This window comes from Myotis myotis, unplaced genomic scaffold (genome assembly GCF_014108235.1).
Source record: "Myotis myotis isolate mMyoMyo1 unplaced genomic scaffold, mMyoMyo1.p scaffold_m19_p_66, whole genome shotgun sequence".
In the NCBI taxonomy this organism is placed as follows: Eukaryota; Metazoa; Chordata; class Mammalia; order Chiroptera; family Vespertilionidae; genus Myotis; species Myotis myotis.
In genome coordinates, this window is record NW_023416375.1 from 192,613 (window position 1) to 264,701 (window position 72,089).

Sequence of the window (72,089 nt, forward strand, 5' to 3'; positions counted from 1 at the left end):
TATCTCTCTCCCTTCCTCTCTGTAAAAAATCAATAAAATATATTTAAAAAAAAAACAACAAAAAACAAAACCTTAGCAACTTGGAAATATGTAATACAGTGGTACCAACTATAGTCACCATGCTGTACATTTCATCTTCAGGACTCATTCATTTTATCAATGTAAGTTAGTATCTTTTAACCTTCTTTACCCTTTGGCCCCCACAACTCCCACCCCTGGACACAACCAATTTGTCCTCTGTGAGTTCTATTGTTTTTGTTTCTCTTTTTTTGTTTTAATTTTCACATACAAGTCATATCATACATGTCCTTCTCTTACTTGCCTCACTTAGCATTCTTTGAGGTCATCCATGTTGTTGCAAATGGCAAGATTTCTTTCTTTTATGGTCGAATAACATTCCATTTTCTGTATCAATTTATCCATCAAATGACGCAGGTTGTTTCCTTGTATTGGTTATTGTAAATAATACTGTAATGAACATGGGGATGCTGATCTTTCTAAGTTAGCATTTTCATTTCCTTCAGATATTTACCCAGAAGTGGAATTGCTCAGTAATGAAATTTGATAGACACTGGAAAAGGTTGGACACAGCAAGAAGAGTCTAAAGGAGCTCATGATTAGCACCAGAGTCATAACTCCTCAAGCACATATTCTCTAACCACATGATGGAAAGTAGCCTCAAGTTACTCTCCATCATACTACCTGCTTATTTCTTTCTTAGCAATTAACACAATCTGAAATTATTTTGCATATTTGAGTATTTATAAGTTAATGGTCTGCTAACTCCCACTCTCAAAGGCCAGTGATCTAACCTATCTTATTCAATTATCCTACATCACCTAGAGGAGTGATGGCGAACCTTTTGAACTTGGAGTGTCAGCATTTTCAAAAACGCTAACTTAACTCTGGTGCTGTTTCACATATAAAATTTTTTGATCTTTGCAACCATAGTAAAACAAAGATTTATATTTTTGATATTTATTTTATATATTTAAATGCCATTTAACAAAGAAAAATCAACCAAAAAAATGAGTTCACGTGTCACCTCTGACACGTGTGTCATAGGTTTGCCATCACTGACCTAGAGCATTCCCCAGCATGCTGACATCCCTCAAAAGATATGTGTGAAATAAAGACTGGAATTTTAAACATATATTTGCTAACCCTCAGATCGATAGCACTAATATGATCTAGTTTATTTAAAGACATATCATCATGATGGGTAAAAAAGAGCAGAGATAGTTAATATAGAGAAGATCCCTAGATTTATCAGGATGAAAAGGTTGGAGTGGTTTTTTGGACTGGGAAACTAGAGTATGAGTATCAGGCATATGGAGAATTTTTCTTTAAAAGATGAGAGCAGAACTGAGAAAAGAGAATAAATAGATGGGATGCATTCATTGGTTTATTTTATCAACAAACATTTATTAATCCAGAATGGCTTTTTTTTTGAGAAATTTGGCAATTATGAATATATAAAGAAGATAAAATCCTATGGAGGAGTCAGGATCCAATCTGTATTTAAAAGGAATGGAAAGGCTAAGCATGTTTTCCTGTCCAAAGCAAAGCATCCATGAAAGCAAGGTACTCAAGATATTTGATTTGATAGAACATAAGACCCAAGGGGAGGTGAGCAGGAGCAGGATTTAGAGGACAGTCAGCATTGCAAAGACATTCGAGACACTTCTTCTTTAGGGACCAGAAAAAGAACACAAGAATGGAATTCAAGTCTGCAGTCTTAATTTGAATGTAAAAATATGTGAGAAAATTCTGACCACATGACTTCACCATCCTCTAGAATTAGAAATGAGGTCACCAAAGGTGAGAAGAGCCTCAACTAATACTGTCTCATATCATCATTCCTACTGTCCTAGCCCCTCTCTATGCTTCAGGATTGTGGGTTCATAGGATCCTCTCAGGCCTTTTCTTAATTATCTCCCTAACCCCACTGTCAAGCAAAGTGCCTGCATTTAGAGAAGATTAATGAGTGTGAGTCAATTAGATTTAAAATTATGAAGATGTCATATCTGATCATAAGGACAGAGGAGAAAGAGTCAAATATGACTCTATTTGGGGCCTGAGACACTAGTTATATGGGAATTGGATGAGTGTGTTAACAGAACAAAAAGAAGAGGTTTGGAAAGAAGGTGGGTGAATTTGGGATGCACTTATTTCTATCCCATCACATGGCCCCTGATGGTGAGAGCCACATCTCTGTCTGAGGTTGGCCCTGAAGTGGTTTCATTCCCTTCAGCCTCCAGGGATTGAACTTTCTTCTTCACTCACCTCAATGATCCACACATTCCCTCCAAAAACTTGAATGTCTCTGGTCCAAGGTCCAGTTCAGCTCCTTTCTATCCTCAAAACAATGCCTCATGCTTCAACTGCAGCTTAGGAATTACTACTAATCCCTAGATACACAAGGATAAAAATGTAAAAAAAACTGTGGGAAGGGAAAAATTGTTCTAAAGTCCCAGAGTCTCACTAGTCTGAAAGCAAATTAGAATATGGGGTTACACTGGTTTCAGGAATGTCATGTCTAAGTATGAGCATATACCCCCAATATAAATGGGCTCTATGTTCCCCCTCATAGAGCCCATTTATATTTGTATATTATGCTTTTATTATATAGGATTAGTTACCCTGGGGTTTACATATTAACCTCTTAACCTTATAATAATCTACTTTGAATTAATACCACATTAGCTTTCATAGGTATACAAAAATTCTGATGCTACACTGTTCCATCCCTTCCCTTTGTGTTGTTGTGCCAAAAATTACATCTTTATATATGACGAGTGGCCCGGTGCACGAAATTCATGAACAGGGGAGGGTGTGTTCCTCAGCCTGGCCTGCACCCTCCCCAATTTGGGACCCCTCAAAGGATGTCCTACTGCCAGTTTACAGAGATCGGGCCTAAACCAGCACTCAGACATCCTTCTCGCAATCCGGGACTGCTGGCTCCTAACTGCTCACCTGCCTGCCTGCCTGCCTGATTGCCTCTAACCACTCTGCCTGCCTGCTCGCCCCCAATTGTTCTCCCCTCCCCCGCTGCCGGCCTGCTTGCCCCAAATGCCCCCCAGCCAGCCTGATCACCCCAAACTGCCCCCCCCCCCCCCCCCGCTGGCCTGTTCGCCCCTTCCTTCCCTCCCCACTGGCCTGCTCATCCCCAACCGTCCCCCTGCTGGCTTGCTCACTCCAAACTGCCCCCTCCCCTGCTGTCCTGATCACCTCCAACTGACCCCCACTGATGGTCTACTTGCCCCCAACTGGCCCCTCTGCTGGTCTGCTTATCTCAAACGGCCCCGCCCCCTACCAGCCTGATCACCCACAACTGCCCTCCCCTCTTGGCCTCTAACCTCCTCTACCTTGGCCCTGCCACCATGGCTTTGTCCAGAAGAACATCTGGAAGGTCTCCTGGAAGATCTCCCAGTCTAATTAGCATATTACTCTTTTATTAGTATAGATATATTTGTCTGTAACTATGATTATGATTATAGATATGAGTAGGACCAGGTAAAATTTTATAGAATGGGCCTTTTATTACACATGGTTTCCCATGTATGCATTTTTTCTAAAGAAGTAAAAATTACTTTAAAAAGTATTTCAGGAAGACTTTGAGAAATTTACAGTATCTGGTTTTCTTCCAAGAAAGTTGTCACTTTTATGCCAGAGTGAGAATTATTTGTATGCTTTGTATGTCAGCATTGGGCCACTGTGACTGGGGGGCACTTAGCTTGACTTGAGAGTAATTATCTTGCTCACTGGCTGGGAGGGAGGGTGTGTGGCAGAGGAGCTAAATACTAGGTTATTCATAGATTGCTGGCTTTCTGGATTGATTTTGCAAGCCCCTCCTTTTGTTGATGTCCACCTTCTATTGACGGACATCTACCCTGGGAGAAAAATGAGATGAAACTCTCTTTCTTTTCATTGCAAAAAATTTGAATTCTTAAGGTGTGATAAGGCCACCCAGCCATCCATGGTCAAGGTAACCATTTTCATGGAGGATGTTCCCACTCTTGAATAAATTAAAACATTTTTTTTCTTTTAATTTAAACTTCCTTCTATAACTGTTTTCTTGTTACTTAAAAGCTAGTTTTTTTTTTGAAACTGCTGCCAAAGCTTTTCAAGCTGTATATGTCCTTGGAATGAATTTATAAATAAGAATTGAGCCCTGCCGGTGTGACTCAGTGGTTTAGCATCGACCTATAAACCAGGAAGTCACAGTTTGATTCCAGGTCAGGCCACATGCCCGGGTTGTGGGCTTGATCCCCAGTATGGGGCGTGTAGGAGGCAGCCGATCAATGATTCTCTCTCATCATTGATGTTTCTATCTCTCTCCCTCTCCCTTACTCTCTGAATCAGTAAGAATATATGAGAGAGAGAGAGAGAGAGAGAGAGAGAGAGAGAGAGGAGTATATATGTTTGTAAATAAGAAAACATGTATTTGATGCTCTTAGAAAGTCTTATTTTCTTTCATTAAAACTTGTGCAGTATAGGGAACTCCATAGATTCTCTTAATTTGAAGAAAGTCAGAGGGAAAGGTATTAATTCAGAGTTCCTTGGGAAAATGTGTCACTTATATATATTTTTATGTTTATTTTTTTTAATTAAAAACTGAAATATTTTCTATTCAGAAAATATATTTGGATCTAAATATCTTTTATAATTTTAGCACTAAAATATCAATTTAAATATTTTAAAAATGGTTGGGATGTTTGTTTTGTTTTTTAAATATATTTTATTGATTTTTTTTTTTTTTAGAGAGGAAGGGAGAGAGACAGAGAGTCAGAAACATCGATGAGAGAGAAACATCGATCAGCTGCCTCCTACACACCTCCCACCGGGGATGTGCCTGCAACCAAGGCACATGCCCTTGACCGGAATCGAACCTGGGACCCTTCAGTCTGAAGGTCGACGCTCTATCCACTGAGCCAAACTGGTTAGGGCAGGATGTTTGTTTTCTTAAATAAGTTAGGTTACTGGACTTCTACATGTTACTGGATCACCTGGGGTAATTTTTTGATTTTTGGCCATTGTTTCTTGAAAATTGTTCCATATGCCTTTATCCCTTTCCTCTCCTTGCAGTCCTCCCGTTTGTATGTTGTAAGATTAACAGTGTCCCACAGGTCTCATGGGCTCTCTTCATTTTTCTTCATTCTTTTGTCTTCCTGTTCCTCAGTCTTTTAAACAATTTCAATTGACCTATCATCAACTTTTATGATTTTCAATTCTGCCTGCTCAAATCTGATATTTTTAATAAAAAAGAGGTTCTGTAATAAACCAGAGACTGAAAGTATCCTCACATGGTGATCTGGCCATAAATTCCTAACTGGGCAGGTCATGGTAGGAAATCATGCCCCAGACCTAGAACTTCTTTAGCAAAAGGCAAGCCCTGCCCTAACCGGTTTGGCTCAGTGAATAGAGTGTTGGCCTGCGGACTGAAAGGTCCCAGGTTTGATTCTGGTCAAGGGCATGTACCTTGGTTGCGGGCACATCCCCAGTTGGGGGTGTGCAGGAGGCAGCTAATTGATGTTTCTAACTCTCTATTTCTCTCCCTTCCTCTCTGTAAAAAATCAATAAAATATATATATTTTTAAAAGGTAAGCCCTGTCCATTGTTCTTGTGCACCTAGGTTAACATCTCTTTGAAATGCGAGAGTAGCCCTAGCTGATTTGGCTCAGTGGATAGAGCAGCTGCCTGTGGACTAAAGGGTCTCTGGTATGATTCCGCTCAAGGGCACATGCCTGGGTTGTGGGTTCAATCCCCAGTAGGGGCATGCAGGAAGCAGCTGATCAATGATTCTCTCTCATCATTGATGTTTCTATCTCTCTCTCTCTCACTTCCTCTCTGAAAATTAATAAATTTTATTAAAAAAAAAGAAATGCCAGAGTAATCCTCTTTTTCAGACCCTTGGAAGCATAACAACTCTCAAGGGAGCATTGAGATATTACTTTCCTGCATGTCATCAGTTTGGCTCAAATAAGCTCTTATAAAATTTTTCTACAAGTTTGACGTTTTTATGTTGACATGTTGAAATTCTTCATTTCAGTTATTATAATTATCTTCAGAATTTGTTTGGTCCCTTTTTATAATTTGTATCTCTTTTTAATTCCTGAATGATTCATGATTTTAATAAGCCAGAGTCCCTTTGACCTACTGCTTTACTCTTTCTCAGAAGCAACCATTTCTCTTTCAGCTATTTATTTCTGATGATTAATATCATATTTCTAAATAATATATTTCTACTATCATTTCTTAATTAAACTATTTTATTTTATTTTTTATTATTGACACCATTACTGACCCCCCCGCCCCGCCCCCCCCCCCCCCCCACACACACACACAAACTCTCTTTGCATGTTGCCTCAGTGTTCAGCATTCCTTCAATGTTTAGTGGAGCCTTTTACAATCTGCCTTAGCCTTCACTGAGCCTAAGAATTATTAGAAGGAAGAGTTTATGGTTCTAAACACATTTCCTGTCTTGAAATGGTCAATACTGTTTATATTATTATACACAGGGAGCTTTTTAATGTTCTACTTCCACACAAAATCTCTCTTCTCAGTTTTTCCTCCCAGGTTGCAGCAAGTCTATTCTTTGTCTCCACCTCAATCTCTTCCCCAAGGCTGTAAGGGTTGTTCATTTCCCTCTCATTATTTTCAAGAAATGCCCTCACTTGGCTGATTTTCTCCCCTAAGAAAGCTTTGTATTAGGCAAAACAAAGCCAAAAGTGCGTTATATCAGTCCTCAGACAGCCTCAATCATATCCAAACAGACAAACACAATTCTTACAGAACAAGATAGCTCTTATCCCTTTGGAAGCAGGAACAAGGGTTCCATAATGGATATGTGGGCTGATACCTTCAAGACCTCTAGATAGAAGGTAGGGGAGGAGGGGGAGCCAAGGGCAAGTAAAAATGCCACAACACTCCTCTAACACTTTTCAGTTGCCTTTTTCTTCATTTGATATTCATTTGCTTGCTCTACACCTTTGACAATTTTGCAGAGTTCCAACGAGGTTGAATCTGATATTTTTGGTTGTTGTTTTTTTTCTTCTTGCTTTTTTGTAGTTGCAGTGGAAGGATGGGCCCTCAGAGCTATTTACCCTTTTATATTTGCTGATGTGACTCCTAGATTTTTCATAATGGCTGTGAAACATAAAAATTGAACTGAAACACGTGGTGTTCCCCTGGGCAGGATGCCTCCCGGGTTCTTGTCCAGGTGGGTTTGAAGAATGAAACCACGGTCAAAAGGTGTTATAGGAAAAGATGGAAATTTCTTAAAAAAACAAGCACAGACTCCCACATTGGGGGCGGGGGGGAGGAGGAGAGAATACCACTAAGTCCCGTTTTTCTAAGGTTTGTAAAGGTTGCAGTTCTTTGTGTCTTGATATCCCCTCTGATTGGTCACTATAGCAACTTCAGAGCTCAAACCTAACATGAGGTTCCCCTCTTCTCCCTTTTGTTTTCTATTCCCTTTGCCCTTCCTCTTCCCTCTCTGAATGCGTGGCTTCCTTTCCTTTATTTTGTAAATGTATACCTTCTGCACCTCCCAGAGTCCTTATTCTATGCAAATGTATACCTCTGGCAGCTCCCTTATTCTGTGAATGTATACCTTCTGCAGCTCCCAGCTTTGCAGCCCTGTGGTTTTTCCCCATGGACCCCCTAGCTCCCCAAACTTCCTAAACCTGCCTATTTTACTCCAAAAAACTCTTTTTAGTCCCTCCTCCAATTAGGAAACCCCAACTACCATTCGGGATGCTGGTCTTTCTGGTTGCTTCCTGCTGGCAAATTGGTCTTCAATTGGGGCGGCAGAAGGGTCCCATCGGAGGTGATTGATTTAGGGGTCCGCGGAAGGTGGATGCAGTGGCCTCCATCTGCAGTTCCATCTGGAGGACCATTTATAGCTTTAGGGCTTCTAAACAGGAGGATATGAAACATACCAAAAGGTTAAACAGGCAATGGGCAAACATGAGTAATAAAAACAGCATAAACAAAGATTTGAGAAGGGAAGCTAGCCAATAGGGATGGCATTATATACTTAATTTGTGCCCAGACCTCTGGGGCAAGAGATTGTGAGACCTTTTCTTTTAGCTAAGCTGCTTGTTGGAGGATTCAAGTTATTCGTTTCTCTACCTCTATGGAGGTGTTTATGTGGATGCAGTAAGAAGTGTTAATCATGGCACAGACTCTGCCCTGTTCAGCTAATCAAGGGCTTCTCTGTGAGTACAAACCATGTGCGCTAAAGAATCTATGGGCTTCTGGATGTCCTTAAAAATTCTAGCCAGTATTCTTAGAGATTTGAGAAGTGGTCCTGGTCTGTTTGGTGGTAGTGAAAGCATTATAGGTAACCCCTATAGTTAATCCCGCAATAGCTATTGTAAGGTCCCACGACCCCCGGTGTGCCTGAGGAGAGGGCGACGACCCCAAGTCAAACGCCGAGACCAAGACTTGATGCAAAAGCAAGAGGTTCTTTATTACAAGCGCAGCGCAGGGGCTCTCAGGCAGGCAGGCAGCAACCCGAGGGAAGTGCTGGCTGACTGGAGCCCTGAGCAATGGCAAAGCATGAGCTTATAAAGGCAAAAACCACACGCAGGTGGCCTGGGGTACAAGAATTTGGGTTAACAGTTAACTCATAACTCATCTCCTGCAAGGACAGGCCTGTGTTTGTAGTTGACTTATTTCCTGAGGGGCAGAGTGGTCTGTCTTTACACAACCCGATCCCAGGAGGAGATAAGATAGCTATGCTATGACCAGACCAGAGCACCAGAGCTTACGGGAAAGGTGAGTTAAAACACAGGAGGGGGGGGAGGTTTTCTCTTTGATCTTACATTAACCAGGGCTTGCTGGAAAAGTTAGTTAAGAGGGGGAAGGGAGGTTTCAGCGGCCTTACACTATAACTAAGGCTGCTACTCCCAAGTCAATAAGTATGATTGGCTCTTGTTTGTATTGAGTTAAGGCCTTTGGCTGTGATGAGAAAAGTGTTGGATAATAGAATTATTAAGGACTTTGGTGGTGGTCTGATTCAGCCTATGCCAGCCGTGGGCCGTATCCGGCCCGTTTGAAATGAATAAAACTAAAAAAAAAAAAAAAAAAAAAAAAAAAAAAGACCGTACCCTTTCATGTAATGATGTTTACTTTGAATTTATATTCGTTCACACAAACACTCCATCCATGCTTTTGTTCCGGCCCTCCGGTCCAGTTTAAGAACCCACTGTGGCCCTCGAGTCAAAAAGTTTGCCCACACCTGGCCTAAGCTGTCCTATAGTCTGAGATTCAGAACATTTTACCCTGAGAGGGAGATATATATATAGTAGTGTGGACGAAAGGGGCCACACGCTGACCTGACAAGCTCAGGGAAGGCCTGCGTGGCAGCCTAGCAGACTCAGAGACCTAAAATAACCACAAAGGATGGTCTGAAATTAAACTTTAACTAAAAGCAGTTATGGTGGGCAGTTATGTCCTAGGCCAGTATCTTCACTGACAAGATCAACTTTGATTCTTACTGAGCCCATTTGCCTCTAAGATAACATACCCTTGAAATGTCTGGGTAACTTGTAACTTCCCTTTTTCTGAGCCCCCCCCCCCCCCCATCCCCTCCACCGCTTCGCTTAATCCCACCTCCTTAAATCTGTCACCAATGAATTTCATGTATAAATACGGGTGTAACCCTGCCATTCTCCGGAGCACTATCTCAATTCGTTGAGGTTTTGCTTCCCGGCATATGTCGACAGTTTGGCTCAAATAAACTCACAAAAATTCTTTACAGGTTTCAATGGTTTTTTTACGTTAACAGTAGTCAGGGATTTGGGGAGCCAGTATGGCTGCGAAATTCGCTATACCAGGGATACCGAAAGGAGTTATAAGTAGGAGTATCTTAGGGTGTTTCTGTGTCCCAGAAAGGGCAGAAAATGTCTCCTCCAGGTATCAGCCTGGAGTTCAGGTGACATTCATAAAAGGACAGAATAAGAACTATTAGAAAATGAAAACAATGATTCTCTAGAAATACCAGAGTATGTTACTAATCTGGCACTTGTTGACTCTCTAGGATTCTTTACAAAGAGAAGTTTCAGGTCCTCTAGAGGCCACACAAGTAGGAATCCAGTGATTCAGTTGATGGCAATACAGCTTCGTCCTCCCTCTGTGCTAGCATTCAAGGCTTATTCAAGACAGGTGGATCTAGGAGTTGATGCTGCTGACCTGTTGGGAGGCTTAAAGCTGGGGCCTATAAAAGGGCTTTTTGAGTGGTTTAAAGGCCTGCTCAGCCTCAGGTTCCCAGACTAAAATAGAGAGATTGTCCTTCTGTGCCTCTTTAACTAGTTGGTAAAGTGGCCGTGCTAATTTTCCATAGCCGAGGCTCCATAGTCTGCAGTATCCAGTGATGTCCAAGAAGCCTCTCAATTGCTTTAGGGCCCAAGGCTGAGGGAACCGAGACTAGGGCCTATCCGGTCCTCTCCTAAAACTTGTGTTTTCTTTGATAGATTAAGGCCAAGGTATTTAACTAATCAGAAACACAACTGGGCTTTGTCTTTGGAGACCTTATAGTCCTTTTCTGCCCGGAAGTTTACTAAAGCTTTAGTTGCTCCCTCAGAGGTTTCCTCTAATGGGGCACATAGTAAAATGTCATCTACATTCTGGAGGACCTTAGTGCTGGGGAAAATAAACTGCCCAAGGTCCTTTGATAAGGCCTGTCCAAATAAATGAGGGCTATCCCGAAAACCCTGGGACAGCACTGTCCATGTTAGCTGACTGCGTTATTAGGATCTTCAAAGGCAAATAGGAACTGAGAGCTAGGATGCAGGGGTTTACAGAAAAAGGCATCCTTGAAATCTAGTACTGTAAACTACTCAGTGTCCTCCAGAATCTGGGCAAGTAAAGTATAAGGATTAGGAATAACTGGGTGAATAGGAATCACTGCCTCATTCACTAGTTTTAAGTCCTAAACTAATCTCCATTCACCATTAGGTTTTTGTACTCCTAAGATTGGAGTATTGCAAGGGCTGTTAGGTGCTTTTAACAGGCCTTGCTTCCTTAGATTGTCTATTATAATCTTGAGTCCTTTCTGAGCCTTAGGTTTGAGGGGATATTGTCTCTGATGTGGGTATGATGTTGAATCCTGGACTGGGGAAACTGTGATGGGTTGTCCTATCCTTCCCTTTGTGGCCCAAACATCAGGGTTAATTTCAGTCTCCACTAGGGGGAGGCATAGGACCTGCTCCGGATACATGTGTATAGTAGTTCCCAGACAAGCTAGGATGTCTCTTCCTAAAAGAGCCATAGGGCTCTCTGACATGATTAGGAAGGCCTGGGAGAAGAATAGCTCACCCCAGCTACACACTAGAGATTGAAAAAAATATCTCTTTATTTTGGCCTTCCAGACACACCTATAATGGTTATCGCCTCTGATGATAACTGACCAGGGTTAGAGAGAATACAGAGAACGTGGCTCCCGTGTCGAGGAGGAAATTAATTTTTTTTCCCTCAACTGTCAGGCTTGCCCAGGGCTCCTGGGTGGAGATAATGACAGTCCTATGAGGAGCCGGGTTGGGAGACCCCAGGCCTCATCAGTCCCGTTGAGCCAGCTGGGTTGCAGGCCCCGCCCCAAGGGACCTCTGTCTCCAGGGGCAGTCCAACTTCCAGTGGTTTCCTTGACAGACAGCACAGGGCTTCAGAGATTCACCACACCCCTTGGGGCAACTTCGGTGCATAAGTCCAACCTGGCCACGGGTCCAACCATTCGCCTCTGGGCTCTGACTGGGGGCCCTTGCTCTCTCGAAGTGTGGCACAAAGAGCCTTAGTTTTGGCCTGGCTTCTCCTGTCTTTTTTTATCTTCTTCCTCCTGGTCTCCATTATAGAACACTAGAGGCCCAGTGCACGAAATTTCGTGCACTGTTGGGGGGGTGGGTCCCCTCTGCCCAACCTGTGCCCTTTCGCAGTCTGGGATCCCTCAGGGGATGTCCGACTCATGGCTTGGACCCGTTCTCCACAGGGGAGAGCGCTGCCGCAGAGGTGGGAGAGGGGCTCCTGCCACCACTGCTGCATTTGCCAACTGTCAGCCCAGCTTCTGGCTGAGCATAGCTCCCCCTGTGGTAGCACACTGACTACCCAGGGGCAGCTCCTGCAATGAGCGTCTGCCCCCTGGTAGTCAGTGCACGTCATAGTGATTGGTCATTCCAGTAGCCGGTGGGTCTGCCATTTGGTCAATTTGCATATTACCCTTTCATTATATAGGATAGATGTGGCAACTTTTAGAAAGTCATCCAAAGTGCTTTTGAGGCCAATAGCCAATTTCTGAAATTTTCTCCTAATGTCTGGGGCTGATTGAATGATGAATTTATCCTTTAAAATCAACTGCCCCTCTACTGAACCTAGGGTTATATTGGTGTGCTTCAGCAATGCATCCTAAGTCTCTCTAAAAATGTGGAGGGGTTTTCATTAGCCTCCCGGCTGATGGTAGTTAGTTTGGAGTAATTAATAGGCTTAAACCTGCTTCTCCTGAGGCCTCTATTATGCAAGCCTGACAGTGTTTTATTTTCTACATCTCAACATTAGGGTTCCACCTTGGGTCTGCACTGGGAACTGCCTCAGACCCTGTCAAGTATCTTTCTTTTTCTTCAGGGTTTGTAATGTCTTGTACATAAGAGATATAATAACTATTGCCAAAGTCTCAAGCCTCTGCCAAAACCTTCTCTTTCTCTGAATGGGACAAGGTTTGCTCTAGAAGGAGCATTAAGTCCCTGTAAGATAGGTCAAATATTTGACCTATTGTCTGAAAGGCATCAATATAATTATCAGGATTATCTGAAAATTTACCCAGGTCTTTCTTTATTTGGCTCAGGTCCTTAAGGCTGAAAGGGTCCTGAATTCTGATATACCCAAATTCGCCCACCTGTTCTATCAGGGGGTAGAACATTCCAGGGACCTCCATGTAGTGACTGCCCCTGGATGTCTGCTTTTCCATTGGCCAAGATCGGGGGGTAGGGGACACGCAAAACAATTCACTTGGGGGTTCAGATGGAGGGCAATAGGACTCTGGTGGTATTGGAGCCTTTTCCTCCGGCAGGTTTTGGGTTTCTATTGCCAGGAGGGAGGGATCAAGTTTACAGTTCTTGTATGAATCTGGCTTGTCCCTTAGAGCAAAGAAAGCTCAGACATGTGGGTCTTCAGACCATTTTCCTTCTTTCCTACAGAATAGATCCAACTGCACGATAGTATTATACTTAAGGCTGCCCTCTGAGGGCAAAGTCTCCCCATTCACTAGTTGGTATTGAAGCCAAAGCTGAGTGCAGAAAAAAATCAGGTGCTTCTTCAAGGTTTGTGGGTCAAAATTATCCCAATTTTTGAGGATGCATCCTAGGGGGCTGTCTTTACACAGTGTGGATGACACGCTTCCCATTGAAAGAAAAAAAAGTGCAAGGATGTCTAGCATCCTTGTAACTCACAAAAGGACGTCCAGCATCCTCACTGGTGGGGGCCGAGGCATGTCCCCCCTCCAAGCCCAGGGTGCCCTTGCCAGCAGGGAGTCTCCTCTCCTAGCCCAGGGTGTAGGGAGTCCTCACTCACAAGCCTGGAGTGGGTGGCCTTACTGTGTGCAGTCGCAGACCAGGTTGCTGGGTGGAATTAACCGCATTCACCACCAAGGGAACGACCTGAGCTCACACAGAGGTCACCTTTCATGCCTCCCTTATCTGTGGGGGAAGCATGTGCACCCCGTGTTTGCTCTCTGTGGGGTGCCTAACCATAGGAACATTTATTTACTGTTCTCAGGCCCCTTGTCTGTGTTTAAAAGTGCCTGAGATGGTTCTAACCTTTTTTGAAGTACCCACTGAATTTCTGGGGGGTGGGAGGGGGGGCGGGGGGTGGTGGTGGTTATTACAGTGATGGCGAACCTTTTGAATTTGGCATGTCAGCATTTTGAAAAACCCTAACTTAACTCTGGTGCCATGTCACATATAGAAATTTTTTGACATTTGCAACCATAGTAAAACAAAGATTTATATTTTTGACATTTATTTTATCTATGTAAATGCCATTTAACAAAGAAAAATCAACCAAAAAAATGAGTTTGCATGTCACCTCTCACACGCGTGTCATAGATTCGCCATCACTGTTCTATGATGAGGACTCAGAGAGTTTTCACAGTACCCGGAACCCTGGTTTGGCCAGTATCCAGAAATCCAAGGAGAACACAAAGAGGTCAGATCCCATCCCTTGTATGCCCACGTCATTAAAGGATTTACCTTCTGCCTGACTTCTGGGGAAAGAATGGAATCTATTTCTAGCCAAATTTAGTACTTTAAACTTCCTGAAGTTATAACCTCCTGCTCACTGGCTTAACTTTTTATTTTTACTGAACCTTAATTTTTGCTGTCTTCACTTCAAAACCTTAAAATGCCACCTTAAAGATTTTACTTTATTTCAAACAGGACAACCAACTTGGTTACCTGGGAGAGGGACATCCTAGTTGACTTTGCAAGGAACAATTTTGGTAAAAGGCACACCCTTCTAATTATGTTGTCTTATTAATGGTGAGATTTAATGCTTGTATAATAAAGAAACATTTAAGTTACTCTGTGAATATTGATGGAAGACATTTTAAAATTTCCCCCTTTCAAGCTTAAATTTACTCCTGAATATTATTCTTTTCTGGCTAGTGTTCAACAGTGTATTTCACTCAGATATAATGGGAAGGGGGTACCACCTTCTATATATATTTTGTGTATTATTTCCAATTAATAATTCCCTGAAGTTCTACAAACCCTCATCCAGTTCAAAGATATGACTTTCGTAGAAGCCTGCAATTTAGAGTAAGTCAGAATCCTTTTCATGGGTTTCTATACCTACAAATGTATCAAAGTAAAGCAATGGCTGTCCATAAATGACAAAATTCAAAAGTGGCATGATTATAGATTTGATTAAAATGCAATTAATAAAAAACTTCGCTTTTCTATAAGATAATAACATTATGAGACAACAACCTCTTGGTAAATAATAATGCCTGAAAAATGACATAGAGAACAAAAAAAAAATTGTATATAAAGAATAATATGTGGCACATGGCTTTTTGCAAACAGTGTACTGAACATTGAAAATAATTTATAAACCCCTAATATGTGAAACGCAAATACCCAGAGTATCACTGGCAGAATCAGAGAATTACCACAGATATCTGATGTCCCTGACTGGACATATGCTATCCCTAAAAGTTTCCTGTTTGAAATTGGCTCTGAATCTGTGCAAGTTCCTTTCTGAAGCAGACTGAAACCTCTATAACATTAAAAATATGTATATAAATAGAACACAGTTACTAATTTTTATTTGATAAAGCTTCCCATGTAATTTCAAGTATATTAAATCGGCCTAATTTAGTTCAAAAATATTTCTTTTAAGAAGAGAGAATAAATCCTTGAGTCATCCCAGGGCCCTTGGAATGTCCCAAAGCTATTTCTCGGTCAAAGTCTTGAAATTTACACTTGGAAAAACTGTCAAATATACTGACCCTAAAAATTATATCATAATCTCTTTGTAATTATTCTAAAAGACATCAAACAAACTTTAACTGGTTTTATTATTAAAAATTTGGTCCAGCCCACAGAATTAATCCTCCTTAATCTGGCCAATAAACTATTATATCCTAGTAATGCCATCTGGAGGCTGAAATTTTACCACACAGACACATACAAAAACTACAACATGCTTTGAACTACTAATCTTTGCAGAGAAAACGCTTGGAGGATACGCCTATGGCCCGCACATTCCCTTGCACAGCCCCTCCATGCCTGGGCGGAAGCAGCCTTTGAGCAGGGTGAGGGCTGAGTGCTGGCCTGCAGTGCCCTTCCACAGCAGGTGCCTTGAGTGCCGAGATAATGGCTTGTTAGCTACAGGCCAGCTATATACTATCTAGCAGTCTGGCCTTTGTTTAACTTTCCCTGGGACTTTTATGACCTTTTTATAAGGTTTAAAGATACCAGACTTTAACCTAGATTTCTAAGGAGATTGGAACCCTTCTTCACTTAAACCAGCACCAGTTCTGGGTCCTTCCATAAGGAGGCAGCTGTTATCAATCTCCATCGGGGAGAATACCTTTATTATGCTAATAACTCAAGTGTCCTTCTTTGCCTGAGGAATTAACCCCTCTGTAAACCTTTAATCCTGTTCTTTTTTTTTTTTTTTTTTTTTTTTAAATATATTTTATTGCTTTTTTTACAGAGAGGAAGGGAGAGGGATAGAGAGTCAGAAACATCGATGAGAGAGAAACATCGACCAGCTGCCTCCTGCACACTCCCTACTGGGGATGTGCCCACAACCAAGGTACATGCCCTTGACCAGAATCGAACCTGGGACCTCTCAGTCCGCAGTCCGACGCTCTATCCACTGAGCCAAACCGGTTAGGGCTAATCCTGTTCTTAATAAAGCCGCTTGGTGAGAAAAAAATGCTCAGACTGAGAGTGAGTCCTTAAAAGACTAAAACTTCCACAGGGGTGCTGGCAGGAGTGACTGAGAGATGTTATTAACTCCTGGTATGCCTGATGGGAATATTTAGGGCCAGGCTCATATGCTGGGAGTGGAAAAATGGGTGGCTGGCCCCGCCTGTCTTGACCCTCACCTAGAAGCTTTCCTTAGGGCCCTTACCCGTTTCATACCAGAGAGTCCTGTGCAAATGGAGACTGAGGAGGTAAGCTTACTTGGATCTGGACCGAGGAGACAGCGGTACTACTGGCTGGATGCTATTTGGCCTAAGATTACTGAGGTAGAGAGCAGAAGAAAAGGCATACGACTCTCCGATTAAACCTGCTTGGGATCTGGCCCAGGGAGTGGACTTGTGTAGTGGGTCAGAAAGTGTACTGCTTATAGAGAACACTCCCAAGGGAAGTGACACCTCTGATGGTCTCTATCTTTTTTTGTGCCTCAGTTTCTCTCCCCGACTGTAACAACCATGAGTAACCGGAATTCTGGGTGACCAACCCTTATTTGCATCCCCTGGATGGGTCAGAGTTTAATTACATTTGTTGTTAGAGCCCTTCAAGGTGACCTTCACACCCTGGGGACCTGCTCCCCTGACACCATTCACTCAGGCCCCCACTCAGGTAGGGGCATCCCAGAGTCTCAGAATGGAGGGAGGAGTTGCCTCTTTGATCTTCAGAACTGGGCAAGGACCCAAGCACTCATTTAGTCAAAGGCCTGGCTTCGTATTGCAACTGGCAGGAGCCTAATGCTCTAACCCGACCTGGCACCAGTTTATCCTCACATGGGAGACTATATGCTGCAGTTGCACTAGTGGCTCTTATTTGACTGACCTATGCTCGCTTTAGTTTGGCCCTGGTGGTGGAGAGTACATCTGGAAATGAGCAGTGAAGGAGAGAAGAGAAATGCCCACATAAGACGGAAGCCAGATTTAAGTGCCTGGGGAGGGGGCGGTCCATTAATGCCTACAAAATCATACAGGGGACAGGACAGGGACAGAATTCATGGTTGCACTTATCATTCAACTTGAAGAGGTTGACTTGTGAATTTCCTGGCCATTGCACCAAATATGAAACATTAAAATTGAACTGGAACACTTGGTGTTCCCCTGGGCAGGATGTTTCCTGGGTTCTTGTCCAGGTGGGTTCAAAGAATGAAACCACGGACAGAAGGTGGTATAGGAAAAGATGTAAATTTATTGAGAAACAAGCACAGACTCCCACATGGGAAGGGGGAGAGAATACCACTAAATCCCTTTTTTCTAAGGTTTATAAAGGCTGCAGTTCTTTGTGTCTTTTTTTTTTTCTTCATCCAATAGAATTTTATGCAGCCAAAAAAGGAAACAGGTTCCTTATTCCTTACATACTGATATTAAATGGGAGGAAAAAAGGCCAGAGCAAAGCCTATGTATAGTTTATCATTTGTGTAAAAAGCCCATGCACACATGGTTAGGCACAGAATCTTATTCAATAGCATACAGTAAACTGCTAGCAGTGCCTGGCTCCAGGAAGAGGATCTAGGAGCTAGAGGTAGGAGAGGTCCTTCATTCTAAATCACTCTTGTATCTTGACTCACAGGAAAAGTGATGTAGTCAAACATTTTGTTTAATTTTTTCAAATGAACTAATTATACATTTGACAAATTACAATGATAATTTCTGAGTGCAGCAAAATAAGTTTTCTTGTGAGAATCACCATAAAGTTATAATGTTGATACATTTCTTTTAATTTGAAAAGGCATAAAATTTCCTTTATAGACAACTTATCATTTATCCATCATGTAATGTCAAATGCACCTATAATCCCTTAAAATAAGTATGATTCTTTTGAGGAAAAAGAACCAGATAAAATGCATCATTAAGGAAAAACATGCATACTGAACTATGAAGTGTACATTATTTTTTAACTAGAGGCCCGGTGCACAAAAATTTGTGCACTGGGGGGAAGGGGGTCCCTCAGCCCGGCCTGTGCCCTCTCGCAGTCTGGGACCCCTCGGGAGATAACGACCTGCTGGCTTAGGCTTGCGCTGTGGTGGCAGAGGGCAGGCCCAATCCCTAGGTGCAGTCCCTGGTAGGGCTCAGAGCAGGGCTGATTGGGGAGTTGGGATGCCGCCCCTTTCATGCACAGAGCAGGGCGGATTGGGAGGTTGCAATGCCATCCTCAGTCACGCTCAGGGTAGGGCCGATTGGGGGGTTGGGGCACCACCCCCTGTCACACTCAAGGCAGGGTCGATGGGGAGGTTGTGGCGCCACCCCCTGTCATGCACAGAGCAGGGCCCATCAGGGGGTTTGGGGTGCTGCCCCCTGTCACTCACAGAGCAGGGCCCATCAGGGGGTTTGGGGCTCTGTACCCTGTCATGCACAGAGCAGGGCCCATCAGGGGGTTGGGGAGCTCCTCCCTGTCATGCACAGAACAGGGCTGATCACGGGGTTGAGGAGCTCCCCCCGTCACTCACAGAGTAGGGCCAATAGGGGAGTTGGGGCACTGCCCCCTGTCACACACAGAGCAGGGCGGATCAGGTGGTTGGGGCGCCACCCTCTATCACCCACAGAGCAGGGCCGATCAGGGGTTGGGGTGCCACCACTGTCACACTCAGGGCAGGGCCGATGGGAAGGTTATGGCTCTACCCCGTCACACACAGAGTAGGGCCAATCAGGGGGTTGGGGCGCTGCACCCTGTCACACACAGAGCAGGGATGATCAGGGGGTTGGGGAGTTCTCCCTGTCACGCACAGAGGAGGGCTGATCAGGGGGTTGGGGCGCCTTCCCCTGTCACGAACAGAGCAGGGCGGATAGGGAGGTTGTGGCCCCGCCCACTGTCACACACAGAGCTGCAGGGCGATCAGGGGGTTTGGGCGCTGCTCCCTGTCACAGTGATCCCGGTCCGGGAGGCATATTACCCTTTACTATATAGGATAGAGGCCTGGTGCATGGGTGGGGGCCAGCTGGTTTGCCCTGAAGGGTGTCCTGGATCAGGGTGGGGGTCCCTCTGGGGTGCCTGGCCATTTTGGGTGAGGGGATGATGGCTGTTTGCAGCTGGTCACACACCCTTCAGGGTGGTGGTCCCACTGGGGTGCCTGGCCAGTCTGGGTGAGGGGCTGAGGGCTGTTTTCAGGCTGGCGGGTGACTGAAGCTCCCAACCGCTCCTTTTTCTCTTTTTTTTCTTTTTATTTCGGGCCAGCTTTAGCTCTGAGGCTTGGCTCCAGCTCTTAGGCCTCCGCTGCTGAAAGCAGGTTTCTGGCCTTTGTTTACCTTCTGTATTTGAAACAATGTTGCGATCCTGCTGGCTGAAGCCCGGCAGACTAACGCAGGTTTCTGGGGTTTTGTTTAGCTTCTATATTTGTAACATAGTTGCTTAGAGTCACAGCTCAGAGGCCGGCAGCAGCAGGCGGGGAACGTTGGAGTCCTCCATCACTGAAGCAAGCAAGCCTCATGTTCGCTTTAAGCTGCCTGGCTGCCGGCCGCCATCTTGGCTGGCAGTTAATTTGCATATTGCCCTGATTAGCCAATGGGAAGGTTAGGGGTCATACACTAATTACCATGTTTCTCTTTTATTAGATAGGATTCCCCAATTCCTGATGGAGTTCTCAGAATATAGTTTCTCAGTTGATGAGTAGCAAATTGACTTATTGGTTAAATTAGCAACTATGGAGTTATATATGTCAGTTATACTGAGAACAGTATAAAATAAATTGATAATTCACCAGAAACTGGCTTCTAGACTTTAATTTTAGTGACCTTGAAGTAACATAATTTAGTACCAAATGTTTAAACACCCATTATAATTGCTAACCTGTGAAGTCAGCTTTATTTATATCTGATCAGCTATACAAAACTAATTGATTTTTCTTTTGAAAAAGGCAGTAAAAAATCCCAAAGAATAAGGGAGAGACTACTAATTAAAGGTCATGTTTACTAATCTAGCACCATAATCCAGTCTGAGGCCCTCCCAAGCTGCTAGGAGGAAGGGAAGAGGTGAGGATGTTGGGAAAGTAAGCACAGTTCTTAACTTGTGGCCCCATTTGTGCTTGAAGCAAAGGCTGAGACTGGACAAAAGACAGAAACTTTGGTTCAGGTGTAAAGGAGGCCCTGGAGAAGAGGAGAGTCAGGATTTTCTGGAGCCAGTGCTGGAGTTGGCCTCATGGATTAGGGGGTTTCTTCTTGGCATCCATGTCCTTTTTAATTTCTTCAAGTTTTTTAGCCAGGTTTGGTCATAATTTTGAGCCAGATACATTCCAACCAGGTTGCCAAAAGTAAATCCAACCCCGTGAATCACAGAAGGACGGCTCAAGAAGTCGAATTAAAGAGTCACATTTATTGCAATCCGGGACTATGGGGGGCCATTCCCCAAATCTCATAGCCCTTTGTGTCTTGATATCACCTCTGATTGGTCACTATAGCAGCTTCAGAGCTCAAACCTCACATGAGGTTCCCTTCTTCTCCCTTATTGTTTTTCTATTCCCTTTGCCCTTCCTCTTCCCTCTCTGAGGGAGTGGCTTCCTTTCCTTTATTATGTAATGGTATACCTTCTGCAGCTCCCAGTGTCCTTATTCTATGGAAATGTATACCTTCTGCAGCTTCCAGCTTTGCAGCCCTATGGCTCTCCCCATGGAACCCCTAATTCCTAAAACTTCCTAAACCTGCCTATTTTACCCCTAAAAATTCCTTTCAGCTGTGCTTAGTAATTGCATTACGAAATTCCTAAAAATTTAGCAAATGCTTTTCATGAGCCAGTACAGACTGGTTCCAGCATACCACTGGGATATATGATCACTGAGGACATAACAGAGTTTGCCAAGGTCTCTGAGCCTAGATAGGCTCTCCAAATGCTGGGATTTTCTTCTCTCATGAAGAAAATATTAGCAAACTGAATCCAATCATTCTTATAAAAGAACTAGGAGTCTGGTGCACAAAATTCGTGCACGGGGGAGGGGGTCCCTTAGCTTGGCCTGCACCCTCTCCAATCCGAGACCCCTTGGGGAATGTCCAACTGCTGGTTTAGGCCTGACCCCACAACCGGCAGTTAGACATCCCTCTCACAATCCAGGACTGCTGGCTCCTAACCGCTTGCCTGCCTGCCTGCCTGATGGCCCCTAACTGCTCCCCTGTCAGCCTGATCACCCCTAACCACTCTCCTGCTGGCCTGATCACCCCCTAATTGTTCCCCTGCCAGCCTGATCACCCCCCTAACTGCTCCCCTGCCAGCCTGATTGCCCTTAACTGCCTCTGCTAGGCCTCCACCACTGCGGCTTTGTCTGGGAAGACGCTGGAAGGTCTTTTGGCTGTCTGCTCTAATTACCATATTACACTTTTATTAGTATAGATGCTTCTCCACAACCAAGTGGGATTTATCTCAGTCATGTAAAGATGGTTCAACATTCAAAAATCCGGGCAATATATCCAACAGACTAAGAATCTTCCTGTGTGTGTGCGTGCACGAGTGCACACACGTGCGTGCATGTGTATAAAATCTTGGCTATTGTGAATAATGCTGCAATAAATATGGGAGTGCATGCATCTCTTCAATCGCCTGTTCTTGCTTCCTAGGGTATATACACAGAAGTAAAATTGCTGGATCATATGGTTGTTCTATCTACACTAATAAAAGACAAACATGCAAATTGACCAAACCTTCGCTATGCCTTAAGCCATGCCCACCAGCCAATCAGAGAGGCTATATGCAAATTAACCAAACCAAGATGGCGGCTGGCAGCCACGGAGCTAGAGTGAGCAGGAGGCTTGGTTGCCCCAATTATGGAGGAAGCCAAGCTTCCCAACTGCCGTGGTGGATCTGAGCTCCACTCAAAGCAACAAAGTCTCAATTATAGAAAGCAAATAAACCCCAGATACCTGCTTTCGGCCAGCCGTGGCCATGGAGCTGGAGCAAGCAGGAAGCCAAGCCTCCCCCCTGCCATGGTGGCTCTGAGCTCCACTCAAAGCAACAGTTTCAATTATATAAGGTAAATAAATCCCAGAATTAAAAAAAAGGAAAAAAGGAGAGGCTGGGAGCTCCATCACTGGGGGGTGGGGGGTGGGGTGGGGGGGGGGCGGGGGGGGGGGCTTGGCCAGCCTGAAAACAGTCCTCAGCCTCTCACCCAGACTGGCCAGGCACCCCAGTGGGGACTCCCACCTTAAAGGGGGTGTGGCCAGCCTGCAAACAGCCATCAGCCCTCACCCAGGGTGGCCAAACCTCCATAGGGTGAGGGTCCCCACGGGGGGGGGGGGGCTTGACCAGCCTGCAAACAGCCATCAGCCCCTCACCCAGGCTGGCCAGTCACCCCAGTGAGGACCCCCACCATGAAGGGGGTGTGACCAGCCTGCAAACAGTCATCAGCCCCTCACCCAGGCTGGCCAGGCTCCCCAGCAGGACCCCCACCCTGATCCGGGACACTCTTCAGGGCAAACCAGCTGGCCCACACCCATGCACCAGGCCTCTATCCTATATAATAAAAGGGTAATATGCAAGTTGACCCTAAGAGCAGAATGACTGGGAATGACTGGTCACTATGACACACACTGACCACCAAGGGGCAGATGCTCAATGCAGGAGCTGCCCCCTGGTGGTGAGTGTGCTTGCACAGCAGGAGCTCTTCTCAGGCACAAGCCAGGCTGATGGCTGCTAGTACAGCAGTGGTGGTGGGAGCCTCTCCCGCCTCCTCAGCAGCACTAAGGATGTCAGACTGCAGCTTAGGTATGCTCCCCGCTGGCAAGTGGACATCCCCCGAGGGCTGCTGGGCTGCCAGAGGGATGTCTGACTGCCAGCTTGTGCCTGGTCCCCCAGGGAGCGGGCCTAAGCCAGCAGGTGGACATCCTCCGAGGGGTCCCAGACTACAAGAGGGTGAAGACTGAGCTAAAAATTTGTATTGCTACTATCATTACATGGGGGTTCCCTTTTCTCAACATCTTTGCAAGCACTTGTTCTCTTATCTTCTTAATAATAGTCATTTTAACAGGAGTAAGGTGATATCTCATTTTGGTTTCATTGGCATTTTTCTGATGAATAGTTATGTTCAGCATCCGTTTCATGTACCTTTTGGTCAATTGGATGTCTTCTTTGGAAAAATGTCTATTTACTTTCTCTGCACATTTTTAAATTTTTTGGAGTTTTATATTTTTGTATTTTGGAGTTTGATATTGTGTTTTGTAGATTAACCCTTTATGCAATATAAGGTTTGCAAATATTTTTCCTATTCTGCATGTTACCTGATCTTTTTTGTTTGTTTGTTTCTCTTGCTGTGCAGAAACTTTTTAGTTTACCATGCTTCCACTTTATTTTTGCTTTTGTCACTTGTGTTTTGGAGTCAGATCCAAAGAATCTTTACTACCATCAATGTCAAGGAGCTTCTTTTGTATGTTTACTTCTATAAGCTTTATAGTATCATGTCTTATGTTAAAAACTTACACCATTTAGAGTTCATTCTTGTGAGTGGTGTAAGATAGGGGCTCAATTTATTTTTCTGCATGCAGTTATCCAGTTGTCCAACACCATTTATTGAAGAGACAATCTGTTGGGGTCCATCCCCAGCAGATCCAGGGGTTCCCAAAGGTGTGGATGGAGTCAGCAAAGAAGGAATGACATGGAGGCAGCTTTCAGTTGATCAGCATAGTTGGTTCTCCAGCCAGGTTCTCTAGCCAGGTTTTGTTTTTATTGTCCTGTTACATCTGTATTTATACTAGTTGATTTTAATCCTATCCATTCTATTCAAAAGGTTAGGGCATTTGTTAATCTAGTTCTGTTGAGTTTAATCCTATCAATTCTATTCCAAAGGTTAGGGTGTTTGTTAATCTAGTTCTGTTGACTTCAATCCTGTCTAGGTTAATCTCTGTGTTCCATTATAAGGGCTATTCCAAGGTCACTGCTCTACTGATAGGCTACAAGGAAGTGACTGAAGGAGATTATCCTACCCAGTAAAGGTTATGTCCTCCCAGCCTCCCTGCTTGCCTTCCCTGGGACTTCCCTGTGTCGGTGGGTCTCCAGGGGTATAGGCTTTGGTGCTTTCCCTGGTGGGCAGACCCCTGGGTATGTGGGCCCAACAAGTCCCAAATTTATTGCAAACAGTCTTAGTCCAAGTTCTTCATAAGTAGTACATGGTATTTCTGTAACACTAGAGGGTTTCACTGATTTATTCTCTTCCTTAGTCCTGTTAATCCCTAACTCCAGGGAAAAAATCCCCACCTGGGGAAACAACCTTTCTTGGAGAGGTGACCTTGGTTAAAACACATAGCACTAGAAGGGGAGCAAACATATTAAGAACAGTATGCCATATATGCCAGGTCCCTTGAAACATATGCTGTGCAGATGTTTCTTCCCTGCAGTGACTGTGTCAAGCAGCAAGGATTGACCTGCTTCCAGCAACAATCCTTTCTCTATTGAGTGTTTTTTACTCCTATGTCTAATATTAGTTGACCACATATGTAGAAGTTTAATTCTTGGCTCTCTATGCTGTTTCATTGGTCTAGGTGCCTATTTTTATACCAGTACCATACTGTTTTAATTACTATAGTTTTGTAGTAGTTTGAAAGCAGAAATTGTAATGCCTCTGGCTTTGTTCTTCTTTCTCAGGATTATTTAACCAGTTGGGGGTTTTTATGGGGCCACACAGATTTTAAGGTTGTATTTTATATTTCTGTGAAAAAATGCCATTGGGTTTAGGATAAGGATTGTGTTTAATCTATAGATGGTTTTGAGTGGTCTGGACATTTTAACAGCATTAGTTCTTCTAATCCACAAGTATGAGATATCTTCCATTTGCCTGTGTCTTTTTCAATTTCGTTCATCAAAGCCTTATGGTTTTCATTGCATAGGTTTTTTACTTCCCTGGTTAAACTTGTTCCTAAGTGTTGTTTTTGATGCTACTGTGAATGAAATAGTTTTCTTTATTTTTCGGATGTTTCATTGTTGATGTATGAAAACACAACTGATTTCTGTATGCTGATTTTACATCCTGCAATTTTACTGAATTCATTAATTGGTTCCAATGGTTTTTTGGTTAGTCTTTAGGAATTTTAAGTATAAAATCATATTGTCTGCAATTATAACAATTTTACTTCTTCATTTCCAATTTGGATGGCTTTTATTTCTTTGTCTTGCCTAATTGCTCTAACTAAAACTTTCAGTACTGTGTTGAATAAGAGTAGTGAGAATGCACCCTAGTCTCATTCCTGATATTTTATTTAAAAAGCTTCCAATTTTCCACCATTGAGTATGTTAGTTGTGATTTTGTCATAGATTGCCTTCATTATGGTGAAGCGTGTTCCTTCTATACACAATTTATTAAGAATTTTTAACACGAAAGAATATTATAGTATAGCAAATGCTTTATTTGCTTCTATTATGATCATGTGATTTTTCTCTTTTATTCTATTAAGATGATGTAATATAAATTTTTAAAAATTCAGTTTTCATTTATAGTTGACATACAATATTATGTTAGTTTCAAATGTAATAACATATTGATAAGATACACATACATTATAAAGTGCTCAAACAGCATTCTGCTTATGTTTTCTTCTAGGTGTTTTGTTTTCAGGTTTTGTATCCAATTTTTTAAACTGGCTTAAGTTTATTTTATTTTATTTTTTTAGCCTTTTATATAGACAGATTGCCTATATTGTTTAAAATTTTATGTTATAATTTATCAACTTTTTTTTTCTTTTTTTTAATTTTTTTTCTTTATTGCTTACAGTATTACAAAGGGTATTACATATGTGTCCCTTTTTTTCCCCCGCCCTTGACAATCCCCTGGCCTCCCCTACCCCCCAGTGTCTTATGTCCAATGGTTATGCTTATATGCATGCATACAAGTCCTTTGGTTGATCTCTTACCCCCCTCCCTCCTGCCCCCCAACCCTCCCCGGCCTTCCCGCTGCAGTTTAACAATCTGTATGAGGCAGCTCTGCCTCTGTATCTATTATTGTTCAAAAGTTTATAATGGTCTCTATTATCCATGAATGAGTGAGATCATGTGGTATTTTTCCTTCATTGACTGGCTTATTTCATTTAGCATAATGCTCTCCAGTTCCATCCATGCCATTGCAAATGGTAAGAGTTCCTTCTTTTTTACAGCAGCATAGTATTCCATCGTGTAGATGTGCCACAGTTTTCTAATCCAATCATCTACTGATGGGCACTTAGGCTGTTTCCAGATCTTAGCTATGGTGAATTGTGCTGCTATGAACATAGGGGTGCATATATCTTTTCTGATTGGTGTTTCTGGTTTCTTGGGATATATTCCTAGAAGTGGGATCACAGGGTCAAATTGTAGTTTTTTGAGGAAACTACATACTGTCTTCCACAGTGGCTGCACCAGTCTGCATTCCCACCAGCAGTGCACAAGTGTTCCTTTTTCTCCACATCCTCTCCAGCACTTGTCGTTTGTTGATTTGTTGATGATAGCCAGTCTGACAGGTGTGAGATGGTACCTCATTGTTGTTTTGATTTGCATCTCTTGGATGATTAGTGACTTTGAGCATGTTTTCATATGTCTCTTGGCTTTCTGAATGTCCTCTTTTGAAAGGTGTCTATTTAGGTCCTTTGCCCATTTTTTGAATGGATTATTTATCTTCCTTTTGTTAAGTTGTATGAGTTCCCTATAAATTTTGGAGATTAGGCCCTTATCAGATATGACATTGGCAAATATGTTTTCCCAGGCAGTGGGTTTTCTCATTGTTTTGTTGATGGTTTCTTTTGCTGTGCAGAAGCTTTTTATTCTTTTTTTTTTTTTATTGCTTAAAGTATTACAAAGGATATTACATATGTGTCCATTTTATCCCCCCGCCCTAGACAGTCCCCTAGCCTCCCCTATCCCCCAATGTCTTATGTCCACTGGTTATGCTTATATGCATGCATACAAGTCCTTTAGTTGATCTCTTACCCCCCTACCTCCTGCCCCGCAACCCTCCCCGGCCTTCCTGCTGCAGTTTGACAATCTGTTTGAGGCAGTTCTGCCTCTGTATCTATTATTGTTCAAAAGTTTATAATGGTCTCTATTATCCATGAATGAGTGAGATCATGTGGTATTTTTCCTTCATTGACTGGCTTATTTCACTTAGCATAATGCTCTCCAGTTCCATCCATGACGTTGCAAATGGTAAGAGTTCCTTCCTTTTTAGAGCAGCATAGTATTCCATCGTGTAGATGTACCACAGTTTTCTGATCCATTCATCTACTGATGGGCACTTAGGCTGTTTCCAGATCTTAGCTATGGTGAATTGTGCTGCTATGAACATAGGGGTGCATATATCCTTTCTGATTGGTGTTTCTGGTTTCTTGGGATATATTCCTAGAAGTGGGATCACAGGGTCAAATGGGAGTTCCATTCTTAGTTTTTTAAGGAAACTCCATACTGTCTTCCATAGTGGCTGCACCAGTCTGCATTCCCACCAGCAGTGCACAAGTGTTCCTTTTTCTCCACATCCTCTCCAGCACTTGTCGTTTGTTGATTTGTTGATGATAGCCAGTCTGACAGGTGTGAGATGGTATCTCATTGTTGTTTTGATTTGCATCTCTCGGATGATTAGTGACTTTGAGCATGTTTTCATATGTCTCTTGGCTTTCTGAATGTCCTCTTTTGAAAGGTGTCTATTTAGGTCCTTTGCCCATTTTTTGATTGGATTGTTTATCTTCCTTTTGTTAAGTTGTATGAGTTCCCTATAAATTTTGGAGATTAGGCCCTTATCAGATATGACATTGGGAAATATGTTTTCCCACACAGTGGGTTTTCTCGTTGTTTTGTTGATGGTTTCTTTTGCTGTGCAGAAGCTTTTTATTTTGATGTAGTCCCATTTGTTCATTTTCTCTTTAGTTTCAAGTGCCCTAGGAGCTGTATCAGTGAAGAAATTGCTTCGGCATATGTCTGAGATTTTGTTGCCTTTGGATTCTTCTAGAATTTTTATGGTTTCCTGTCGTACATTTAAGTCCTTTATCCATTTTGAGTTTATTTTTGTGTATGGTGTAAGTTGGTGATCTAGTTCCATTTTCTTGCATATATCTGTCCAATTTTCCCAGCACCATTTATTGAAGAGACTATCTTGGCTCCATTGTATGTTCTCGCCTCCTTTGTCAAATATTTAATTGAGCATATTGGTTCGGGCCAATTTCTGGGCTCTCTATTCTATTCCATTGATCTATATGCCTGTTCTTGTGCTAGTACCAGGCAGTTTTGAGAACAGTGGCTTTGTAATACATCTTGATATCTGATATTGAGATCCCACCTACTTTGTTCTTTCTCAGGATTGCTGCAGCTATTCGGGGTCTTTTTTTATTCCAAATGAATTTTTGGAGAGTTTGTTCTAGATCTGTGAAGTATGCCATTGGTATTTTAATGGGAAGTGCATTGAATTTATAGATTGCTTTGGGTAGTATGGACATTTTAATGATGTTGATTCTACCAACCCATGAACACGGTATGTTCTTCCATCTGTTTATGTCTTCTTCTATCTCTTTTTTCAATGTCCTGTAGTTTTCTGAGTAGAGGTATTGTACCTCTTTAGTTAAGTTTATTCCTAGGTAGCTTAAGTTTTTTGGTGCAATGGTAAACGGGATTGTTTTTATAATCTCTCTTTCTGAAAGTTCACTATTGGTGTATAGAAATGCCTCAGGTTTCTTTGGGTTAATTTTGTATCCTGCTACATTGCCAAATTCATGTATTAAGTCTAGTAGCTTTTTGATGCAGTCTCTAGGGTTTTGTATGTATAATATCATGTCATCTGCAAATAAGGACAGTTTTACTTCCTCTTTTCCAATTTGGATGCCTTTTATTTCTTCTTCTTGCCTAATTGCGATGGCTAATACTTCCAGTACTATGTTGAGCAGGAGTGGTGAGAGTGGGCATCCCTGTCTTGTTCCTGTTCTTAGGGGAGATGGTGTTAGTTTTTGTCCATTGAGTATGATGTTGGCTGTGGGCCTGTCATATATGGCTTTTATTATGTTGAGGTATGATCCTTCTACTCCCGCCTTACTGAGAGTTTTTATCAAAAATGGGTGTTGGATTTTGTCAAATGCTTTTTCTGCATCAATGGATATGACCATGTGGTTTTTTTCTTTCAATTTGTTTATGTGATATATCACATTTATTGATTTGTGGATATTGTACCATCCTTGCATCCCTGGGATAAATCCTACTTGGTCATGGTGTATGATCTTTCTGATGTACTGCTGGATCTGATTTGCTAAGATTTTGTTGAGGATTTTGGCATCTATGTTCATGAGGGATATTGGCCTATAATTCTCTTTCATTGTGTTGTCTTTACCTGGTTTTGGTATTAGGGTGATGCTGGCTTCATAGAATGAGCTTGGAAGTGTTCCTTCCTCTTGAATTTTTTGTAGTAGTCTGAGGAGGATAGGTTTTAGTTCTTCCTTGAATGTTTGGTAAAACTCCCCTGTGAAGCTGTCTGGTCCTGGGCTTTTGTTTGATGGAAGCTTTTTGATGACTGCTTCAATTTCTTCCATAGTTATTGGCCTGTTGAGATTGTTAGATTCTTCCTGATTGAGTTTTGGAATGTTGTATTTTCCTAGGAATTTGTCCATTTCCTCCAGGTTGTCTAGTTTGTTGGAGTAGAGCTGTCCATAGTATTTTTTAACAATCATTTGTATTTCTGTGGGGTCTGTTGTTATTTCGCCTCTATAATTTCTGATTTTGTTTATTTGGGTCCTCTCTCTTTGCTTCTTGGTGAGTCTGGCTAGAGGTTTGTCAACCTTGTTTATCCTTTCAAAGAACCAGCTCCTGGTTTCATTTATTTTCTGTATTGTTTTTTTGGTCTCTATGTCATTTATTTCTGCTCTAATCTTTATTATCTCCTTCCTTCTGCTCACTCTGGGGTTTTCTTGTTGCTGTCTTTCTAATTCTTTGAGTTGTAGAGTTAGATGATTTACCACCATTTTTTCTTGTGTTTGAAATAGGCCTGTAGAGCTATAAACTTCCCTCTCAGGACTGCTTTCATTGTGTCCCATAGGTTTTGGATTGTTGTGTTTTCATTGTCATTAGTTTCCAGGATGTTTTTTATTTCTTCTTTGATCTCATTGTTAATCCAATCAATATTTAATAACATGCTATTCAGCTTCCAAGTGTTTGAGTATTTGGGGTTGTTTTTATTGTAGTTTATTTCTGATATTATGCCATCATGATCTGAGAAGATGCTTTTTATGATTTCAATCTTCTTGTATTTGGGGAGATTTTGCTTGTGACCCAATATGTGGTCTATTTTTGAATATGTCCCATGAGCATCAGAGTGGAATGTATATTCCGTGGCTTTGGGGTGAAGTGTTCTGAAGATGTCTATTAAGTCCATCTGATCTAGTGAGTCATTTAGGATTGCTGTTTCTTTGCTGATTGTATTTCTAGAGGACTTATCCAGTGATGTCAGTGGTGTATTAAAGTCCCCTACAAGCCAGCACCGGTTTGGCTCAGTGGATAGAGCGTCGGCCTGCGGACTGAGGGGTCCCAGGTTCGATTCCGGTCAAGGGCATGTACCTTGGTTGCAGGCACATCCCCAGTAGGGGGCGTGCAGGAGGCAGCTGATTGATGTTTCTCTCTCATCAATGTTTCTAACTCTCTATCCCTGTCCCTTCCTCTCTGTAAAAAAATCAATAAAATAGATTTAAAAAAAAAAAAAAGTCCCCTACTATGATTGTATTGTTGTCGATCTCTCCTTTGATATCTTCCAGGAGTTTTTTTATGAATTGGGGTGCTCCTGCATTGGGTGCATATATGTTTACCAGAGTTATATCTTCTTATTGTATTGATCCCTTTAGTATTATGAAGTGGCCTTCCTTATCTCTTGTTATGGCCTTCACTTTGAGGTCTATTTTGTCCGATATAAGTATTGCTACCCCAGCTTTCTTTTTCTTTCCATTTGCCTGAAAGATATTATTCCATCCCTTCACTTTCAATCTGTGTGAGTCCCTTCTAATGAGGTGGGTCTCTTGTAGACAGCAGATGTATGGGTCATGTTTTTTTATCCATTCAGCCACTTGATGTCTTTTGGTTGGAGCATTTAGTCCGTTTACGTTTAAAGTTATTATTGAAAGGTACTTGTTTGTAGCCATTTCTTTTTTTGTGTGGCTTTTTTCTTTCTGAGCTTTTTATATCTTCTTTTTACACCAGTCCCTTTAGCATTTCTTGCATCGCTGGCTTGGTGGTGATAAACTCCCTTAGCCTTTTTTTGTCTGTGAAGCTTCTTATTTCCCCTTCAATTTTGAATGATAGCCTTGCTGGGTAGAGTATTCTTGGATTCAGTCCTTTGCTTTGCATCACTTTATAAATTTCCGCCCATTCTTTTCTGGCCTGTTGTGTTTCTGTTGAGAAATCATTTGATAATCTGATGGGGGATCCTTTGTAGGTAACTCTCTGTTTCTCTCTTGCAGCCTTTAAGATTCTGTCTTTGTCTTGTACATTTGCCATCGTTATTATGACGTGTCTTGGTGCGGGTCTTTTGGGGTTCATCTTGCTTGGGACTCTCTGTACTTGTGTAATTTTTTTCTTCCCCATATCTGGGAAGTTTTCTGACATTATTTCTTCAAATACATTTTCTAATCCTTGCTGCTCTTCTTGTCCTTCTTGCAGCCCTATTATGCCTATGTTACTTCGTTTCATGTTGTCCCGAAGCTCCCTTAGGCTCTCCTCCTGCTTTTTAATTTTTTTCTTCAGTTGCTGTTCAGATTGAGCTTGTTTCTCTGCCTTATCTTCTAATTCACTAATTCGGTCCTCTGCTTCTTCTAGTCTGCTGTTGAAACTTTCCATGGTGTTTTTGATTGTAGCTATATCACTTTTCATTTCCTCCTGATTCTTGCATAGGTTGTTGATTTTCTCATCCATCCGGTGAATGAATTGTACAACCATTATTCTGAATTCTTTTTCTGTCATGTTGCATGCTTCAACTTCATTAATGTCCTTTCTTGGTGATTCCTCATTGTCTTTCCTCTGGGTGTTGTTTAGTCTCTTCATTCTGATTATCTCCCGATGGTTCAAAGGTCAATTTGTGTGGGCCTGGGCTGTGTGCAGTGGGAGCCTCCCACCACCCTAGTGTCACTGAAGAGATCTGACACTAAGATGTGTGGTTGTTGTGGGTTGGTGGGAACCAGGCTCGCTCAGAGTCAGTGTTGTCAGCGCTCAATGTGGCCTCGTGCGCGCCCTTAGAATCAGGTACCCTGCCTGCACCATGCTGAAACAGAGACCCCCCTGAAGCGTGTTGAAAACCAGAGCCCCTTAGCGTGCGCCAGGAGTCAGAGTTCCCCAGAATCCAGTATCAGAGTCTCTGTTGCTTCGCGCGACCTTGCCTTGAGAATCAGGGTCCCTGTGTGCCCTTGCACCAGGAATTGGAGTCACTGGCTCTTAGTATGAATGCACAGGAAATCAGGATCTCAGGGGCAGGTGAAAAGAAACACAGTCAAGTCACTGGTGCTTGGTGCTGCCACCTGCCCAGAGAATCGGGGTCCCTGGTCTTGTGATGTGTGGGACCAATTCCCGGTGTTCGCGCAATTGCTCCCAGCCCATGGCTCAGAAGCCGGCAGTGCGCCTAGGCTCAGTTCCTGGGGTTTCTTGCGTTTGCTCCCAGCCCAGGGCTCAGAAGCTGGCAGTGCACTAGGATCAGTTCCAAGGTGCTCGTGCACTTCTAGGCTAAAGTTCCTGGAGCGCTGAGGCCCCGGCAAGGGGTGGGTCTATCAGTTAGTTACTCTGGTGCTGCCGGAAGCCTGCGGGAAGGGGGGATGGGCTCTGTTACTCACGGATCTGCCACAGGGATTTCTGAACTTTTGATGTCCGCAGGTCTGTAGCTGTGGTCGCAGGTCTCTGTCCCCAGTGGCTGCAGGGTCCTGGTATGCGTCTGAGATCAGACTGGGTGGTGCTGAGGCCAGGATCCTAGTCTCAAGCAGCTCCGTTTCCCAAGATGGCGTGGTCGCCGTGCCTGTGCTGGCTGCCCAGGAGAGTCCCCGCAGGGAGGAGGACTCCGCCGCCTAAGACTGCCCGGTTTAGCAGCCTCTTAGAAGACCCGCAGAATCTAACTGTCCCTAGCTCATACACACACCACACGCGTCCACACACTCCTCTATCACTTCCTTGCGCTCTCACACTCTCTCCCTCCCTACCTTCCTGCTGGTCGCCATTTTGGAAGTCCTTAAGTTTATTTTTTATATGGCCTAAGAAAGTGGTTTAGTTTCACTTTTTTACGTGTATCTGTCCAGTTTTTCCAACACTTTTTAATGAAGAGACTGTTTTTACACTATATTCTTCCTTCCTTTGTCATATGTTAGTTGAACACAGAGTAAATTTATTTCTGGGCCCTCTACTTTGTTCCACTGACCTAGGTGTCCATGTTTATGCCAGTACCATGCTGTTTTTATTACTATAGCCTTAAAATAATAGTTTGATATCAGGTAGCATGATACCTCAAACTGTGTTCTTCTTTCTCAAGATTGCTGTGGCTATTCAGGGTCTTTTGTGTTTCCATAAAAGGTTTTGGATTATTTGTTCTAGTTCGATGAAATATGACATTGGTATTTTGATATGGATTGCATTAAATTTGAAGATTGCTTTGGGTAGTATAGACATTTTAATGATGTTAATTTTTCCTATCCATGGACACGTTTTTGCCTTATTTGTATCTTCTTCTATTTCTCCAGTGTGTTATACTTTTCTGAGTATGGGTCTTTTACCTTGTTGGTTAAATTTATTTCTATGCATTGTATTCTTTTTGATGCAACTGTAAATGGATTGTTTTTTTAATTTCTCTTTCTGATAGTAAGTTATTAGTGTATAAAAATGCAACCAATTTCTGAGAATTCATTGTGTATTATGCTACCTTATTGAATTTATTTATTAGTTCTAATAGTTTTTGTTTTGTGTTGTGTTTTGGTTTGCTTTTGGTTTGCAGTTCTGATTATTTTTGGTGGAGTCTTTAGGATTCTCTAAATACATGAGTGGGCAAAAGTAGATGTGCAGTTATTCATATGGAAAAAGGCATACAGGTTATAATTATAATAGCTTTATTAACTCAAAAAAATGTCATAAGTTGTTTCTTGTACTCCAAACTGTAAACCAACTAGTCCTTTTGCCATGCCTGTACAGTATCATCATCTTCAAATAATGACAATTTTACTTCTCCTTTACAATTCAGATGTAATTGTTTCTTTTTCTTGTCTGAATATAATGGCTAGTATTTCTAATACTATGTTGAATAAAAATGGTGGGAGTGGACATGCTTATATTGTTTGTAATATTAAAAATAAAACTTTCAGCTTTTCACTGTTGAGTATGATGTTAGCTGTGGGTTTGTCAGACATGGCCTTTATTATGTGGAGATGTGTTCCCTGTAGCCCCATTTTTTTGAGAGTGTTTACCATAAATGGATGTTGGATTTTGTTAAATGATTTTTTAAATCTATTTATGTGATCATGTAATTTTTATTCTTCATTTTGCTTACTTGATGCATCATGTTAATTGATTTGCTGATATTGAACCAACCCTGCATTCCAGGAATAAATCTCACTTGATCATGTTATCTGATCTTTTAATGTATTAGTGAATTCAGTTTGCTAATATGTTGTTGAGAATTTTTACATCTATTTTCATCAGGGATACTGGCCCATAGTTTACTTTTTTATAGTGTCTGAATTTAGTATCCAGGTTATGCTGGCCTTATAAAATGAGTTTGGGAGCCTTCCCTGCTCTTCAATTTTAGAAAAACTTTCAAAAGAATAGGTATTTTTTCCTCTTTAAATGTTTGATAAAATTCATTTATGAAGCCATCTGGTATTAAACTTTTGTTTATTGGACTTTTTTTTTTTATTACCGTTTTGATTTCCTTAGTAGTGATCAGTTAATTCAAATTTTATATTCTTCCTGATTCAGTCTTGAAAGTTTGTATGTTTCTAGAAATATATCTGTTTCTTCCAGGTTGGCCCATTTGTTGCCATATAATTGTTTGCAGTCTTTTCATATGATCCTTTGTATTTCTGTGGTGTCAATTGTCATCTCTCCACTTTCACCACTCATTTTATGTATTTGGGCCCTGAACCCCCCCCTCTCTCTCTTTAAAGGAGTCTGGCTAATGTTTTAACAAATTGCTTATCCTTTCAGAGAACCAGTTCTTAGTTTCATTGATCTTTTCTATTTTTTTAGACTATTTTATCTATTTCTGCTCTGATCTTTATTATTTCTTTTATTCTACTCATTTTAGGCTTTGTGTTCTTCTTTTCCTAGTATCTTTTTTTGTTGTTGTTAATCCTCACCTGAGGATATTTTTCCATTGATCTTTTAGAAAGAGTGCAAGGAAGAAGGAAAGACAAAGAGAAACATCATTGATGTGAGAGAAACACATTAATTGGTTGCCTCCTACACATACTCTGACCAGGGCCCAGTCCAGGGAGGAGCCTGCAACCAGGGTACATGCCCTTGACCAGAATCTAACCTGGGATTGTTTGGTCTGCAGGCCAACACTATATCCACTGAGCCAAACAGGCTAGGGCTCTCGTTTCTTAATTTGTAAGGATAGATTGTTTATTTGAGATTTTTCTTGTTTTTTGAGGTAGTCCTTTATTGCTAAGAACTCTGATGTGTTTTAATTTTTATTTGTCTCAAGGTATCATTTTATTTCTTGCTCACCTATTCATTGTTTAATAGCATGTTACTTATCCTCCACGTGTTAGTGTGTTTTTCAGGTTTCTTCTTGTAATTAATTTTGGTTTCATATCATTTTGGTCAGAGAAGATGCTTGATATGATTTCAATATTATTAAATGTATTGAAATTTGTTTCGTGGCCAAACATGAGGTTTATTCTGGAAAATTTTCCATGTGCACTTTAAAAGAATGTATATTGTGCTGCTTTGGGGTGAAATGTCCTAAAAATATCAATCAAGTCCATCTAGTCTATTGTGTCATGTAAGGGCACTGTTTCCTTGTTGATTTTCTGTCTGGATGATCTATTTCTTGATGTCAGAGGAGTGTCAAAGTCTCCTACTATTATTGTCTTACTGTCAATCTCTCCTTTTATGTTCATCAATATTTGCTTTATATATTTAGGTGTTCCTATGTTGGGTGTGTAGATGTTTACAAGACTTATATACTGTTCTTGGATTGGTTTCTTTATCATTATAAAACGTCCTTGTTTCTCATTAACACATTTATTTTAAAGTCTATTTTGTCATATGTAGGCATTGCTACCGTATCTTTTTTTTCATTTCCATTCATATAACATAACTTTTTCCATACCTTTACTTTCAGTTTGTGTGTCTCTTAATCTGAAGTGTGTCTCTTATAAGCAGCATATGTATGAGTCCTGTATTTTTATCTATTCAAGGAATCCTTTGTCTTTTGATTGGAGTACTTAGTCTATTTACATACAAAATAATTATTTATAAATATGTTATCATTTTATTGTTTTCTGATTGTTTCTGTTGTTTTTCTATGTTCTTTCCTTATTCTCTTGCTTTCTCCTCTTGTATGTCAGTGACTTTTTATAATGATATGTTTAGATTACTTTTATTATTTCTTGTATATCTCATGAATTTTTGGTTTGTGGTTTACATGTGCTTTGTGTATATGTTTATAGCAGTTTATCTTTAATTGATGGTTACTTAAGTTCTAACATATTCTAAAATAACTACAATTTTTACTCACCCCTCTACTTTTAAGATTCTGTCATTATTTTTTGCTTTTTTGTGTATGTAATTCCTTAATTGATTGTTGTAATTACACATGATCTGCCTATTTTTTTCTTTAAACTTTTGTACTAGCTTTATAGTTGGTTGGTCTACTACTTTTACTATTTGCCCTTGTCAGTGAGCATTTTTGCCCCATATTTTCTTATTAGTTTTTTAAAAGTTTTTATCTTTTCTTCCCAAAGAAGACCCTTTAACATTTCTTGTAATACTGGTTTAGTGTTGATAGATTCTTTTAGCTTTTTTATGTCTGGGAAACTATTTCTCCTTTCATTTTAAATTATGACCTTACTGACTAGAGTAGTCTTGGTTGTAGATCATTGCTTCTCTTCACTTTGAATATTTTGAGCCAATCCCCTCTGGCCTGAAATGGTTATGTTGAAAAATTCTCTGACAGCCTTATGGGAGCTCCCTAGTAGGTAACTAATTGTCTTTCTCTTATCTATTATCTGTAAAAGCCTAAGAGACCATCACAATGGAACGACTAAAATGACCGGTCACTATAACGCACACTGACCACCAGGGGGCAGACGTTCAACACAGGAGCTGTCCCCTGGTGGTCAGTGCACTTCCACAGAGGTAGCGCAACTCCGCCAGAAGCCAGGCTCACACCTGGCAAGTGCAGCGGTGGTGATGGGAGCCTCTCCTGCCTACACAGCAGCATTAAAGAGCAGTGAGAGAGCAGTCAGAGGGCTGAGCTCTGAGCCGGGCAGTGCCCGGCCCATCGTGGGCGTCTCTCTGGCTGCCTGCTGCATAGAGTGCTGCTACATCTTTCATGGGATGGTAGTCAGATATCCCCCAAGGGGCTCAGTCACTGAAAGAGCTTCTGGCTATACACAAGTTGAGTTAGGTAGGTTCTGAGTGAGTACCAGATAGGGGCGAGTGATATTCAACATGTTGATATAGATTCAAACCCAGTGCCTATGCTGGGTGGGTGCCACTCAGCAAGTTTCAGGGTACACCAAGACCTGAGGCACCGGCCAGGGGTCAGTGGAACTTTGTGGTTGGACAGGGTGTTGGGAAGTCTTCAAGGTGAGGCCAGTAGAGATCATCAGGCTAAAACAGACCAAGATTTGGCCATGTGGAGGGAGCGCGCTGCACAAAAACAGTGGGGCCAGTTGGATGTGCAAGGGGAAAATTGCCCTCATTCCAAAGCCACACAGCATACTTTGTCCCCATTCATATCCACCATCCAGAATCTGCTCAGACCTCTTCAAGAGCCTTCTGAGAGTGTCTGCACCACAACAGGCCCAGGCTGGCCAGATTGAGACGCCTTACACCTTACTCCTATATCCCTCCAGATTCTCAAATACAACACTTAGGCGGGGTCTAGCCTCTTCTGTGTCCCTATCCTTCCTGCTAATTTCAATGTTGCTTCTTCTGTATATCCTTAGTTATGAGTTTTCTGTTGAGATAATCTTTAGTTAGTTATTCAGGTTGATTATTTTATAATTTAGTGGTAATTCTGGTTTGAACCTGGGAAGAGTTAAGTGTAACTTCCACATACTCTGCTACTATCTTGGATCCCTTTCTTTTTGCTTTATTCTTTGCTAATTGGATTATTTCAAAAGTCTTCCCTCTAACTCACTTATTCTATCTCCTATTTCCTCTACTCTGAAACAGAGATTCTCTATAGTCTTTACTATTTCATTCATTAAATTTAAATTACACAATTCCAGAATGATATCTATTTCTTTGCTAAATATCTCATTTTGTTCACATATTTTCCCCCGATTTTGTTAAATTTTCTTTCTGAATTGTCTTGTTGTTTCTTAAATTTTTTGAAAAAGTCATTTTGATTTTTTGTCAGCCAAGTCACAGAATTTCATGACTTTAAGCTAGGTTATGAGAAAATTATTGTATTTTAAGGATGATGTGTTTCCTTACTTTATCATGTCCTTGATTTGAACTCCTGCTTTTCATTTGAAGTAGCAAACACCATCTTAAATCTTTACTAGTGCCTTCAGATGGGCTATTCTGTTTATCGGAACTGTTATATCTGGGTTTTCTCTGCTTTTCTATAGGTACACCTAATCCACTTTTATGGCTCTCTCTTAAGTCATCTGTACTTCTTACAACACACCAAACTGGCTACTGGAAACTTCTCTTTTGTTTTCCAGAAGGTGGTGCTGTAGTCCAAGTGTGTGGTTTCTCACTTGCACACAGATCCTAGTGTGCTTTTCAGCTTCCACACATTTTCCAGATTAGCTCTCACTGCTCAACACAGGAGTGCACACAAGTGGGTGGCCGCAGTAAAGGGGAGTTTCAGGCTTAGCACTTGGGGAATTGTTAGCAGCTGCTGACCTAGAAGGAAGATCCGCAGGTAAGGTTCTCTCAGTCATGAAAGGCCTTCCTGCTGAAGTCCAAGCAAAATCAGCAGGAACCTTATCCCTTTAATGACCTTTGATATTCTTCTCTGCTTCTTTCCCATATTTTCCTTCCTGGTGGTCATGAAAGTCCTGCCACAGTACTCTCAGTGCTGCTGGAAAGCAATGTGTTTCTCAAGCCATGTCCCACACAACTTGGGTAGCAGGTGCTCACTAACCTCTCACTTTTTCCACACTGGAGAAATTGCTGCCATAGGATAGTTCAACCTACGCAATGTCTCCAAAATCATGCTGCAATCTATCCTTGCAAAGATTGGACTTCTGCAAATTCTCTCTCATCTTTGGGCATCTGCCTAGGTGAGCATTAAGAAGGTTTTTTCCAACCACTCTAAGACAGTTGGGCAGAATTGTTGGCTTTGCTGGTTCCATAGTCCACACTGAAGTCCTCTGCCTATGAATATATGAACAAGTGGGCAAGATTTCTTTGATATCCTTTGGCATGAGCCCAAAATTCCCACAGAGGGGCACGTTTGTTTGTGAATAGTTGTCTAATCTATGTAATAAAATCCTAAGTGACCTTTGTGGTGGAACGACCAGAATGACCAGTTGCTATGATGCACACTGACCACCGGGGGTAAATGCTCAATGCAGGAGCTGCCCCCTGTCAGTGTGCTCCTACAGGAAGAGTGGCCGCTCAGCCAGAAGTTAGGCTCATGGCTGGCAAGAGCAGCTGCGGTGGCAGGAGCCTCTCCCGCCTCCATGGCAGTGCTAAGGAGCAGCGAGTCGAGTGGTAAGGAGCCTCCCACTAAGGAGCAGTGAGCCAAGTGATAAGGAGCAAACAAACAGGTGGGCTGTAAGGAGCAAGGGATCCTGGATTGCAAGAGGGATGTCCGATTGCTGGCTTAGGGGGGGGATTGAGGCTAAGCCAGCATGCAAACATCTCCCGAGGGGTCCCGGACTGCGAGAGGGCACAGGCCGTGCTGAGTGACCCCCGTCCAGCACACAAATTATGTGCACTAGGCTCTAGTTAATTGTTATAAAATGGGAGACAAAAAAGAGAAACATCTTATGCACCATAATGCTGATATCAAGAACTGTATTTTGAAGGACAGGAGAGTAAATAAATATTATAAAATGGCACAAGAAGTGACAAAAAGAATGAGGGAACCATTCAACACAGGTTTGATAGAAACTAATTGAGGAATAGAATTGGTGTCTGTATAATATTTTCCATTCAATTGATTCTGTTTATATAGGAAATTCCAAAAGCCAAGCTATTAAGTTATAACTTATCCTGAAAATGACAAAAGCAGTCCATGTTGAGAATACCCACAAAGATGTCTTATGTGTGCACGTGTGGAGGCATACACACACACACAAACACACACCAATTTTTTTTAAAACACTAATTTTATCTAATAAAGAGGGAATATGCTAATTGACCCTCACCTGATTACAAAGATGGCGATGCCCACAGCTACAAGATGGTGGTGCCCAGTCCCCTCAGCCCCACTGGGGTGGCAGGCGCATGGCATGGCCAGGCCCACCCCCAGGCAGGCCCGGCTGCTCCATGTACCTGCCTCCGGAGTCCCCAAGTCCCCTCAGCCCCGCAGCCGCACAGGGCCAGCCCAGGGTGCAGGCAAGCCTTGGATGGCAGCTGCCCAGGGCCACCGGAGGCTCAGGTAACCAGGGCCGGCTGAGGCTTGCACTGCCGGCAGTGGCAACAGCAGAGGTGTGATGGGGTGTCACCTTGCCCTGATCGCTGGGTGGCCTCCCACTCCTGAAGGCTCCTGGACTGTGAGAGAGGGCAGGCCAGGCTGAGGGACCCCTCTCCAGTGCATGAATTTTCATACACGGGGCCTCTAGTATATTTTATAAAACAATGAAATGAAAGAATGAGAAGCTTTAAAGACTTGCATATTTTTGTTGTTGTTAATACTCACCTGAGGGTATTATTTCCATGGCTTTTCTGAGAGAGAAAGGGAGGGACAGAGGGAGGGAGGGAGAGGGAGGAGCAGGATGAAGGGAGAGAGAGAGAAAGAGAGAGAGAGAGATCACTGGGAGAAGCATCCACTGGTTGCCACACACACACACACACACACACACACACACACCAACTGGGAGCAGGAAGAAAACCCACAACCCAGGCACAGCCCTTGTTCAGTAATCAAACCTATGAGCCTTTGGTGTGCAGGCTAATGCTGTAACCTTTCAACACACCTGCCAGGACATAGACTTGCATCTTTAGTACTCTTACCCCCCCCCCTTTTTTTGAGGTGTCTGACACTTCCTAAGGTCATGATACAGGCTAAGTGTCTTTTCTTTCCACAGTTACACAGCCTTTCGGATCCTCACATCTACAGTGTGAATAACTTTCCTCAGGCTCATTTCATCATGCAGTGAGTCTTCCAGTCAGTCAGAGGAAGAGCACATCAACATCTCCAAATTTTCTGAATTAATTAAAATCTTAAAGAAAAGTCACAATGACTTCATGGAATATGAGTCTGCAGAAACAGTGAAAGAAGCTCAAAGAAAGGCCACTTATGAGGTCAGCTCGTCTCTTGGTTGCTTTTCTAATTACCTCCGAAAAACAGAGCAGCAAGACATACAGCTCTTGCTACTATAAATTGCAGCTGGTGCAGGATATCTTGTGGTAAACAGTAGTTTTCAGTATCTCCTGGGGTGTGAGGAGTTAGACTTCCTACTGGATGAAATGCAAACTTCCCAAGATAAATACCAGGAGCTCAGAAATATTTGCACAAACAGAGCTCAGGCATTCCTGGTGCTCACAGGTCTGACAGCTACCGTTGGAGTCATGGCTATCTCTCCAGAGGAGAAAACACAACGCTTGGCATTAATAAGGCATCTCCTGGGCCAATCTTTGTCAAAAGAAGTTGTCCATGTCCTCTCCAAACCTGGGGCAGATCAGGATTGGGAAAACCTAGAGAAAGACTTGAGATTGCTCATTGATGGTAATTATGAATTCACCATCTCTTCATTGCAAATGGATGAGATAAGAAATAACTTGCAAAGTATTTTCCACAAAAAGAAGCAATCCCATGAACCACATGATAATAGAAAGAGCAAATGTGAAGTCATAGAACATGCAGCATTCCTAAAATTACTCCAGTGTCTAGGCCTAGAACATTACTACCCAAAAAGGATGAGCAGAGGTAACTTCCATCTGATCAACAAGATTTCTGTATACAACACCCAACCTGGGTCTGAAAGGGAGCTTCCCTTACATTTCCTTCAGAAGCTACAAGTGCTGGATTATGAGCTGAGATACCTGATCTTCAGAAATGATGAAAACACAGAGAATAAAGTTTATCCTAGTGCCTCAAATCAGGAAAATGAGGCTTTTGATCCATATGAAGACATGTTTGAAGACAGTGATACTCCCATTAATCCTTCAGATACTAATCTTAGGCCCCATATTCACCCCATGGATATTCAAATAGCAATTCTTCACTGTGCAGATTATTTTGCTAGACAGTATATTTTGTCCAAACTTTCCATTTGCCAGTTTGCACTCCCTCTTCTCATACCTAATCCCTGCAGTTCTCAAATTGAATTCTCTCTCTGGTCTCTCAGTCAAATTCGAAGGAGCTGGCAGGAAGTAAGGAAATCACCAACAGAGAAGAAGATCAATCACAAGAATAAGCAGATGTGTCATGTCTCTACCCCCATTGTGTCCTTTATAAGAATTGGAAATGGCTTCTCAGCTTCCAAATCTCAGATCATGAACTGTCTTCTCAGTAAACGAAAACATGACGTCTTTTTCCACCGACATTGCAGAGGGAGCACCAAAGACTGTCTCTTGATGGGGGGAGTGGTGGAAATCTGCTGGTTCTGTCCTGGGGGAGAAGATGAGGACAGATTTGACAACTGCGTGACCTTCACCAATCTCCATGGAGATGCGAAGGAACATAAGAAGCAACTCACCTTCCTGCAGGAGGTCTCTTCTCTCATTGTTGTCCTCATGTCAACTTCTGACGACAATAAAGACAACAGAAAAATTGTTCGTGATCTGAGTCAGTCACCAAGACCTTTGATATATTTATTTGATAATAAAGAAAATAAAATGACCAATAAGTCTAAACAAACAGTGATTATTGGTCTCAGGAACAGAAATGAAGCAGAATTAACAGAGGAACTTGTTACTGCAATCAGACATTTGCTGGAGCTCCCGCACACTGCTCTCAGCTTAGAGGACTGTATCCCAGTTGCTCTCAAGCAAGGATTCCTTATTGACAAAGATCAGAGAGACTGCAAGGAAGCCAAAGAAAAGGCAGAGGTCTTGATAGCTCTCCTGAGAGAAGTGAATATATCTCAGGTGAAGGAAAACTTACTGCCCCTTCAGGGACACCTATGGCATCGTTGGTGTAAAAAGGACAAAGAACTCTATCATCTAAGAGAAAAAGGGAATCGAAGCATTGAACAACATAAGAGTGAGATTGAGGCAGAAAAACAAAGTATACGGAGTCAACAGTTGATCAGAGCCTTTCCTCTCAATGACTTGATGCATTCTTTCCTTGAAATTCTCCAAAATCATTCAGAAACTCCACCCACACACTACTTTTTGCAATGGCTGAGTGTGTTTTTGGATAACATGACTGCAGGACACTTGGAAAAACTGAGTGAAAAGAAAAACAATTTGTTGTCACGGATACAAACAGAAAGGCAAAAGGCACCAAAGAGCCCTGATATCCAAAGCTGGCAAAAAGAGATAGAAGCTATCTCCACAGAGATTAATAACTGTACATTGGGAATTGAGCAATTTCTCAGAGAAGTTGGCCAGATCTATGAAGCTCTGGAAGAAGCTTCCCCCACTAAAAATATCCTTTATCTCTACCTTCCCCAGATTGCCGCAGATCTGATGATATCTGGTGTTCCCATTGAGCTGATGGATGGGGATACTTCATATGTGCCTGTAAAGTGGGTGGCAGCTCTTTTTGACAAGGTCTCTGAGAAACTTGGAAACAAACGGCTGTTTGTTCTCTCTGTCCTTGGCCTACAGAGCTCAGGGAAGTCCACTCTGCTGAATGCACTTTTTGGGCTGCAGTTCATGGTCAGTGCTGGGAGGTGTACCCGGGGAGCCTACATGCAGCTCCTGAAGGTGGAGGAGACTTTCACAGAGGAACTGGGCTTTGACTTTGTGCTTATTGTGGACACAGAAGGCCTTCGGGCCCCTGAACTCAGCAACAAATCCAAAAATCGTGACAATGAGTTGGCAACCTTTGTCATTGGACTTGGAAACTTGACTCTGATCAATATTTTTGGGGAAAATCCATCAGAAATGCAAGATATTCTAGAAATAGTTGTCCAAGCCTTTATGAGGATGAAACAAGTAAAAATCTCCCCAAGTTGCCTTTTTGTCCATCAGAATGTGGGGGAAGTCACAGCTAAAGACCAAACTATGGAAGGAAGGAGGCGGTTAGAGCAGAGACTAGATGAAATGGCAGCAACAGCAGCTGAGCAAGAACAGTGTTCAGATGTAACCCGCTTTGGTGATATCATTAAGTTTGATGTCAATACTGATGTCTTCTACTTTGCTCACCTCTGGGATGGCAATCCCCCAATGGCCCCTCCCAATCCTCGCTACAGCCACAATGTCCAGGATCTGAAAAGGAGAATTCTTATGGCTGCCAAACAGGAGTCTAGAGGAAGCATCCTGAAGATCTCAGATGTGAAATTGCGAGTTCAAGATTTGTGGAGAGCCCTATTGAATGAGAACTTTATTTTCAGTTTCAGGAACACCCGAGAGGTCATGGCCATGGGCAAATTGGAAACTATGTATAATTCCTGGACCTGGGAGCTGAGGACTTATGTGCGAGACTTGCAGAACCAGCTCATCAACCAGATTAAGAATGGGAAAATCCAGAAACTCACAGCAAGCACTCTTCAGGCTCCAGTTACAGAAAAATATAAAACCATCCAGCAAGAACTGGAAAAATATTTTAAAGAAGATTCAGATAGTGAGATAATTATTCAGTGGAAAGCAAGTTTTGAAACTAAACTAATAAAACTTAAAGAGACACTTATTTCTGAGAGCAAAAAAAAAGCTGAAGAACATATCAGTTACAAAAAGAATCAAGCAATACTGGATAACAAAAAGTCAAGTTATGAAAAGGAATTATTGGAACGAAGCCGAGAATTGGCTTTAACTGTAAAGGATAAAGAATTGAGCGAGGAAGAGCTGCATGTCAAATTCAATGAAGTTTGGAAAAAATGGGTCTGTGATGTGTCCTCAACTGCCCCTCTAGGCACAGAGCCTGACATTGATGTGGATTCTGAAAATATCCTTTTGGACTATTTTAAACAGGAGGCAGACATCGTGAATAGAATGAAGGTTAAGTTTCAAAAGGAGTTTGAAGTCAATTATGAAAAGCATGTCAAAATGAGCAAAAAGTTGTTCATATTAACAAGGAACGTTGAAGTAAGTGATAAAGAGTCCATAAATAGGACTACTAACCACATTATTTCAAAATACAATGAAAATATTCAAAACCTTCAGAGGGACCAACATGATTACGACCCGAGTTATTTCCACCAAATCCTGAGAATAATAGAAGAGGAGGTGAAATCTTCACCCACTAAAGACAGATACACATTTACAAAGAAGTACGAAATTGACTTATCTTTGTATTTATTCCAAAGAGCAGTTGAGAGTTTTAAGGAGATGCATAGGACATTCAAAAAAGCAAATGATCCTATAAGTTATTTGGAAAGCAAGAAAGGTTATTTCCTCATGGGTTTTAAGATCTCTTGTCAAGGAGCAATCTCAATCAAAACATTTGTTGAATTTCTGTTGGAAAAACTCACTCCTGCTGTCCATGACATGATTTCAGAAAAAATGGCCCCTAAAATTGCTGGCGACATGAGAGCTACCTGCCCAGCATTCAATGGAAACAGGGCTAACCTGGAGAAACACGTTCTTATCTCCCTGGCAGAAAAAGAAAATTTTGATGATTACTGGGAGTACATTCATAATCCTGAATCATTTTTTAGGAATTACATTCAAAACCATATATATATATATTGTTTAAAACAAAATAACAAAATAAAGAATTTTTTAGAAACAATTATACGTGACATCAAGAATGCCATCCTCTCAGCTGTTCATGAATCCACAGCAATAGCCAAACATAAAAGCAGCACTGTGTCTGGGTGGTTGGATTTGTTCTGTGATCACTTGGGGAGTAACTTGAACTTTCCAAGAAAAGACTTGGTGAGCATTGAACACCAGGAGATAAATAATATTGAGTGTCTCAAAAATACCATGAGTGAAGCTTTGGATGACTTAATGATTTTAGTAGAAAAGACACGTTTCAGTGCGCCTGAAGAAGTAGTGGTTCCTGAAATCCAGAAAATGCTCTCTGAGCATCTCTGTGGCTGCTGGAAACAGTGTCCCTTCTGTGGAGCAATTTGTACAAACACAATCCCTAACCATGACGGAGACCACAGTGTTCCTTTCCACCGTCCTAAAGCTGTCTGTGGAGGCGAATGGTTTAACACAAACCACTTTAACATTGACTGCTGTACTAGTTTGGTAGCAAGTAATCATTCTTTTGTTTTAAATGGTCGTGATATCTCATTTAAGTCTTATCGACGGGCAGGAGGGGAATATGCCACATGGAGCATCACCCCAGACACATCCACCCAGCCATACTGGAAATGGTTTGTCTGTCGCTTCAGATCAAACCTAGAAGGAATATATGAGAAAAAATTTACAAATAAAGGTAAAATCCCGAATGCATGGACCAAGATCACAAAACAAAATGTGCTTGATGACTTGAAAAAGCAATAATACTCAATGCCCACAAAAGAGCACCAGAATCTAAACAACAGTCACAGTACCTGAACAATCCAAAAATACCTACTCCTCACAATGAGAAACTTTATTTCCATTTTTCAAATGAGAAGGCTAAATATAAATCAATTAACATTTCAAGAATTTAAGACAGAGAAGCATCTAACAGACTGTCAAACTTCAGAGGGAAGGCAGGGGAGGGCCGGTTGGCAGAGGGGGGAGGGGTGCATAAGAGATCAACCAAAGGACTTGTATGCATGCATATAAGCATAACCAATGGACACAGACACTGGGGGGTGGGGGTGAGGGTATGTGCTTGGTAGTGAGGGAGGCTGGGGACAGGTCAATGAGGGAAAAAGAAGACATATGTAATACTATATGTAATACTTTAAACAATAAAGAATTTAAGATTTCCTGTTAAAAGGACTTCCTTTTTCTTTATCTCAATTCCTTCTGGTTGAAAAACAAATTACTAAAATATATGAACATACAATAAAAATCTAACAATATCTATTTAAAATTCCTACTTCATATTTTAAGCTATTATTCTGAATGCTTTTTATTTTTAAACTAGAGGCCTGCTGCATGAAAAGATTCATGCAATAGGCTTTCCCTTCCCCTGGTTGCTGGCACCAATTTTCCTCTGGCACCCAGGACCAAGACCTTCACTCTGGCCACCGCCTTCCATCTTCACTCTGGACACAGTCTTCACTGTGGCTGGAGCCTTCAGTCTTTGCTCCTCGCTCTGGCAGTTGTCTTCAGTCTCCGGCCAGAGCTACTCCTGTAGCTCCTTCCACCCCCCATCCTCCCCCTCATAGCTTGATCGCTGCTTCACCTGCAGACCTCGCTGTCGGGCTCCTGGGTCCCAGGGGGCTGCCTTGCCTACGGCCTGTCTTTCCAATTTCGATCAGGATCAGGGGCCACAGGCAAGGCGGCTCCTGGATCCTGGGGGTGCCGCCTTGCCTGCGGCCCGGCTTTCCAATTGCAATGACCGGCTGGGGGATGGGCAAAGACAGCCCCAGTTCTCTGATCCAGGGCTGGGGAGCAGGGCAAAGGCAGCCCCCAGGGCCGCCTTTGCCCTGCCACCCGGCTCTTGTCTGCCACCTGGGTTTCCGATCACTGTTCTTCTGTCCTTCCCCTTTTGCCTCCCATCATTGTGCCTATGTATGCAAATTAGTCGCCATCTTTCTTGGCAGTTAATTTGCATATCGCCCTGATTAGACGATGCGAAGCGTAGTGAAGGTATGGTCAATTACCTTTTTTGTCTTTTATTAGATAGGATGTGTAATGTTTTATAAAGTCCCAGACAAAATTGTTTTCATAGAGGAAAACCAAAAACTTTATACATAGTTACAAATTTCTATAGATTAACTATATGAACATTTCAAATGCATATATAGTTCTTGGCTGGATGCTACAAATTGCCTCTGAAATCTTGGGAAAAAAGTTACTAACCTTTGAATGGAAAAATATTGCTGGAAAGATGATTCCCAAGCATAATGATATTTAGACATATTCTGTTCTGGGAAATAATAACACTGACTTGGCAGAGCCTGTATCAATTCAGGAAACATTATTAAGCAAATATAGAAAATTAAAATTGAATCATTGTTTTTCTCATGTAAGTATCATCCTCATATTCTCTGGCATCTTGGAAGTTACCAGTGCCATGCTGAAATAAAAAACAAAATTAAGGTCCATAAGAGCTTAGGTATTCAAAGTTTAGTATTTGGAAAAGCTTAAGGAGAACTGGCTTTTGGAACAATGTTTATGAGCAAGTGAGAAGGGCCACTTTAATCAAGGCTGTCAATAAGGGTCAAATTTCATTATTCCATTAATAATTTTAAAAACTATTTCTTTAAGAATAAAATAGCAAAGGATATATAGTTTTTAGATTCTGATTATTTCAATAAGATATTTTTTATATATCAAAATATAAGGAAATGCTTATCTTTAAAATAGGCACCTTTGTGACTTTTCACACTGTAAGGCATAGGTTCATGAGCAAAATACAAATGACAAACTCTGATGGTAACCAAGAATTTGAGAGGAGATAGAAATCACCAGTCTGCAAACCTGCACCTTCTGAAACAATGACTTATGCTGGTTCTCAAAGCTAATGACTGAAAGTAATCTTGATACAAAAAAAATGTCTTCATGTTAGACATAAGAGTATCCATGTCTTCCCTTTACAGGCACACTCTCTATCCCTCCATAGCCAGTGTAAACAATGAACAGAAGTAAAAAAACTTGCATCTTCAGAGCTGGGAGACAGTGCTGATTCCTCTTTGAATCCCCAAAGAGCTTCAAGCATACTCTCAGTTTAAGGTCAAAGGACCCATGTCTGCAAAAGAAATCCTTGAACAGAAATTTATAAAGGAAACAGGTGTCCTAGAGCAGTATAGTTTCCCTTTTGTTCTCTAGAAAATAGTCTCAGTAAGAGCTGGAAGGACCTCCTCATATGATCATATTCAAATGGTGACAGAAACAGAACCCCTTGCATAGCGTGGTCCATGGCTCTCACAAGACAGCTCCCCCTAAAACTGCAATGTTCAATTAATATTTGCTGATGCTTTTGTTATTTATTTAATGAACCTAGAATGGCTTTAAGAGGTATCATGTGTCATATATTGACTTTGATTTTCAATCTAAAATTGGTGTCTATAAATAAAAATCACCTTTGATAAATTCCTCAGACATTTAAGCAGTGTGATTATTAAATGAGATTTAGGCCAGAGCCTGTGCCTCTGAGGCAGAGTGGTCACCATATGTCTCCAACTCATTCTTGGGTTTCTATCCATCACCTCTCAAAACCTCTGGTCACACACACTTAGGGAGACTCCCAGCTTGCCTCTGTTGTGTGTGGAACCACCTGGTCTTCGTGTAGTAAAATGCTAGGTGGTGCTGCCATCAAGGATTTCCCTGTAAGGATCAGCCACATACCTGACCCAGACCACTGTGATGGGGGCACAAGGTGGTGAGCAGGGCCTTTGTAAAAGCCCTGAAGCAAAAGTGAGCAGCCAGCTGGGCAGCAGCTGATGCCCCAGGACATGCCTGACCCAGTCTGCAGCCCCTCTCACCTCTCCAGACAGCCTCCAGGATGCACAGCAGATTGTCAATGTCCTCAAGCTGAACCCTGAGGAGATGCAAAAGAACTAGAAGCACCTATTCAAGGTGAACACTAAATCTGTGGGCAGCTCCTTCACCTGCAGTCAAAATTGTCCCAGCAAAGGTGCACCTCCAAGAGGAGGTTACAGTCCCAGGAGGGCAAAGAGAGAGAGAAGAGGCCCAAAATGTGACCACTTGGCTCCCACCCCACTCTTCCTGCCACCTCCAATTTGTAGCTAAATGTCTTTACACACACACACACACACACACACACACACACACACACACACACACATTAGATTCAGAGGCTGTGCTGCTGTGCTGAAGAGATTAAAAAAAAACTGACACGAAATAAATGGAAACAGAGGAAAGAGTAGGTAGGAACTGGTTTTTCTGGCTTCAAAGAGGGATTGAGATTAATGTGATTACAATAGCATTGGGTTGGGGTCATTAAGGGAGAAGCCCTCAAAACCAGTGGAGTAGAAGGAATGGATTCAGCAGGAAGGAGAAGCACAGGATCACCATGAGTAGGAGGCACTGGGTCGAGGTTTAGCTCACAGTATTAGAGGTGGTCAGACTTGCAGGTGAATAGAGACAAGGTCAATGGATTGGGACTCTAAAAAGTCATTGAAAGCAGGGGACATAAAAACAGGAATTGGGGTTACCACATCCATAGGTCGTGGGGATTTCCAAAGTATGTTAAGCAAAAGATCCCAAATGCAGTGGGAACGAAGGAATCAGGCCTTTAGATATGTGGCAAGAAGGGTGATAGATTCTAAGACAAAATCAAACATCACGAATAAGTTGTAAGTTTCTTAAAGGAAGATGAAAACTTGCACTGCAGTGTTTTTATTTTAACCAAAAACACCTTTATTTTTATCTTCAAAGAACTGTTATTTTTTTTCCACAATAAACATGATTAATTTACAAAGATGGCCTATACATTGCCTCTTCAAAGCATTCCCCTTTAATGAGAAATTTAGCTTCATATAATCCAGACATGAAATGGTGTGTTATTGGTTTTTTGTAAGAGAGAGGAAGGAGATGGATAGAGGAATAGAAACATGAATGAGAGGGAACCATCATTAACCAGCTCCCTCCTGCACATTCCCTACTGGGGATTGAACCCACAATCCTGGCATGTGCCCTGACTGGTAATCAAACAGGCAACCTCTTGGCTCATGGGTCGATGCTTATTCACTGAGCCACCCCTGCTGGGCTTGAAAGGTTTAAAAATACATATTTTGTTGTCATTGCGAGACAAAAAAGAAACTAGCATAAATTAAGGAAATCCATTCAGATTCTTCTTCTCCAGGAACCAGCATTGTTATACTATTCCCATTCAGGAAAATCTGGTCTAATTTAGTAATCCTTCTTCCTTCTGGAGTGACTTCATTAGAGGTAGCAGCTGCAATGGGTTAGTGGTAGCCTTACTAAAAGTGGTCTGCCTGCACTGAGAAGTTTTGAAGTAGATCTCTCTCTCTCTGTCTCCTAGAGGATAAAAATATGAGAAAGTCCAGGGAATGGGTGTGTTATGGATTAAATGTTTGTGTCCCTACAATAATCAGAGTGAGATGAGTTCAGTAGGGCAGCGCTCTCATAATGGGATCAAGTGCCCTAATAAGAAGAGACACCACAGGTTCTCTCTTTTTCTTTCTCTTTTTCTCTCTTTCTCTTCTCTTTCTCTCTCTCCCCACATGCATAAACCAAGGGAAGACCATGAGATCACACATCAAGAAGGTAGCCATCTGCAAGCCAGGAAGAAAGGCCTTACCAGGAACTGAATCAGCAGCATCTTGATCTTAGATGCTCAAAAACTATGGGAAATAAGTTTCTATTGTCTAAGACACCCAGTCTATGGTATTATGTTATGGCAGCCTGAGCTGACTACAACACGGTGTGTTTAAAGATGACCCCCTCAAGTTTGGTATGCTCTTCCATTGGACTATGTGGAAAGACATATGAAACATACCATTTTCCCCATTCCCTCAAAATTGTAATCCTCCTTAATCATTCTAGCCCTTCACTAGGGTCTCAGAAACCAATTCAGCCATTTACAGTAGTGTGTGCTATGTAAGTGGACAAGGAGTGAAGGAAAGCTTGTATACTATCACTGACACTGTCATGATAATTACTAATCTGCTGTCTTTGCAGTAGTTGTAGTGCCTGAGAAACCTTGGGCATGTAATTTAATCTCTCTCTACTCAAGTACCCTGTCTCTCAAATAGGGGAAAATAAATGAATTGCTATTTAGAAGCATTTAGTGCCATATACTGAGTAAGTATACTCTAAGTTACTATGTTATACTTCCTCTCCCAACTTCCTTATTCCTTTGCTTTTGAGTAACATTTCAGTATAACCACATTGATAGGCTCAGATAGTCTCATCTGGGCTTCACTGGCAGGAATATTCAACAAGGACTTTTTGGCAAATCACAGTTAAGAACAAAATAAATGTGATTTTAACTCATAGCTCAAAATGCATCTCAAGATATTGAGGCCCTTGGTTCTTCATCAGTAGTTACAGCTATTTCAAACACAATTAATCAATCAAAGATGTACAAATGTCACTATCACAATTCTTTAGCAGTATGGAAGAATATGTCTTAGGTTCCAGAGAAGCAGGTCTAAGACTTAGATTCACAAGGGATTTATTAGGAAACTTATTCCAGTAAACAGTAAAAAGAGGAAGCAGCCAGAGAAGCATCGATCAGACTGTCAAACCTCAGAGGGAAGGTAGGGGAGGGAGGGGGTAAGAGGGAGACATCAACCAAAGGACTTGTATGCTTGCATATAAGCCACCCAATGGATATAGACAACAGGGGGATGAGGGCATGGGGGGGGGGGGGTGAGGGGGACAATGGGGCGATAAGGACACATATGTAATACCTTAGTCAATAAAAAAAGTTAACAAAAATAAAAAGAGGAAGCAAGAAGGCAAAGGCAATTTAAAGTGAGGGAATAAGTTAGTAGATATAAGTCAAGTTTAGTAAGTTAGAGCAAGCCAACTTGCATTGTGGTGAAGAACACAAATGTGAAAGTTAGACTCCTTGGTTTTGCATAGAGCTTCCACCATTTACCTGCTGTATGACCCCAGATGGGTTACTTAGTCTCTCTCTCCTTCATTTTTTTCTCTATAAAATGATGCCACCTCATAAAAGTGTAGTGATTACTTGAGATAATAATATATATATATATATATATATATATATATATATATATATGTATATATATGTATATATAAACCAGAGGCCTGGTGCACAAAAATTTGTGCACTCGGGGGTGGGGGGGTGGGGGGTGGGGAGGGTCCCTCAGCCGAGCCCGTGCCCATTCACAGTCCAGGACACCTTGGGGGATGTCCACCTGTCGACTTAGGCCCACTCCCTGGGGGATCAGGCCTAAGCTTACAGTCAGACATCCTTCTGGAAGCCAGGGAGCCCTTGGGGAATGTCTGACTAAAGCTTCGGCCCCCAATGGATCAGGTCTAAACCGTTAGTTGGACATTCTTAGTGCGACCATGGAGGTGGGAGAGGCTCCTGCCACCACCTCTGCGCTGGCCAGCCATGAGCCAGCTTCAGGCTGAGTGGCACTCCCCATATGGAAGTGCACTGACCACCAGGGGTCAGCTCCTGCATTGATCATCTGCCCCCTGATAGCCGGTGCACATCATAGCAACCAGTCATTCTGCCGTTCAGTCAATGTGCATATTAGCCTTTTATTATTATTATATAGGATGTCCCTACTTCCCCCTTTTTGCCCCCTCTACCCAGCTCTTGCCCCCCACTTCTCTCTGGCCATCACCATACTGTTGTCTGTGTCCATGGGTTGTGCATATATTTTCTTTGGCTAATCCCTTCTTTAAAGTCACTTCTTTAAATTTTTATTTTCAGATAAGTGCTTATAACTGCACTATTATATATTTTTTATTATATCATTTAGAATTAAGATATATTTCAATTGAACCCTTGTAAATTTTAGCACAATTTAATAAATTATGCTAGAAGCAATTAGGAGATTTTTCATGTAATGCAGATACACTTCAATTAATATTTTATTAATTTTTAATTTTTTAATATTTTAATTTGAAATAATCTCATACATGTAAAAAAAACTATAAAATACTACAACATATTATATGTACCCTTCACCCAATTACTTAGGTGTTAATAATTTAAACATAACCATTATTGGAATTTGGAATTGTAATCTCTTTAATGTTACTTAATCCATTTACTTTGTTTTTGTTAATCTTCACCCAAGGATATTTTTCCATTGAATTTAGAGAGAGTGAAGGGAAAGGGAGAGACACATTGATTGGTTGCCTCCTGCACATGCTTTGATAGGGACTGGGGATCAAGCCAGCAACTGAGGTACATGCCCTTAACTGGAATCGAACCTGGGACCCTTCAGTCTACGGGCTAATGCTCTATCCACTGAGCAAAACAGGCTGCAGCTTAAATCATTTACTTTTAATCTATATGTGTCTTTATATTTAAAGTGGGTTTTGTTTTTGATTTACCCTCATAATCTGTCCTTTAATTGGTGCATTTATGCCACTGACTTTCAGAGTGCTTACTGATAGAGTTACTACCATAGCAGGCGGCTTCTGGGTCTTCTGGGTCACGCCCTGCCTTGCCTTTTTTTTCTAAGACATTTCACTTTATTTAAAAGAAGCCAATATACAGGATATAAAGGGTATGATATTTACAACAGTACAGTAAACAGGTCGGTTTCCCAGTAGGATCAATAGTCTTTCAGTGAGTATTAACCTCTTTCCCCTTGATGCTCGACCCAGCTGGCAGACAAATAGCAACAGTGGGTGGGATGGGACTGCAGGATAGAAAGTCTCCCTGAAGGGATTAAAAAAATTACGTAGATGCTAAAATGTCCATGAAGGGGTCTTGGGGGTGAGGGGTGCCTCTGCCTCATTCCTTTGAGGGCTTGGCAGCAGGAATGCTGAGGGATTTGCCCCAAACTAACACACGGCCCACCCTGAGCCTGTAAATCTTCCACCCATGGAATATTCCCTTCCTGAGAGAATCAGCCCTAATCCCTCAGCCAGTGCCTGGAGGAGCAGCCCAGGCCGTGGGCACAGCCAGGACTGTGGACATTTCATGGCCTTTCCACTTCTACTCCAGCTGCCTAACAACTCTGCACTGCTCCCCTTGCCCACCTCCCCTGTCACCTCATCAGGACTCCATGCACAGGAGGGGACACTGGTTTTCCCATGCCCATTGGGAACTGGCTGTTCCTGCTTTCTGGAGTAAAAAGGTTCCTGTGGGTCAGGTAAGGTCTCTGCTTGGCAAGAAGTTCTGTAACAGAGCCACTGACCACACCCACCTCCTCTGGGCATGGAGCAGCTCGGGCCCTCAGAGCTCATCTCTCCGGCAGAACTGAAGGGAAGACCACGTGTACCCTTCTGTCCCTCACCCTTCACATGCCCAGAACCATCAGTGTCGCACTTCCTAATTCCTATCACTGTATTTCATTAGTTTCATACTGTTTTAGTAATCTTGAATCTAAACAGATTGGTTCAAAAAAAGATCGTTCTATTTTTAAAGTACAGTGGGGCCTTGACTTACGAGTTTAATTCGTTCCGGGACAGAGCTCATAACTCAAATTACTCCTATGTCACATCACTGTGACGTTCGCTGCGCCAACTAGTGGTGGGGTATCTGAAGCTGGCTCAAAATCCGAATTTTTTTGAGCTTGCAACTCAAGCAAAAAATCAGCTGAGAGAAGGCTCGTATCTCAAAAAAACTCGTTAGGATACTCGTAAGTCAAGGCCCCACTGTATTTAGTAATGTACCTGTGAGCTTTGCATGGACGAACTAAGCACATGACCCTTTCTTGTACATTCAGAACCTGCACACACATGTAAAAACAGGACCCGTTTTTGACAGATGTGAAACCACCGTTTATTTGTAATAAATAATTACACAATTTAAAAAAAAAAAAAAAAGACCCGGCTGCTGTGTCTTCTGGGTCCTGGCCTGGGCGTCCCCCACAGCGAGGCAGGCCAGCTTCTGGGTCTTCTGGGGCTGCCCTGGATGGCGGCCCTCTGGTGGCTTGCTATCCTACCCTGCCTGCAGTATGCAAATTAGCTGCCATCTTTGTTGGCAGTTAATTTGCATACCACGCTGATTAGCCCATGGGAGGTGTAGCGAAGGTATGGTAAATTACCCTGTTTGTCAATTATTAGATAGGATATATATATATATATATATATATATATATATATATATATATACACATACATACACACTAGAGGCCTGGTGCAAAAAATTTGTGCACTTGGGGGGTTTCTCAGCCCGGACTGTGCCCTCTCGAAATCTGGGACCCCTTGGGGGATGACCACCGGCTTAGGCCCGCTCCTGGGGGATTAGGCTAAGATGGCAGTCAGATATCCCTCTGGCAGCCCGGCAGCCCTCGGGGGATGTCCATTTGCCAGCGGGAGCAGGCCTAAGCCTCAGTCGGATATCCTTAGTGCTGCTGAGGAGGCGGGAGACATCCTCAGACTGGCTTGTGGAAGAGCAGAGCTCCCGCTCTGGGAGCACACTCACACCAAGGGCAACTCCTGCATTGAGCATCTGCGCCCTGGTGGTCAGTGTGTGTCATAGTGACCAGTCATTCCCAGTCGTTCTGCTGTTAGGGTCAATTCGCATATTACCCTTTTATTATATAGGATAGAGGCCTGGTGCATGGGTGGGGGCCAGCTGGTTTGCCCTGAAGTGTGTCCTGGATCAGGGTGGGTGTCCTTCTGGGGTGTCTGGCCAGCCTATGTGAGGGGCTGAGGGCTGTTTGCAGGTTGGCCACAGCCCCTTCAGGGTGGGGGTCCCCGCTGGATTCCTGGCCAGCCTAGGTGAGGGATTGAGGGCCGTTTTCAGGCTGTCCACACTCCCTCAGGGTGGGGGTCCCTTCTGGGGCACCTGGCCAGCCTGGGTGAGGGGCTGATGCCTGTTTGCAGGCTGTCCAAGCCCCTCAGCAGGGACCCTCACCCCATGAGGTGTGGCCATCCTGGGTGAGGGGCTGATGGCTGTTTGCAGGCTGGCCAGGGCCCCCAGCTACCCAAACTCCCAGTGGAGGCTGACTGGAAGCAGGTATCTGGGATTTATTTATCTTCTATAATTGAAACTTTGTTGCCATGAGTGGAGGCCACAGCAGGCCAGGGCAGGCGGGAAGCTTGGCTTCTTCCATCACCCAGGCAACCAAGCCTCCTGCTTGCTCCAGCTCCGTGGCTGCTGGCCGGCATCTTGTTGGGTTAATTTGCATATAGTTGCTCTGATTGGCTGGTGGGCATGGCTGAGGCATAGCAGAGATGCGGTCAATTTGCAAGTTTCTCTTTTATTCGATTAGATACTTTACATAAAGTAAAATTCTAAAAAGTAAAAAAAATACCATAAAATATAGCATAGAAGTGAAAAATGTTTTGAATATTTTATAATTTTTCAGTGAAAAAGCCCTTATAATAAAACCAAAGTCAGACAATATTAAAGAAAGTACTGAAAAATCCAATTGTATGAAAATTTAAAACATTCATGCCCTGTCTGGTGAAGTTCAGTGGTTAGAGTGTTGGCCTGCACACTGAAGGGTCGTGGGTTTGATTCTTGGTCAAAGGCACATACCTGGGTTGCAGGTTCCATCCCCAGCCATAGTCAAGCACATGTGGGAGGCAACCAATTGAAGTATCTCTTTCACATCCATGCTTCTCTCTCTCTTCCTCTCTCTCTCTCCTCTCTCTATTTCTCTCCCACCCTCCTTTCCACTTGCTCTAAAAATCAATGGAAAAAATATCCTCTGGTGAGTATTTTTGAAAAGTTAAAACATGTATGTAGCAAAAACTAAATTAAACAACTGTAAGGAAATGTTTATCAGGAGGCACCCTTGAGACTTCACACTATATAAACCATAGGGTTATGATCAGAATAAAGATGAAAAACACTGTAAAATCAATCAAGATTGTGAAAGGGAAAATAAATCACCATTCTGAAACCTACACCTTCTGAAACAAAGGCTTATGTAGCTGATGAGTTAAATAAGTCCTGATACAATGAAGGTAATTGCTTCATGTTGGACATAAGAGCATCCATTGGCTTCCATTTATAGGCACACTGTCTACCACTCCATCATCAGTGAAAAGAAATAATCCAGGGAAGAGCAGTCCAAAACTTGGGTCTTCAGTGCTTGGAGATTAAAGTGCTGATTCTGCTATCTTTGTCCATTAAAGGGCTTCAAACACACTCTCACTCAGAGGTCAAACCACTCATGTCTCCAAAAGAAATCCTGGAACAGGAAGGGAAAAAAAAAAAAAAGATGACTATGAAGAAATATGGTTTTCTGTGTTAGTAGTGGAGAGAGCAAAGTTGTTCTTGAACAGGATAGTTTCCCTTTTTTACTCTGGAATATAGTCTCAGGAAGAGTTGGGAGAACCTCCTAATATGATCATAGTCAAATGGTGTCAGAAACAAAACCCCTGCATAGCATAGTGCCTGTCTCTCCCATGATTTCAACCTTGAAAACAGCTATGTTCAGTTAACATTTGTTGAATACTTCCTTTTAGTTTGTTTAATGAATCTATAATTGCCTTTAATTAAGAATTATCATACATTAACTCTTATTTTCAATCTAAAATTATTGTATGTAAATAAAAAAGTTCTTGGGTAGGGCTCTGCCCAATGATGTACAGTCCCTTTCCACAACATTGGAGAGAAAGCCGGGCCTTGAGTCTGAACCTGCATATTCCTACAACTTCTCAGAGTCCTGTGGACAATGACTGAGGAGATAAACCATGCAGGAAACATCTACTATGCTAAAAAAAAAAAAAAAAAAAGTTCTTGGGTAAATTCTTCAGGCATTTAAGCAGAATGATTGTTAACTGAGATGAAGAGGCTGTGCCGAAGGAATAAAAAAACTGGCAAGAAGTACATTGGTATAGAGAGAATATAACTATGTAGGAATGGGGTTTTCTGGGATAGCAGTGGAGAGTGAAGCTGCCATCAATGTGGGATCAGGATTGTGGAGATTACAGTGTCATTGGATTGGGGTCCACGAGGGAGAAGCCCTCAGAACCACTGGAGGAGGAGGAAATGGAGTTTGTCAGGATGAGAATCACGTGATCATCAAGAGTAGGAGACATTGGGGCCAGGTGTAGTCCACAGGATTAGAGGGGGTCAGACTGTCAGGGTCAGTAGAGGTAAAGTTCACATGGTCAGAGCCACGAAATGGCTCTCTCAAAGGTCATGGAAAGTAGGGAAGAGAGAAACAAGGGAATTGGGGGTCACCACATGAGTAGACTTAAAGGGATTTCCAGAGTAAGTTAAGCAAGAGATCCCAAGTGCAGTGGGAAGAGGGAGTCACAGGCCTTTAGGAATGGGACAAGGAGGGTGATGGGCATTAATACAAGATCAAACAACATTGATAACATGTGAGTTTCTTACAAGAAAATGAAAATTCACAGTGAGAAATTTTGAGGTTCTATTTCTCAGAGAGAATAAATAAATATGAGAAAGTCTAGGGAATGGGGTGTATTAAGGACTAAATATTTGAGCCTCCCCTCCCCCCAAAAAAGTCATATGTTCAAGTCCTAACTGCCAATGTGATTTAGAGAGGGGTCTTGAGAGATACTACGGATAAGATGAGTTCATGAGGACGGGCCCTCATGATGCCATCAGTGTCCTTAGAAGTGACATCAGAGGGATCCCTCTCTTTCCACGTGTATGAACCAAAGAAAGAAGGTGACAAACAGCAAGAATGCTGCCAGATAGAGAACCCTCACCAGGAACTGAACCAGCCAGAACCTTAAACTTGATGCTCCAGAACTTTGAGGACCAAATTTCTAGATCTAAGACACCTAGTCGGGTTTTATGTTATAGCACCCCAAGCTGACTGCGACAGGGTGTGAATAAAATTTGACCCCCTTAAGTTTTGGCATACTCACCCTTTGCACTGTGGGAAAGACATACGGAGCATACCAATTTTCCCCCTTCCCTCAAAACTGTAGTTGTCTTTAATCTTTCTAACCATTCTTTAAGGTCTGAAAAAACTCTAGGAGTGACAGAGAGCAGGCAATCTCAGAGAAAGAGATGCCCCAATGGGGTCAGGGTGGAATGTTTCTATTACCCTTGGGCAAGAAAGGGGGATAGGGTCGTCCTCAGCCTCTGAAGCTCTTGGGATGACTACTGACACAGCCCATCTTTGTCTCTCCTCTCCACATAGCAATATGGCTGGGGTTTTTCTTGTTCCTCTAAATTACAGGAAATTGGAGAGGGGAAAGCAGGGAAACAGGTGGCCAGTGAAGGTAACATCTACAATCCTCCTGCCGAGATGAAAATGGGAGAGGTAGAGCATGAGGCCTTTGTAGTTCACAAGGCCTTTGTATTTGAACTTTTCTGCCTCAGTAGTAGTAGTAGTAGTAGTAGTAGTAGTAGTAGTAGTAGTAGCAGTAGTAGTAGTAGCAGCAAGACCAGAAAAGTCATGTTACTTAAAGAAATTATAGTAATTATTCATGTTATTGTTATCATCATTGCCATTATATTGAAATATAGTTATGCTTCCACCACATTATCAATTGTGAACTCCTGAAGAAGATCGCCCAAGTCTTGCTCATCACCATATACTCAGCATCTAGAATAGGGATGGGGAACCATTTCTCTTCCAAGGGCCATTGAGATATTTATAATATCATTCACAAGCCATACAGAATTATAAACTTAAAAATTAGCCTGCTATATTTGTTCAGACATTTAACTCATCCCAGTGCCTTGGTAGGGCCAGACCAAAAGATTTCATGGGTTTTATATGGCCCACGAGCTGGACATTCACCATCCCTGATCTAGAATGTCAGTTACCCCAGTGTAGGTGATGAGTATTGGCTATTAAATACCAGTGAAATACAATTGCACTCTTTCCTTTCCTCCTGCAGCACTCTGCTTTACTGGTTCTGCCTCTTTTATTAGAACTCTCTATACCAGCATACTCCAACAGCTCAATATTTGGTCTTCCTTCTCTATCTGGACTATTTATCTTAATGTGTCACCAATCCTGTGGCATTAAATACCAGCTGCACACTGATGACTACGAACACGTATCTCACCCCTACCTCTCACCAACTGTCCAACACCTGCCTATTTAGCACATTCACTTGGATATCTTAAATATATCTCAAACTTAGCATGCTGGACCCTGGATTCTGAATATGCCCTCACTCATAACTTGCTCTATTGACAGCCTTCCTCATCTTAGTTGTTTTCAATTCATTGTTTTGCTCTCTTGGAGTTATCAGTTTTCTGTTAGTTGATTACCACCAAAATCTCCATTGTTTTCAAGAACACCTGAGGCTTGAACTTCCCCAAACTCTGCTTCAAATAAATCAGTTTGTTTTAGGTAAAGATCCAGGGCTCTCTGTCAATATAAACTTCCTTTTCCCCTGGAGAAAAATCCCTGAGTCAGTGCTATTGACATTGGGTGAGGGCAGTAGCTTCTAGTTTTCCTGGTTGGTCTTTCCCAGCATGGAACCTCTCTACCCTTCAAGTGAGCTGAGGCCAGGACAATGAAGGTCCCATTTCACCCTGCCATCCCAGTGGTAGGACTTCTACACCTAGGAGTAGGCATGGAGGGAAGGGGGAGCCCCAGCCTCCCCACAGCACTCTCCTGCAATTTAGTCTCTGCACCTCCAAGTTGGTAGGGATGAGAAATGCTGGCTGCCTGACCCTCCCAGTAAGATACCCTGGGAGCTGAGGGGAGAGGAAGTCCCATCTTCTTGGCCACACCTGCTCAGAGTGGAGGGAAGTGGAAGGGGAGAGAAGACCTGTGGGGCTAGCTATGTGAATCTGTGTGAGTAACCTGACACCTGTCCTGCCTGGCAGAACCTGTTACAATCCCTCTAGGGGTTGGTGCCAGACAGGCCAAGCCTCTGAGTGAATCTCACTTCCCCTATCCCAAACCACAGGGTGGGGGCGGGGCTGCAAGGCCCATGGAAAGATCCAGAAGCCTGATATAAAGGGAAGACTTCCTCCATATGGACTAACTCAGGATTTGGAGAGAAATAGTCTCCCTCGAGTCACTGTACTAGTACATCTGAAAATAAAGGGTTTTTCCTTAAATCTTCCAGTACCGTTGTGTGTTTTCCAGTCACCTGATAATTTCTACAACAAAGGGTCAATCATGGCTCATGGCATAGACTCTTTCACTGTTCTTACTAAGTTTAATGAGTTTTCTTTAATAATAGTTTCTTTCTTGGTTGTGTGACCTTAGGACAATTCCCAGGAACTTTAAATGGTTGGCTTTTTAATTAACTTTCACCATGATGTGGTTTCACTGAGGAATGGGTCCATGAAGCTCTTGACACTGGCATTCCACAAGTAGAACTCTTCTAAAAACAGACAGATTTAGAGAATCAGTAAAAAACAAATTTCAGGGATGTCATTTAGAAGATAATCTTCTCTGTTGGAAAATTTGATGAGTCTTTTTGATTAACCTACCTTACCACTTCCCTGAATTCCCTCTTCATACTCACAAGCTCTCTAGAAATTCAATTTGCCTTCATGTCTGCTTCCATCAGCTTCCACCTGGAAGAAGGAATGAACATCCAAGTGAATCCCCCAAGGATTTTAGCTCTGCAGTCCCCCCTGAAACCTCAGAGCTTACAGAGCAAGCCCCGCCTCCACAGTAAGAGCTGGCACTTCTCAAGGCTGGGGTGACACTGCAGAAGCCTCTCCTCTCAAGATAAGAGTCTCCCTTGTGAGCTACCTTAATACCTACCTGTCCTGGGGGCAGGCCTATAATTAGGGTTCAATCCCAGAAGAACTGAGCTGCTGACCTGCTGGATCTGATAAAACTGAAAAGAGATTACACCCCAAAGAACCACAAAACTGGTTAGTATATAGCGGCAGGTGCTAGGGGAGTACCCCTAGGACTGGATTTTGAGGCTGCTCGACCAAGGGAGCTAGAATGTATGTAACCAAAAATACCTGATTCTACTGCCAGCTGCAATAAAATCCAAACTAGTGAGACAGGTGCTGGTAAACAGAAAGAAGGTTATTTGAATGCTGGCCTCTCGACAAGATGGGGGACTTTTCCATCCTCAAAAACCCATATTAAGAGGTCAGTGAAGGGAGAGGTTTTTTCTTTTCATATATATATATATATATATATATATTGATTTCAGAGAGGAAGGGACAGGGAGAGAGAGATAGAAACATCAATGATGAGAGAAAATCATTGGTCAGCTGCCTCCTGCATGCTCCCCCTCCCCCCCCCCCCCCCGCCCCCATTCCCTTACTGGAGATCAAGCCCACAACCTGGGCATGTGCCTTTGACTGGAATCAAACCTGGGACCCTTCAGTCCACAGGCCAATATTCTTTCTGCTGAGCCAAACCAGGTAGGGCAGGCAGAGGTTATTATGAGGAGGGAGAGGGGAAACAGAACAAAGAGATCCGGGGGAGGGGCTGTGGACTTGCAGGTAGTGTCCTTGTTGGTCCTGATATGGATTCTCATGGTTAGAGTACTTGCATGGACCTCTGTGTTTTTTGTTTTTGTTTATTTATTTATTTTTTCATTGACTACCTGTGTCTGGGCCGTGGGTGTTAGCCAGGGCCTTGAAGGTCAGGCTGCTCCTTAGGTTCACACAGGAACTGAAACTGCTAGATTTTGAAGTTACTAAAGAAAAACCTTTTAACATGTTAGCTCTAGTTATGAGAGAAAAATCAAGTTAGAGTAACAAGCTGCATTTATCATTTACTATGATTAATATGGGTAGCTTTACATAAGTATAGTGTATTCATTCCCCATTAGAATTACCTAAGACTTTATATGCAAGAATTCATTGCCTTGGGGACACATTCTCAGCGTATGATTTTCAAGACTTAAGCAAACACATTAGGGGATTAGAGGATCTCACTTTATAAGGAGGCTTTTAGAAGATTAGAGAAATCAAAAGGCCACAAAGTGCAGAGTAGAAATACCTAAGTTTTTTGAAAGATAAAAAAGAAAACATGCGAGGCAGAAGGACATAGTGAAATGATTGTCATGTAAGGCCTGAGGATCCAAAAGAGAAAGCCCAAAGGACACAGCAGTCACTGGCATTAGCAAGGTGCCAATGAGAGGGCATCTCCGTCACTAAGGAGTTCAGTTGTGTCTCTCTCTCATGAACACCTGTGGGAAGATGGATCGTGAAAGTAATAGATCATGTGCAAGCACTTAACCACTAGACGCCAGGAGGCTGCAATTACCTTAACCAGAGAAACAGAGGGACAACCAAGAGTCCACTACCCACAGGGAGTTGTAAAGGTGGTTAATAGAATATGGCCTTGGTAACGATTGCTGTTGTTAGCATAAAGACATTCAAACCTGTAAAGAATTTTGTGAGTTTATTTGAGCCAAACTGTGGACAATTGCGGGGAAGTAGAATCTCAATGGATTGGGATAATGCTCCAGAGAATGGTGGTTTTCTCCTTGTTTTATACATTACATTCAAAGCAGGAGACCTAAGTGGGTTACATGAAACCCATTGGTGATAAAGTAGAGAGGGAGGAGAATACAACTTGGCGGGGAGGGAGAGGAACCTCTGGGATTGGATAAAAAATAAGATGATAGGCACATACTTCTTTTACTTATGTGGGTGCAGGATAGTTAACAGTCCACAAATAATATGAAACAATAACAATGAAGGAAGTTCTCATCTTTATCTTGGCACCCAAGGCATTTGGTTGTGCCTTAAGGGGTCTGGAAAAAGGGAAGTTACAAGGAACCTTGATATTTCTATGATATGTTATCATAGATGCAAAAAGACAATAGGCTCAGGTAAGGTAAAGATTGACCTTGTCAGGGAAGATACCATCCTAAGACCTGCTTACTCACCATAACTGCTTTTAGTTAGTTTTAATTTCAGATCATCTTTTTTTTTTTTTTTAAAATATATTTTATTGATTTTTTACAGAGAAGAAGGGAGAGGGAAGGGAGGGGGATAGAGAGTTAGGAACATCGATGAGAGAGAAACATCGATCAGCTGCCTCCTGCACACTCCCCACTGGGATGTGCCCGCAACCCAGGTACATGCCCTTGACCGGAATCGAACCCGGGACCCTCCAGTCCGCAGGCCAACGCTCTATCCACTGAGCCAAACCGGTTAGGGCTTCAGATCATCTTTTGTGGTTACTTTAGGTCTTTAAGGTTGCAAGATGGCCATGCAGGCCTTCCCTGAGCTAGTTAGGTTAGCATGTGGCCTTTTTGTGGTCCACACTATCATCTAAATGGATTTGAACCATGGGATTGTAGAGAAGAAAGAAACTGTGCAAAAGGAAATGAGGACCGCATAAGATTGCTGCACCCCTCAGAAAAGAGCAGCATCCTTTCAAAAAGTGAGAGAATCCAGGCTTTCCAAAAGTGACCTGCAGGTAGGAAAGTAAGCAGTAGCCCAAGGCCCAGTTGAGGGCAGGCAGTGAAGAGGAGCATGAGACATAGATGACAGATGGACAACTTATTAGTAAGTGAAAATTAGGAAACAGAAAACTGGACAGTGAGAAAAAGATAGGTAAAACTGATGAGCAGAGCAAGAATAGATATTTGATTTCTACATGGCCTTTGGGGTAGGGGTCAGAATGGCAGGGCCAAATAAAGAAGGTCAGTTCCTACAAATAGATTCCTCAGGAGAAACTGAGATGGAGACAGCAGTTAATAAGGAACCCTTCCTCAGGCCCATGTGTTCTGGGCTGGAATTATTCCTCAAAGATCAGCTTTATCATCCTATGTTGTAGGGTGGTACCTATGTGGGCTATTGCAGATCCCCTGTACTTCTACCTGACAAGCCATATCTACAAAGTTTACCCAAATCCTTTCTTGCCTCAGCACCTGGGTTGTCTGCATCTCTGGAGACATAACGAAACTGGAAACTGGGAATCTTAGTGAAGGGTTTACAAATACAGAATAGTAGCCTCAGGAGAAAATGCTGGCCTTAGTAATAGCATCAGAGACTCTCTCCACCACAAATTGTCTGTGCTCTTCCCCTGAGTCCCATTCTAAGGATAGCTATCTTTTTTGTTGTTTTGTTTGTTTGTTTGTTTTGTTTTTGCCTCCCTTCTTATTTCTGAGTTCCTACTTCAATCATGTGAATTTCCTCTGAAGCTACAAGGAAATTGCAGGCCCTTCTCTCACCACCAGATGGTGGTAAAGAACTTTATCAGAATCATTCTGATAGATTTCTCAACTTCTGCAATGTTAACATTTGAAGATAGATAATTCTTTCCACTTCTTCTTTTTAGAATATTTTAAACCTTTTATTATGAAAAATTTAAACATATTCAAAAGTGGAGAGAATAGTATAAATTAGTACAAAGATAGAAAGAATAAACCTGATATATACATCCCATTGCCTAACTATAATTTGTCATTACATAGCTAGTTTGTACATAATTCTTTCTTGTGGGGAACTGTTCCCACATAAAGAAGGATGTTTAGTGGCATCCCCGGACTTCACCTATTATATGTTAGCAGCAGTGATAACAACCAAATATTGATTCAGACTTTGCCAAGTGTCCCTAGGAAATTTGGGTTGTCCCAGTTGCAAATCACTAAGCAATGCGACCCTGAAGAATTCTGAATAGTAGAAAGAGTATCAGATTTGAAGAAATTTTTTAAAATCTCTGTTGTTTTTAAAATATAATATTTATTCATTAAAAACGTTTCAAACATGTGGGCAAACATACAAAAGGAAATTAAACACACAAAATCCTACCCATCAAATTAACTTCTATAATCAGTTTAATGACCATCTTTCATGCATATAAACACATAGTAAAATATGTAAAATTCTGCATGTATGGTACTATATAGTATATGTAATTTCTTATAATCTTTTCCACTTAAAATCTCCTGTGGACATCTTTTGATATCAACCATATTAGTCTAATTTAATACTCAATTTAATTCTTGCATATCATCCCTTTGTATGTAATTAATCAGATCTCTACTTGTTGGCAACCAGGTTCCTAAATTTTCACTATTATACGTGGCATTGCAATTAACACCTTTGTACATCCATCTGCATAGGACAGGACTGGCAGTTTTACACTCAATATTTCTATATATCTAGAATTTGGCATGGACCCAGAGCTTTACAAAGTGAATTAGACATTGATCTTGTTCCACTGATTTACACAGACTGGTAGGGGGAAATGAAAACAGGACAACATAAAATGGTAATTGGATGGAAATGCAAAAAAAAAAAAATGTTTGGGAAAGTTAAAGACACTATAACCAATTGGAGATCTGGCATAGTTTCACAGACATTGGGCCTATGAAGAGATGGTATAAAAATTACTCTCAGCCCTAGCTTGTTTGGCTCAGTGGATAAAGCTTTGGCTTATGGGCTGAAGGGTCCTAGGTTTGATCCTAGTCAAGGGGACATGCCTGGGTTGCAGGCTCAATCCCCAGTGGGGGACATGCAGGAGGTAGCCTATCAGTGATTCTCTCTCATCATTGATGTTTCTCTCTCTCTCTCCTTCTCATTTTCTCTCTGAAATCAATAGAGATATACTTTTTTTAAAAATTAGCCTCAACCCTTCTGTTATCAAATGGTTATTTAAAACAAACATTTGTGTAATTGCCCATTTACCTCTTTCCCCTGCTCCATGTGTGTAGGCCATTTATTTTTGCTGTGACTTACAGACCCAAAAAACATTTTACCTCACAACACAGTAGATATACACATATATAACTGAAACAGAATCACAACAAAACATTTACAGATATGCACACTGATATTGTTGTAATGTACCCTGCGAATCACAGAAGGACGCCTCAAGAAGTCGAATTAGCCCTCTTGTACCTTGGTTGTGGGCGCATCCTCAGTGGGGGGTATGCAGGAAGCAGCTGATGGATGTTTCTCTCTCAGGGATGTTTCTAACTCTCTATCCCTCTCCCTTCCTCTCTGTAAAAAATCAATAAAAATATATGTATATTTTAAAAAGAAGTCGAATTAAAGTCATATTTATTGTAATCCGGGACTATGAGGGGACCATCCACTCCAAATCTCACAGTGCCCTCCCCAGCCCCAACATCAGATTTATATAGGCAAAGATCTCAAAGGTATTGATTATATCCCAGGGTTTGGAATGAGGACTCTGGTTTGCAGAAAGCAGTTACAGAAGTGAGATTGAGCCGATTAGTTATATACAAAGATTAATTATAGTTTGGGGTCTCCGGATCACTGAGTTGACAGAAACACATTATCTAGAGCCCTCAGGTCTTGGGACCACTGAGTTGACAGGGACACATTATGTGGAACCCTTGGGTCTTGGGATAATTGTGCTGTCCTGGTTCCCAGGTACAGAGAAATGTGCTTTCTAAAACCAGTATGCCGGGATCAAGGCCATTTCCTGGTGCAGGAGCTGGGAGTGGTGTAGCCAAGTCTGGATGCCATCAACCTTGACAGCTGTGGGTATAGTCAGTGTATAGTCCCTTCCAAGTTGGGGTGAGTCCTTGAGTAGTGAACTTCTTTACCCAACCGATGGGGTATTCACATTACAATCAATAGGGTATTCAATCGATTGGGATGATTTCTATAATTCAGAAAATCAAAATAACTTTTCTATTGTTAAACAAAGCAAATAAGTACAGAAGCCAAACAGCAGGGTTAAAGTTAAACTATAGTTTCTACCTAAGATGATTGCTACCATACTTCATTCCCCACTGGTTTTATGTACATGAGTCAAATCATGGACTCATCTTCATTAGTTAGGGGATTGTATTGCCCCCCTAACTATAAGTAGTTTGACTGAATTAATTTTTCTAAACTGCCTGCTTGACATATTCAGTTTTCTATTTACTCACCCCACTTCTTTTAAGGGCATTCTCTGTTCTGTTCCTGCTCTCCTGTCCCCTAGCGCATCTAGCCCCACTTGGTCCTGGACTTTCTCACTGGCTAGTAAAAATGTTCTTACAGTTACCAAGTGCCCCTAGTGCCACGGTTCCCATCAGTACTGTCCTCACTGAAGCCCAGTTCCCCTCCTGCGGGTGTCGAGCCTCCTCCTGGCCTGCGTGGAGCCCAGGCTAGTGATCTCATGGGTGAGGCCTCTGGCTGCCAGGATCAAGGTCATTTCCTGGTGCAGGAGCTGGGAGTGGTGTAGCCAGGTCTGGATGCCATCAACCTTGACAGCTGTGGGTGTAGTCAGTGTATAGTCCCTTCCAAGTTGGGGTGAGTCCTTGAGTAGTGAACTTCTTTACCCACACCGAATCCCCAGGCTGAAAGGAATGTACAGGGTCTGAGGTGGGACTGGCAGGGCGTCTCGAACAAGCTTATGGGTGGCTCTCTGGGTATACTGCTGAGCCTGCAAGGACTTGAGCAAGGAATGGTTATGACTTTTAGCTTTTAATTCCTCCCCTAACTTTGGGTAGGATAGGGGGAGGTTTACCAAGTATGATTTCAAAAGGAGAGAACCCCTCCCGGTTGGGGGTACACCTGGCCTGTTAGTGGGTGAAGGGCAGGAGGTTGGTCCAGTTTTCACCGGTCTCTGGGATAAATTTAGTTAAAGTCCTTTTAGAGTCCTGTTCATACCTGCCCTGAGTTTGTGGCCGGTATGCACAATGGAGTTTCCAATTTATGCCTAAGACTTGAGCTATACTATGAGATACCTTGGCTACAAAGGCGGGGCCATTATCTGATCCTATAACTACTGGTAGCCCAAATCTAGAGTAATTTATTGACCATTGTAGAGGCAGTTTCTGTCCTGGTGGGATAGGCTTCAACCCATCCTGAGAAGGAATTTATAAAAGCTAGCAGGTACTTATACCCTGATACCAGTGGCTTAATCTCTGTGAAATCCACCTCCCAATGCTCTCCTGGGGAATTTCCCTGAGCCCGAATTCCCAGGGGGACCCTCTTACCTTGCTTAGCATTTACCTTTACATAGTACATTTAGTGACTATACTTTTAATTATCTTATCTAAGCTTGGTACATAGTACCTGCCTTGCAGAAGTTCAGAAGTCTTGGTGACGCCTAGGTGGGTAGCCTGGTGTAACTGGGCAACTAACATCTGACCTAGAGCCTCTGGGACCAACAGTCTGCCATCTGGTAGAGTTCACCAACCATTTGGTCCTCTGGTAGCTTTCTTCTGTTCTGCCAATTCCTCCTCTTGTCAAGGCCCCACTGGTTTTTGGGCAGTTTCCTTGGCAGCTTGGTCTGCAACTCGGTTTCCTTGGGCGGTCTAGGGTGACTACCACTGCCCACTGTATACCAGATTTCATCCTGAACATAACTGCTCCCATCTTGTATATAACAGTACCTTGTCTGGTGATGATAGCAGGACATCTGTCAAGTCTGGGTGAGCCGTTTGTACTGCATCTGTTACCTCTATGCAGTCATGGATGGGCTTCTCCGGATCATCATCTGGGAGCAGGCTAGCAGGGTTGATGGCCAGTGTCTTATGGAATCGGATGCGGGGCTGGTCCAGGGGCTGGTACTGGGTGACCCTGATGTTTAACACCCATCTCTCTGGAGGACCTCAAAGGAGAGCTTCCACAGCATAGGGTGTTGTCAGGGCTAGTTCCTGGCCAAAAATCAGCTTATCTGACTCCTTTACCAGCAATTCTGTGGTGGCCACTGCCCGGAGGCACGCTGGCCATCCTGCAGCCAAGGGGTCTAGTCTCTTAGACAGATAGGCCACAGGTCTCTTTCAGGGACCTAGAGTCTGGGTGAGAACCCCTTTGGCAATGCCCCTTACCTCACTTACATAGAGGTGGAAGGGCTTCATGACGTCTGGCAAGGCTAGGGCAGGTGCTGAGAGCCTTCTAGCTCCTCAAAGGCCTGTTGTTCCACTTTGGTCCAGTTTAGCGGCTGCGTTCCCTCAGTACTTGAGTATAGAGCAGGGGTGGGCAAACTTTTGGACTCGAGGGCCCCAATGGGTTCTTAAACTGGACCGGAGGGCTGGAACAAAAGCATGGATGGAGTGTTTGTGTGAACTAATATAAATTCAAAGTAAACATCATTACATAAAAGGGTACGGTCTTTTTTTTCAATAGTTTTATTCATTTCAAACGGGCCGGATCCGGCCCTCGGGCCGTAGTTTGCCCACGGCTGGTATAGAGGTTTAGCAATCTCCGAGAATCCCAGTATCCACAGGCAGCAGTATCCAACTGCCCCTAAAAATTCCCGAATCTGCTTCTTGGTTGTAGGCATGGGGATCCATAAGATTGCCTCTATTCGACTGAGGGAGAGGGTCCGTCTGCTGTTCGAGACCGGGTGTAAACTGGCACGGTCCTTGCACCTGAAGGGGCTAGCAACTAGAAAAAGAAACCAAAAATTAGAAGGATTTGATGGAATGAATTGGTCACAGCTGATAGAGGTGGCCTACAAAGTCTTTAACAATAGGGACACCATGGAGGAGAAACAGGACTAAAGGAAAGAAAAGGCCGACAGCAAACTAGGAAGGAATTAGTATGCCTATTGTAGGAAGTAGGGGCACTGGAAGAGAGAATATCCTGGTAGGTTAACAAAGGAAAGCAGAAGGCTGAGGGGAAAATCCAGGCTCTGAAGGATTTACACTCAGGGTAGGGGACCAATAGGACCAGGACTCCTTTTCCTTGAACCCCTTAAGGCTCAGAATAATAACTTTTATAAGTAGGACCCCCAGTTAGTTTCCTGGTGTATTCTGGAGCAGCCTATTCAGTCTTGACAGAGCAATGGGACCCGTAACATCTAAGAAGACATCAGTCCAGGGAGCCACTGGACAAAT

At 42.5% G+C, this 72,089-nt stretch overlaps 3 pseudogenes; 2 read left to right on the plus strand and 1 right to left on the minus strand.

Moving 5' to 3' along the window:
• Window positions 1-20,025: 20,025 nt before the first annotated feature.
• LOC118659665 lies at window positions 20,026-23,869 on the minus strand (annotated as a pseudogene).
• Window positions 23,870-41,575: 17,706 nt separating this feature from the next.
• On the plus strand, window positions 41,576-47,440 carry LOC118659668 (annotated as a pseudogene).
• Window positions 47,441-58,982: 11,542 nt separating this feature from the next.
• LOC118659674 lies at window positions 58,983-59,165 on the plus strand (annotated as a pseudogene).
• Window positions 59,166-72,089: the final 12,924 nt, after the last annotated feature.